This window comes from Elaeis guineensis, chromosome 5 (genome assembly GCF_000442705.2).
Source record: "Elaeis guineensis isolate ETL-2024a chromosome 5, EG11, whole genome shotgun sequence".
NCBI lineage: Eukaryota > Viridiplantae > Streptophyta > Magnoliopsida > Arecales > Arecaceae > Elaeis > Elaeis guineensis.
The window spans coordinates 35,373,015-35,445,103 of NC_025997.2; the positions used below are offsets into that span (position 1 = coordinate 35,373,015).

General features: G+C 40.0%; 2 protein-coding genes and 1 non-coding gene across 3 annotated transcripts; 2 read left to right on the forward strand and 1 right to left on the reverse strand.

Annotated features, from left to right (window-relative positions):
* Window positions 1-21,962: 21,962 nt before the first annotated feature.
* On the forward strand, window positions 21,963-35,970 carry LOC140857986 (putative glucan endo-1,3-beta-glucosidase GVI). The gene is made up of 3 exons (XM_073257389.1): window positions 21,963-22,464; window positions 35,535-35,646; window positions 35,868-35,970. Exons 1-3 carry the CDS (start codon window positions 21,963-21,965, stop codon window positions 35,968-35,970), a joined length of 717 nt encoding a protein of 238 aa, XP_073113490.1.
* On the reverse strand, window positions 28,975-29,080 carry LOC140858217 (small nucleolar RNA R71). The gene has a single exon (XR_012141786.1). It is a non-coding gene; the product is annotated as a small nucleolar RNA R71 (small nucleolar RNA).
* A 99-nt stretch (window positions 35,971-36,069) lies between the features above and the next one.
* LOC105036508 (glucan endo-1,3-beta-glucosidase, acidic-like) lies at window positions 36,070-38,889 on the forward strand. Its single transcript, XM_010912271.2, has 3 exons — window positions 36,070-36,087; window positions 36,182-36,361; window positions 38,458-38,889. Exons 1-3 carry the CDS (start codon window positions 36,070-36,072, stop codon window positions 38,887-38,889), a joined length of 630 nt encoding a protein of 209 aa, XP_010910573.2.
* Window positions 38,890-72,089: the final 33,200 nt, after the last annotated feature.

Below are 72,089 nucleotides of genomic sequence, written 5' to 3' on the forward strand. Positions count from 1 at the left end.
CAATAGGGGAGGCCAGTAGGAGAGACCACATGAGGGATGCATTCTTTTTTTGGAGTGCTTGTGAGGCAATCTGACATCATTCTCGTACTGTCCGTAGACTAACAATTGATGGACCCTCAGGTTAAGGAACAGATGTGAGAGGAGATTTGAGTAAATGTATTTTAATTATATATTGCATGTGATATGTTTACACTATGTTTGATTAAAATAATTTTGTAACTGACTTTTGATAATTTTGTACAGAGAAAGTATGACTTCTTAGATTATGAAAGTGCTCGAGATGTCTGACTGTAGAAGATTGGAGAGTTGTACCGAAAATACAAGATCAAACTCTACAAAGGGTGGCTAAAGCACCATAGGGACACTGAGGAGGAGCTTGTTCTTTGGATCCAAGACTGTCCTCTGAGTCAGTGGGAGGGGATGGTTATGTATTAGAGGAGCCAATACTTTCAGATTTAATTTGTAACTTGTGAGTTTTTCATTACACTGACAATGGTATTTGATTTTAACTTATATGATTTAAATACTTTTTAGACTGCATCTCGTCAAAATTGGGAGAACCGGACTACTCAGGAGTGCATGTACACTCTCGACCATGAGTACTCTATGTCTAGTTGTGTGCATAGAGAGGTAATGAATTTTGATCCTTTAGTTTACAAGTTATTGAATTATTATTTTTTGCATGTTTCTAATAAGCTGATTGATTATTATAGCTGACAAGAGAAGGGGTGATGCCCAGCCCTAATGCATCTTTCGATCAAGTCATATGGACAAGAAGGGCAGGCCAACAAATGCCGCAATCGAAAGGATTTTTGTAAATAATAACTGGAGTATGATTAGCATGATTAGTATTATAGCATTTTTTATGAGATTTTATTTCAATTTGCAATTACAAGAGTAGTTAGACGCGCTTGCGAGCAAGAGCTCGAACACCTTTGACCCCATGACCATTTATCTCGGGTCTTGGGACCTGAGCACTTTGGAAGGATTTGATGCAAGTCCGGACATATGCCGATGAGCTACTGATCTAAGGTGAGCATCTCCTCACATGCTTCTGAGGTCATCAGTCGGGAGCAGCTTGATGAGGCCTTGATGCAGGCAGCTCAAGCTCAAGAGCACGCATCTCAGATTAAGGAGCGTGCATCTCAGCTACAAAGCATCATGTCCGCTATGGTGACATAGCTCTTCGATCATCTTGGAGTTGATATTTTGAGAATTCAGAATATGTTGGCTAGCGTTTTAGCTCCAACCCCTCTACCTTCTACTCCCATCCCTCCAGCTCCAGTTACAGCCCCTCTCGATCTTGTTTCAACCCCTCTTGATGAGGATGAGATGCATGGAGAGAAAAATTTTGATTTAGAAAATTTTTGATATATTTTATTTTTATTTAAAAAATATTATAATACAATTTGATCAATAATACAATTTGAATATTTGAGATATATTCCTGCATTATTATTGAGTTTTATGTGAAATTTTTGATTCTTCCAAGTTTTAGTTTGAGTAATTAAATATTGAACTATGTCTATTAGGTAAAAAATGATAAATTTAAGTAGTTAGAAAGTTACTAACTATAGAAAAAGGCTACGGCAGTGGTTGTACAAAAAAACTGCTGCTATAGCCTACAGCAACAATTGCACAATTGCTGTAGTATCTGTACCAACCACTGCCATGATTTCATGCCAACCGCTGTCATAGATCTATGATAGCGATTGACAAACCGCTTCCACAGATCTATAGCAGCAATTGCACAACCATTGCGATAGTCTATGACAGCAGTTTTTTAACAACTGCTATATAATTTAAAATAGTGATTGCCTAACCATTGCTATAGAAGCTATAGCAGTAGTTGAATAACCGCTGCGATAGCTTCTATAGCAGTGGTTGGAAAATTGCTACTATATTATAAGCTATACCAGTGATTGAATTACCACTGCTATACCTAAAATATGGCAGCGGTTATATCAACTGCTACAATAACCGCTGCCATAGACCTATGGCGATGGTGACAGTGGCAGCAGTTAAGAAACCGCTACCGTAGGTTATGACAGCGATTTTTTTGACTATGATAGCGGTTCACAACTACTGTCATAGTCCTTTTCTATAGTAGCGTATGGTGGTAGAAGCGGTGGCTTACCTCGTGTTACTATCGAAAGCAGGCCAGAGGTCTGGCCATCCCCATTCGAGGGAAGGGAGCAATGGCATATGCAAGGATGACCATCAGATGAGGGCTGGAGGAATGACCCAATCAACTTCAATAGAGAGAGGAAGGATGGCTGTGGGAGAACCTCTGTTCATCCTCTCCCTCATTTTCTTTTATATTTATTTATTTATTTTATTTAACAATTATTTAAGATCCTTAACTACAAGAAAATTAATTATTAGCAATGGCATTTAGCCATCGCTAATAAAGAATATTCTTGTAGTGCTTTCAAAAATAAATAAATAATAAAATGTCACAAATCCTCTATGGAAATTGGGAATGGGTCCAGATTATGACAACTCCAATCACTAGCAACCAGTCAGGGTGGCCAATTAGATCTACATCCATGAAATCTTTATATGGACACAAAGGCTTAAATCTTCAAGCCAAATAACCGATATGGCTCTAATATCACAATATTAAAACATTATGGGATATGGAGGAGCTATCAATGCCATCTAGGATCTCTTGAATCAGCTACCTACAACCATGAGAAAACATGCTAGGTGTGCTTCTCGGTTTTCACAAACAGCACCCTAGTTTTTCAATTCCAACTCTGAATATTCTCGATCAAAGGACCTCATGAGCTTTTGGGTGAGTTGGGGACTAAGTCTATAAGAGGTATCTTTTTATAACGTGCCTCATTAATACTAAATCAGTCATAAAAATCAGAAGATGGATATTATCCATAATGGTTATGTAGAGTTTAACTTTTTGATAATAACCATCAAATATATCCTTGTCACTTTATCGGAGGTTTATCTGTAGTGATTTAAAACATATAAAATAAATCCCAACACACATTAGTGTGGGCAACATCTGGGTAGGATTAATTGGATAAATTTCAACAATTATAACATAGCTCCACTTTCCATGCATATAGTCATGTGATGTACTCTTCTCATATTAAACCAATCATGCCGATGGCGTAATAGTCAATGGACGGATATTAAGTTGTTAAACAAATTGGCAATACCTTTAGGTGTCATACACTTGTCAGTTGAGAGTAATACCTCGAATCCCTTTTACTCTTTATGAAGATGAAGCCATGCACCCAGAAATTTTGTTGATAGGCAGAAAGGAAGCCTTCCATGAAGATCTGTTCACATTGCGCTTGCAAATGTAAACATGATGCGATATGACCAATCATCATATATATCAGATATGTCATCTCTTATTTGGGATGGATAATGCATGACATGTTTACCAAAATAGAGAGATGATGCATCAAGATAGGATTGAGCCATTCTGATTAGGTCTGTGATACATTCTCACAAAAAATCAACATTTACCATATATTGAATCCTACATATCTTATAAAAATGAGGCCATGGTCTCTCTTCTAAACAACCCATCAAGTAAATTTCTTCCACAGTTCTCTTGATCTCTTTACTGGACCTTCTTAGTTATTTGGTTTACGTAGGCTTTGGTAAGCTTAGTTATCTCTCTCTTTCTCTGTTTGTCCTCTCTCTCTCCCTCTATTTTTATTGTATTACATATATTCCATTTTTCTGGTAGTACTCATGTTTCACCTCTTCCTCACACGAGCTTATGTTTTTGATTTTCTCTTAGTTTCATGAATGTTCCATGCTTCAAATTGACTAGAGAGTTATGGGAAGGAGATAGTCATGTAATGTTTCTAATTTGTTAAAAGGTAGAATTGGTGGCTGATAACTAATGAAACAGCTCAAGGGTGATAGCGGAATGTGGGAGAGATGCAAACAATGTTAAATCTGTTCGTTGCTACTTTCAGTCTTCTCATCTCAAGCATTGGTATTCTTGCCGGTATTTTACTAAACTTTATGGACATTGCTATATGGCTGGCAAGATCGATTAATAATATTATATGATCCCGATTTACCCCTTTGTTTGCAGCTTATAGGTTATCTATAAAATGCTATTTGTCACCATTGTAGTATATATACCTATAAACTACGTTGTAAAATTTTTGAGATTAGTTTATGTGAAAGATTGGTGATCAATGGTGCAGGAGCTCAAGGCATTGGCATAAACTACGGCTTGTTAGGCGATAACCTCCCCTCACCAAACAAAGTGGTGGGTCTCTTAAACTCTCGGAATATCAAATTGGTCCGCCTCTTCAACTCCAACCCTGCCGTCCTTACCGCCCTCCACAAATCTGGCATTGAGGTCGCATTCGGCACCCTTAACAATGACCTCAAGAGACTCGCCAACGACCCAACCTTCACCAGCACCTCGGTCCAAAATAATGTAATTCCCCATGTCTAAGCTAGCACCAGCTTCCGCTATATCACCGTTGGCAACGAGGTCATTCCTAGCAACCTCGCCAGTTGCGCCCTCCCTACCATGCAAAAACTCAACACTGCTCTCACTGCTACCAAGCTCAACATCCCCGTCTCCACCGCCATTGCCACCAATGTCTTCGACATGCCATTCCTACCTTCCCAAGGTGCATTCTTCGAAGCATTATCCGCTGACATGACCAGCATTGCAGGATTCTTGGCATCCAAGAAGACACCACTCCTTGTCAACGTGTATCCATACTTTGCATATGCCAACCAGCTGAAGGACGTGCAGCTCGACCATGTGCTCTTCACAGCAAACAGCATGGTGGTCGTTGATGGTTCGTTGAACTATGCAAATCTTTTCGATGCGATGTACTCTGCATTGAGAAGGCCAGACATACGGATGTCAGCATGGTGGTGTCGGAGATTGGGTGGCCATCTGCCAACGGTGCGATCAGGGCGACGGTGGAGAATGCTATGACGTATAATAACAATGCGGTGGCAATTTCTAGATTGACCAATGAATTACATCCTTAGTATGTTCGTAGTATGGCATCTAGAAATTGCTATGTTGCAATTTTATATTTTGAAAAAAAATTATGTCCTTGATATGTTGGCAGAATGGCACCTAGAAATTGATGTCATTTTATATTTTTTAAAAAATCTATTATAAAATGAAAAGTTGCAAAAGAAAAGAAATCAGAAGATTGAAAATCTTGTGTGGAACGAGGTGTGTGGAGACCAATGCTTTAAGATTGTAATTCCACCCCTCATGCATGGCTATGATAATAACATCCCCAAGATATTGCAATCTAATTTGGTCCGATCCTCCTCTAATGAGCATGATCGCTTAGGGGGCAACATCTGATTAACGCCTTCAACTTTCCAGATGAAAGATTGCAGAAAAATAATGGTGAATAAATGGAAAAGAATGGGAAGAGCTCAGAGATTCGATAGGTTGGATGTTATGTGCTGTGTTGTGATTATCCAAGACTTTGGTTGTGTATGCATCTCGCATGGCACGTACGGCTGGCTGGGCATGAGCACTTGCGGCCACCGGCCTGGTTATCTTGAAAATTTAGGCTTGAGAGGACTTCTATAAAAGCAAGTAACTTGCTTTTACACGGAACTAAAAGGAAAAGCAATGTTTCAATATATATATATATATAAGGAATGTAGAATTTCGAATAGAGCCGGCTACAGGCCTCCTTCCTTAACCGGGCAATGCCAAAAAGAGCATGGAGGCCAGGTTTGGCCTCTGCACCGCTGGTCAGGAGGAAGGGAGCCGGGCGAATCCCGGCCCCCTTAATTAATCAAGCAAAAAAATTCATGGAAATAGAGGAAAAAAAAAAAAAGAAAGAAACCAGAGCGAAACAGGTGATTCTTTCCATGTATTGACACCTAGATATCGCCATCATAAAAACAGTATGCTATTGAAGAAATAAAGGAAAATAAAAAGGAAAGGAATCAGAGGCTTTCGCGTATCACATTCGTCACCGAATGCGTTGTTACCACCTATGAACACTCGCTGAGATATTATTGAAACGGGGCCATGGTTCCTCTTCTAAACAATCCACGAAGGAAGCTTCCTACACAGTTCTCTTGGTCTCTTTTAGACTCTCTTAAGGCTTTGGTAACCTTAAATATTTATGTTCCCAACGTCCCTCCTCCTTGTTTTTCTCCTCTAAGTTTATTATGTTACACCGGTTTTTTTATCTCTACCTGCCATGATCTCATATTTTTAATTTTCTCTTAGTTGCGTGATTGTTTCATGCTCCAAATTGACTGGAGAGTTATGGACAGGAGTTAGTATAAATGCATGGAGCGTGCAAAATTCCTTTTCGTTGGTGCTTTCAGCCTTCTCATATCAAGCTTTGGTATGTATTTTTTATTTCTTATTCACACATCAAGCTTTGGTATTCATACTGGTATTTTACTTAACTTTACCAACTTTGCTCTATGACTAACTAAGTAGTTAAATAGTATGATCGTCCATACAATGTTACCTAAAACTGCAATATCATATTATATATTTATGTATGATGTTTAGATTTTGAGGTGAGTTTGCATAAAAGGTTGGTGAATGGTGCAGGAGCCGAAGGTATTGGCATAAACTACGGCTTGTGGGGCAACAACCTCCCATTATCAGAGAAGGTGGTGGCTCTGTTGCGATCCCGTAAAATCACCACGATCCACCTCTTCGACCCTAAACATGCTGCCCTCAACAATTCTGGCATTACGGTCGCACTCGGCACCCTCAACAACGACCTCTTGATGCAAGCTTCCGACCCAACCTTCACTAGCACCTGGGTCTGAACCAATGTAATTCTTAACCTTTAATTTCTAGTATACAGTACTATTAATATATTATTGTAAATATTAATGTAATAAAAAGACTTCTAAATCTATATTATCATGTCAAAGGCTTAGTATATCTCGCTAGAATATCAACATCTCAATAATTCTTTTTTTCCTATTCCACTGGCACCTTCTTCTTTATCAATTAGGAAGCTAGGTAATAGAGAATCGGCACGACTCTCAAGGAAGAGAAAGCAAAGAATTAATCAAAACATTCTCATGAATGATTTTTTGCTTTTTCTTCCTCGAGCGTCGTGCTGATTCTCTATTGGCCAGCTTCCTAATTGATAGAAAATAATGTACCGATCGAATTGGAAAAAAAAAAGAATATATTGGAGATGTTAATATGCTAGCAAGATATATTTAACTTTTTATATGATATTATAGGCTTAAGAGCTTTTTTATTATATTAATATATTAACAGTGTTTTATACTAGAAATTGAAGGTAAAGCATGACATGCTTATAAAGTATCAATATATTAACAGTATTTTATACTAGAAATTAAAGGCTAAGAATGTCATGGTCAATAGCTGGCAATGAGGTCATTCCCAGCAACCTCGCCCGTTACATACTCCCTGCCATGCAAAACCTCGAGGCCGGCATGTGACCAGCAGCACAAGGACACCTAAGAGGCCGGGGATTGCAATCGAGACTTATTTGTTTGCCTTGTTTAATGAGAACATGAAGCCTGCTGTAGTCGATCAAAACTATATGGGTTGTATTACCTGAATATGACTGAAGTATACCATGTGAACTTGTAGTGGATAATGGGTTTGTAAACAAATAATAAACATGGGCTATGATAATTTCATCTTAATTTTCATCTTGCATACACTTTTTTTTTTATATATATATTGAAATGATACCATTCTTAAAGGAGAGAAATGAGTGGAGTACACAAATCAGAGACAACTGAAAAATTTTAGCGGTTGATTGGAAATGTGAATCATTTCTTCCTCTTGGATCAGTCTGATATCTTGAGCATGAGGAATGCAACTAGAATGCATGGACAAGCAATCGATTGATCTTTTAACGACAGGCATGTAGAATACATATGAATCCACTATTGGATCATCCACATGTCACTTTGAGATATGTACAGGCAGATGAATGATACACAGGCAAATGAATGACGCAATTTGCAGTGCTTTGAGATCTGAGTAGTTGGTGATCCAAGTGTGTGCATTCATGAAGGTAGGTGGACCTTCTTTCTTACAAAAGATATGAATGTGACCCTTTGAGTTCATGCATGGATGAACCTAGGAGTTTTAAGCTAATACAAGAGCACTAGCATGGTGCTCACAAAACCTTCAGGCATTTTTTTTCGTCAAGCACTCATATCCAAAGCAATATTTGAACCAAATTTTAGAATCAACAATTGACAAGCTGAACAATCTCTAGAGCATCAAGGCAACACCCCAGTTCATGATGAACCACTACAACAAATTGGAGGATCAGCATGACATTATTGCTAATAGATATTAAAAACCAGCACTATAAGACACTTTAGGCAATATTTATATAAAAGCACCGGCTTAGTGTCCTGGTTTGTATTGCATTGCCTACCACATGAGAACAAGGCAAGTAAAGAAAAGGAGAAGAATAATGCTTCCAAGTCGCCCAACATCACTTCTTTATGCAAAGAAAAAAGAAAAAAAGAAAGATAGCAGTTCTATAAAAGTACCATGGAGGGAACTTTCCACCTCGCTCCAGGAGAAAGTTGTAGGAGACATGAGTGGTAGTAGGAGAGGACGAGGAACACCAATTGGTTGGATCGGAGGAGGAGGTGGCATGGACGAGAGAACAAAATAGAGTGAGAGGGGGTGAAAGGTATCTACGGAGAAGAAGCAAAATAAATAAAGAGGGAGGAGGGTGAGGTACTGGAAGGTGATAGGTGAGATACTGCACTCATGTAGAATGTAGGAATCAGAAGATACAGAGGGAGAGACAGAAAAATAGTGGGATAAACATGAGGGAAGGAGGCATGTGTGAACAGGATCATGCTAGAGAGTCAGGAGAAATAGGGGTTCACTCGTTGCTTTTCTACTTCAATAAGAATGGGTAATGCCCTTCGTAGACGAGTCGAAGTCAAGCCTAGACTATGGGCATATATATATATATATACATAGACAGAGAGAGTGAGAGAGAGAGAGAGAGAGAGGAAGAGAGAGCAATAACCTCTACATGAAAAGTACGAAACTTTCATCCCTCCGATTCTACTACTAGATTCTTTTTCATTCTCACGCCACCAAAATCTCTCTCATTTAAGCACTAGAGGACCTGGGTGGAGCCAACTATAGTGAGTTCTCTAATCCATTGCTATTTTAGGAACGAATGGAGGCAATCCACATCTGTGATATTAAGATTTACAATAATAGATTGGCACCTTCTATGGGAATAGGGACAAAAGGTCACACTGCCTTAGAAAAAGAACCACTCTGATAATCCCATGATTCCCAAAGGGAAGACACCCTGAGTCAATCCAACTTCCTCTAGTTGTGGCTATTAACACCACCATCACCGCCATCATCCCAAGTGTCGATGACTGTAGAGCAATTCAACTAGCTTGAGCAGCATATCCCAATCCCAACCAACTTGGTTAGGAGCCTGATCCTAGAGAAAAGGGACCAACCAGCTGAGCAATCTCGACGTCAATTGGATTGGCAACCATGGTCCGATCAGAGTGACGAGTGAACTCATCTGTATTAATCCCTAGAAAGGAGTAAAGGGATCATAGCTCCAACTTAGAGATCATATTAAAGGATTTCGAAGAAAGCTTCAGTGCTGAGCAAGATCAGCAATCCTAGGAGGAGCTTAGGGCTGACCAAATCCAAGTGCTTGATGAGATGAAAGAGCATCTTGGCCAAGTTATGGATCGGAGGTGAGGGAGAAGAGAGTTAGCACTTCAAACAAACTCCTCCTTAGAAATATGCTGATTTTCATCGAGCAAATCATGGCAGTGCAATCTCCCCCGAGGTTTGAAATGCTTCAAATAGAATAATATGATGGCACCACAGATCTAGATGATCATCTAGATTCCTTCAAAGTACTATTGCACAGGATATCTGCCGCCATTATGTACCACACTTTTGTGGCCACCCAAAAGAAAGCTGCTTGAGTGTGGCTTTCCAATCTTCAACTATACTCAATTAGGTCATCTGATCAGCCGAGTAGGAGATTTGTGGGGCAATGCATCCATAGACAAAGTCATAGGAAGATGTCGACTAGCCTGATGAATATTGAGCAAAAGAGAGATGATACTCTCCTTCTTCACTACCTCAAGCTCAAAGAAGGTCTCACAAGCTATCGGCCCACATTGTCCATATAGTCTCGAAGGGTGATTATTGTATAAGTAGAGGAAGGGTGAACCAATTAGACTTTAAAAACTTAATTATAAAGTAAGTGAAGAAAGTTGAACTTAGTCGATATGGCAACATGAGTGGAAAATGTGCCAAGCGTAAGGCCTACATACCCCCTAACTTGGCTTGGTCAGGGAGGGGAAAACTAGCTTTAATGATGATGTTCACCACGAAGGCAATTAACAAGCCAAGCATCTTGACCAGATATTCATCCACTGAGTTTTCGTGCTCTCGTTAGCTTGAGCTTAGGGCCTTAAGCTCAGCTCCTAATTACACACCTGAGATCCCAAGCCCTACTTTTGATGAGCTCTGAGCTTAGAGACCTTCCTTTCGGGGCCTCTTGATTCATTGCCTCCACCATGGCTGAATCTCCTACTACAACTATTGAGGCAGGACTTCCTAGTGTGATCATCATGACTCAACCTAGGACTTCAATGCTATAGCTATGGTCTTCTAGTAGAGTGCTCACTAGAGCCGACCTCTTCCTCCTTGCTTCTCGAGCAACATTTACCAAACCCTCCCATCGAGGCAATATCTCTGGATATGCAAAAGAGCATAGCTTAGTAAGATGCAAGAACTGAGGTAAAAAATAAAAGAATATAAAATAAAATAATAAATGATAATAATATGGTTTACCTAGAGACTCAAGCTCTTCAAATTGGACTTGGGTCGAGTGCTAAAATCCAGAGGTCTTCATGTAATAAACTCTATTATAGGGATTAAAATGTAATTTTATAAGGATCTATATATAATAAGTACTTTATGAGAAGCTTAATTGCAAAACATCCCTAAACTTGATTAAACTAGCTCAACTTGGTCTAATTCAGTCAATTATTAAAAGGATAATAGATTAGTGCTTAATGGATCTAGGTTTGAGGGTGGAAACCCAAACACTTTTCTTCTTCTTCCTCCTTCCTCTCACTGATAATAAGAGAAAACAAAGCACCATGGCTGGCGATCCCTCCCTTGATCAACCTCCATTGGTGGGTCACCGATTGACCCCAAAATCTGGTAGCCATCTCCCAATTACCGGCATGCTGACGATTTGCCGATCATGTGGGAGATCAGATATGGGAAGGAGGCTGTCCAAAATAGACACTCCTCTCCACCAGTACATCCCAACTAGCGGTCACCAAAAACACTCAATCGACAAACCACCGCCCTCTCACCAAGAGCCACTACCCTTTTTCACGATGATTGAGAGGGTCAGGTTTCTAGACCAGACCCTAGCCCCATCGTTGGAAGTGACACCTGCACCACCTTCACTAAGGAAAACAAGCCATCGACTGACATCCCTCAGTTTCCGCTCTAGCGTAGCCCACCATCGGCTACAAGCATGGATCTAGGGAGGAAATCGATCAATTTTCTGGCACGAAGATGCTCCCTATCACTACTACAGAAAAGATCAATGACAGCGTTTACTACTGCAATGGTTTAAAGGCAAATGACACATACTTTAATTGGAGGAAAAAAGTATATTCTTTGACTTGCTATATTGGGAGACAAACTAATTGTGCCATTGCTCAGATGTCATGTACATTGAAAAGAACGTGTGTGAACTCCTATTGGCAATGATCTTGAACATTAAGGATAAGACCAAAGATGACTTAAATTTTTGGTTTGACTTGAAAAAATGAGATATTAGAAAATCATTCCATCCAGAGCCGATAGGGGGAGAACAATGGAGGCTCCCTCATGCATGCTATGTTATGAATGCCTCTGAACGGTCCACATGTCTTCATGTGCTAGAGAACATAAAGGTCCCAGATGGGTACTTAAGCAATATATCAAAGCATGTGAACAGTAAAAATGTCAGACTTGGTGGATTGAAGATTCATAATTACTATGTGTTGATGTAGGAGTTAATCCCAATAGTTGTTTGCCTTGTGTTGCCAAAAAATATAAGAATGGTTGTTATTCATCTTTACAACTTTTATAGAAATATTTATGCAAAGAGATTACCTAAGAAAGATGTGAAGAAAATGAAGGCAAGGGTGGTGATTATATTATATGATCTGGAAAAGATATTTCTACCATCATTTTTTACAGTTATGATGCAACTCACCGTATATCTTGTGGGAGGAGTTGCACTTGGAGGTCTAGTGTTCTGCCAATGGATATATCCCGTCGAGAAAAATATTCAAAAGCTGAAATTTTATGTAAGAAATATGAATCAACCGAAGAGATCCATAGCAGAAGGTTATTTGGATTAAAAGTATATAGATTTTTGTACTATATACTTAAATAAGCTCGAGACACGTCGTAACTGACTAATGAGGAATTAGGATGATCAGTATGAGCTAATTGAGCCTGCATTTGAGTCCATTCCGTAGTCAGGTGGACTTCCTACTTCATGCCACCTTATTGATTTAAGCCTTGAGAAAAGGGATAAGGCGCATCGCTATGTGTTGTTCAATTGTGATGTCATTGAGCCATACATAAGGTAAGTCACTTACCTTTATTTATTTCTCATTACTTAAAAAAAATATCCCATTACACTATTAACTCTAAATTTATTTCTTATGTAGCAAACAGAAGGAGGTCATAAGAGTAAATATGGTGCTCTAAGCATGCGAAAAAAGAGAAAATGCATAGCAAAGAGTTCCTTGATTGGTTCAAAGAATATGTAAGCGAGTACATATTCCTGCCTTGTACACCCTATTTGAATATGTTTACTAATTAGGTATCATATTCTTTGGTGCGGAGATTCCCACTTGATGATGTGAGCCATGAAGTACATGCTCTATCAATGGGACCTAATAGTATCGTGTGTGAATACAAATAGCTTGTCGTCAATGGCTATAGATTCAATATTCATAGCAAACCCAAAACATGGCAACACAAAATAATGGCATGATGTTGAGTGTGACCATTGGGTGTTATGCTAGCTTGAGAGATTCACAACCTCATATGGAGGATCTAAACTATTATGAAATTATAGAGAAAATAGTCATCTTGGACTATTATTCTAAAATGAGGGTTGCGTTGATGAAATGCGATTGGTTTGACACCTTGTTTTAGTCAGGGATGAAGACTGATAGTGTGGTTTTACTCTTGTCAACATGCAACGCTATCTCCACACTGAAGAACCATATATACTTGCCTCCCAAGCTAGTCAAGTCTTCTACGTTAGTGATCCCTTAGAGCCTGAATGAGATGTTGTTGTGAGAATGGTGCCTAGATATATCTTTGATAATACTAAGGTTGACGACGATATTGGACCATGCATACAAAGTTTTTCTTTAGGATAAAACTTATCTGATATTGTCGAGATCCCAGATACATTTGTCAGGAGTGATGGTGATGTCTACATTATAGATGCCAGTAGGTGATGAGTTCAACATCCTGGTATAAATATTAAAGTTTATTTATTGATGCTCTACTAATATTATTGTTCAATAACATATTATATGTGTTAATATTCATTCATGTTGTAGGTTATGATAGCACTGAAATACCATCTAGCTTTTACCCCCATCCCTCGGTGGGCTATGCAGAGCTCGCATCTGAGCCGCTACTAGAGCATACTCCATCCATCACCGCATCTGCTTTGGCTTTGCAGGCACATACTCCTCCTACCGGCATATTTGAGCCTCCATCACCAGTCACGTCTCTAGCACATACTCCACCCATCGATGAGGCTCACCGGTATCCACGTCACACAATCCCAGTGAGAGAAGATTTTTATTATGTCAAGTATTTATTTATTTATTTGTATAGTTATTGCACACTCTTACATATTTGTAATATATTTTCATTGCACGTGCATCATCCAGTAGGATATTTGGTGGTCTCACATGCATGCCTCATGTGTGGATCTAGCAGCATCAGGTCATGGTGGAGTACGATCAGGAGGGGAGGCTAGTAGGGAGACCGCATGAGAGATGCATTCTTTTTTTTGGAGTGCTTATGAGGTGATCCAACATCATTCCCATACTGTCCGTAGACTGACGATTAATGGACCCTTGGGTTAAGGAACAGATGTGGGAGGAGATTTGGATAATTGTATCTTAATTATATATTTGCATGTGATATGTTTATACTATGTTTGATTAGAATAATTTCATAATTGACTTCTGATAATTTTATACAGAGGAGGTACGACTTCTTAGATTATGAAAGACTCAAAATATTCGACTATAAAAGATTGAAGAGTTGTACCGGAAGTACAAGGTCAAACTCTACAAAGGGTGGCTAGAGCACCGTAGAGACACTAAGGAGGAGCTTGTTCTTTGGATCCGGGACTGTCCCCGAGTCAGTGAGAGGGGATGATTAGGTATTGGAGGAGTCAGTACTTTCAGATTTAATTTGTAACTTATGAGTTTTTCATTACACTGACAGTGGTATTTAATTTTAACTTATGTGATTTAAATACTTTTTAGATTGCATCCCATCAAAATCGAGAGAATCAGACTGCTCAGGAGTACATGCACACTCTCAATCGTGAGTCTATGGCCAGTCTGTGCATAAAGAGGTAATGAATTCTGACCCTTTAGTTTATAAGTTATTGAATTATTATTTCTTGCATGTTTCTAATAAGCTGAATGATTGTTATAGCATTTGAGAGAAGAGATGATGCCCAACCATAGTGCCATCTTTCGATCGAGTCGTACGGACAAGAAGGATAGGCCGATGAACACTGCGATAGAGAGGATTTTTGTAAATAATAACTGAAGTATGATTAGCATGATTAGTATTATAGCATTTCTTATGAGATTTTATTTGAATTTGCAATTACAAGAGCAGTTAGATGTGCTTGCGAGCGAGGGTCCAAACACCTCTAACCCCCTTGATAATTTGTCTCGGGTCTTGGGACTTGAGCACTCTGGGAGGATTCATTGCAGGCCCAGACATACATCGATGAGCTACTAATCTGAGGCAAGCATCTCCTCATACACTTTCGGGGTCGTCAGTCAGGAGCAGCTTGACGAGGCCTTGGTGCAGACAGCTCAAGCTTAGGAGCACGCATCTCTGGCTGAGGAGCGAGCATCTCAGCTATAGAACGTTATATCCGCTATAGTGACACAGCTCTTCGCTCATCTTGGAGCTGATTTTTCGAGTATTTAGAATATGTTAGCTAGCATTTCAGCTCTAACCCCTCTAGCTCCTGCTCCTGTCCCTCCAGCTCCTGCTACAGCCCCTCCCAATCTAGCTTCAACCCCTTTTGATGATGACGAGATACTTGGAGAGGAGGATTTTGATTTTGGAGATTTTTGATATATTTTATTTTTATTTAAAAAATATTATAATATAATTTGATCAGTAATATAATTTGAATTTTTGAGATATATTCCTGCATTATTATTGAGTTTTATGTGAAATTTTTTATTCTTGCAAGTTTTAGTTTGAGTAATTAAATATTGAACTATATTTATCAGGTAAAAAATAACAAATTTAAGTAGATTGAAAGTTACTAACTATAGAAAAGGGCTACGGCAATGGTTGTGCAAAAAAAATATTGTCATAGCCTACGACAGTGGTTGCACAATCACTACTGTATCTGTACCAATCGCTATCGTGGTTCCGTGCCAACCACTGCCATAGATCTATGACAGTGATTGACAAATCACTTTCAAAGATCTATAGCAGCAATTGCACAACCACTGTCGTAGTCTATGATAGCAGTTTCTTAACCACTGCTATATAATTTAAAACAATGGTTGCCAAACCGCTGCTATAGAAGCTATAGCAACGGTTGAATTACCACTACTATAGATGCTATAGCAGCGGTTATCTAACTACTATGATAACCTCTATGGCAGGGGTTGGAAAATTGCTGCTATATTATAAGTTATAGCAGCTATTGAATAATCACTGCTATACTTAGAATATGGAAGTGGTTATATCAACCGCTGCAATAACTGCTACCATAGACCTATGACGATGGTGATAGTGGCAGTGGTTGAGGAACCACTATCGTAGGCTATGACAGCGATTTTTTTGGCTAAGGTAGCAGTTCACAACCACTGTCGTAGCCCTTTCCTGTAGTAGCGTATGGTGGCAGAAGCGGTGGCTTACCTCATGTTGCTGTCGAAAGCAGGCTAGAGGTCTGGCCATCCTTATTCGAGGGAAGGGAACAATGGCATATGCTAGGATGACCATCGGATGAGGGCTGGAGGAATGACCCAATTAACTTCAATAGAGAGAGGGAGGATGGCTGTGGGAGAACCTCTGTTTATTGTCTCCCTCATCTTCTTTTATATTTATTTATTTATTTTATTTAGCAATTATTTAAGATCCTTAACTACAAGAAAATTAATTATTAGCGATGGCATTTAACCATTGCTAATAAAGAATATTCTTGTAGTGCTTTCAAAAATAAATAAATAATAAAATGTCACAAATCCTCTATGAAAATCGGGAATGGGTCTAGATCATGACAACTCCAGTCACTAGAAACTAGTCAGGGTGGCCAATTAGATCTACATCCATGAAATCTTTATATGGATACAAAGGCTTAAATCTTCAAGCCAAATAACCGATATAGCTCTGATATCACAATATTAAAACATTATGAGATATGGAGGAGCTATCAATGCCATCTAGGATCTCTTGAATCAGCTATCTACAACCATGAGAAAATGTGCTCGGTGTGCTTCTCGGTTTTCACAAACAGCACCCTAGTTTTTCAATTCCAACTCTGAATATTCTCGATCGAAGGACCTCACAAGCTTTTGGGTGAGTTGGGGACTAAGTCTATAAGAGGTATTATTTTATAACGTGCCTCATCAATACTAAATCAGTCATAAAAATCAGAAGATGGACATTATCCACATTGGTTGGGTAGAGTTCAACTTTTTTGACAATAACCATCAAATATATCCTTGTCACTTTATTGGAGGTTTATCATTATTGATTTAAAACATATAAAATAAATTCTGATGCACATTAGTGTGGGCCACATCTAGGTAGGATTAATTGGATAAATTTCAACAATTATAATATAGCTCCACTTTCCATGCATATAGTCATGTGATGTACTCTTTTCATATCAAACCAATCATGCCAGTGGTGTAATAGTCAGTAGACGGATATTAAGTAGTTAAACAAATTGGCAATACCTTTAGGTGTCATATACTTGTCAGCTGAGAGCTATACTTGGAATCCTTTATACTCTTTATGAAGATGAAGCCATGCACCCAGTATTTGCTGATAGGCAGAAAGGAAGCCTTCCATGAAGATCTGTTCACATTGCACTTGCAAATGTAAACATGATGCGGTATGCCCAATCATCATATATATCAGAAACGTCATCTCTGATTTGAGATGGATAATGCATGACATGTTTACCAAAACAGAGAGATGATGCATCAAGATAGGATTGAGCAATTCTGATTAGGTCTCTGATACATTCTCACCAAAAATGAACATTTACCATATATTGAATTCTGGATATCTTATAAAAATGGGGACATAGTCTCTCTTCTAAACAAATCATCAAGCAAATTTCTTCCAGAGTTCTCTCGATCTCTTTACTGGACCTTCTTAGTTATTTGGTTTACGTAGGATTTGGGAAGCTAAGTTATCTCTCTCTTTCTCTGTTTGTCCCTCTCTCCCTCCCTCTGTTTTTATTGTATTACATATATAGGTTCCATTTTTCTGGTATTACACATGTTTCATCTCTTCCTCACACGAGCTTATGTTTTTGATTTTCTCTTAGTTTCATGTATGTTCCATGCTTCAAATTGACTAGAGAGTTATGGGAAGGAGTTAGTCATGTAATGTTTCTAATTTGTTGATAGGTAGAATTGGTGACCGATAACTAACAAAACAACTCAAGGGTGATAGTGGAACATGGGAGAGATGGAAACAATGTTGAATCTGTTCGTTGCTACTTTCAGTCTTCTCATCTCAAGTGTTGGTATTCTTGCCGATATTTTACTAAACTTTACGGACATTGGTATATGGCTGGCAAGGTAGATTAATAATATTATATGATCCCGATATACCCCTTTGTTTGCAGCTTATAGGTTATCTATAAAATGCTATTTGTCACCATTGTAGTATATATACCTATAAACTACGCTATAAAATTTTTGAGATTAGTTCATGTGAAAGATTGGTGATCAATGGTATAGGAGCTCAAGGCATTGGCATAAACTACGGCTTGCTAGGCAATAACCTCCCCTCACCAGACAAAGTGATAGGTCTCTTAAACTCTCGGAACATCAAATTGGTCCACCTTTTCGACCCAACCCTACCGTCCTTACCACCCTCCACAAATTTGGCATTGAGGTCGTACTCGGCACCCTCAACAATGACCTTGAGAGACTCACCAACGACCCAACATTCACCAGCACCTGGGGTCCAAAACAATGTAATTCCCCACATCCAGGCCGGCACTAGCTTCCGCTATATCACCGCTGGCAATGAGGGCATTCCTGGCGACCTTGTCAATTTTGTCCTCCCTGCCATGCAAAATCTCGACACTGCTCTCACCAATGCCAAGCTCAACATCCCCATCTCCACTGTCATTGCTACTGATGTCCTCGGCATATTATTCCCACCTTCCCAAGGTGTATTCTCTGAAGCATTGTCCATCGACATGACCGGCATTGCAGGATTCTTGGTGTCCAAGAAGACACCACTCTTTGTCAACATGTACCCATACTTTGCATATGCCAACCAACTAAAGGACATGCAGCTCAACTATGCACTCTTCATAGCAAACGGCACGGTGGTCGTTGACGGTTCATTAAACTAAGCAAACCTTTTCGATGTGATAGTCGCTACGATGTACTCTACATTGGAGAAGGCCAGTCATCCAGATGTCATCGTGGTGGTGTCGAAGATGTTGGGTGGATGTCTAGCCAGGACACCACCTCCCAAGACCTTTTCGATACTATACGATACAGTAGGAAGAAAGAAAAAATAAAACAGAAAACAATCAAAATATGTAGATCAGCCAAAAAGAGCTCGCCTCCACGGGGCATGCAAACTTCACTATGAAAAAAATATATCACAAGAGGAGATCTCACTCTCAACCCTCGTACATCCAATTTCTCCCTCACAGAAAGTTCTCCCTCACAAAAGCTCTCTTTAGGAAGACCTTCAGAACCCCTGAAGCGACCGTTGTCCGCTGTCCAGGAGTCTTGCTTCTTCTTCTCTCAGCATCGTGTGCTCTCTCTCTTCCTGGATTTAAGGCTTTCCACGTGAAAGTATCCACATCCTCGTCCCGCATCCACAGGTTACCAAGCATGGGTCCTCTCTCATGAAAAACCAAGCCACACACTCTCTGTTGGTATACAGGCCTTTTATAGGCCTAAACACATCTTAGATTAGGATTAGTAATCCTAATCAATCCCAAACAAAGCCCAGAAACCTCTCCAAGCTGTTGGATCAAGATCGAAACGTCTCAAAACTGTCCGATCGCGATCGGTCCATGGAATAGTGCCGTAGATCACACAAAATGTATGGGAAACGCCCACGTGGTCAACCCGTCCGGCCGTGGACCACCTGATTCACCATGGACTGGGAAAAATAGGCTGTTGAGACCGCACCCATGCTCCTGGGCCTGGGCCAACCTGTGCCCGCACGCCTAGGCCTAGGCCGCGCATGCATGTCCCGCACGCATGGGCCTGGGCCGGGCCCGTCGGCTGGGCTGTGCTCTGCGCGCACCCAGCCCCCGCACTGCCATATGCTGGACCATGCCCCGCCGCACATGGCCGCACCGCCGCCACTCCGCCAGCCTGCTAGTGGTCCTCCACCACCTCGGGTTCTGTGCCAATTTCAAACACGCGTATCTCCTTCTTCTGGACTCCGTTTGGAATGATCTTGATCACGTTGGATTCTATTTTTCATCGCGGACCTCACTGTGGGCTCAATGTGGACCGAATCTCGAGACATCAAATCTTAATAAAAGATTGGGTGGCCATCCACTGACGGTGCAATCGAGGTGATGATGGAGAATGCTATTGCATATAATAACAACGCGGTGGCAATTTATAGATTTACTAATGAATTACATCCTTGGTATGTTCATAGTATGGCATCTAGAAATTGTTATGTTGCAATTTTATATTTTGAAAAAAAATTACCTCCTTCCTTAACGGGACAATGCCAAAAAGAGCATGGAGGCCAGGTTTGGCCTCCGCATCGCTGGCCAGGAGGAAGGGAGCCGGGCGAATCCTGGCCCCCTTAATTAATCAAGCAAAAGAATCGTAGAAATAGAGGAAAAAAAAAGAAAGCAGAGTGAAAACTCTTTCCATGTATTGACACCAAGATATCACCATCATAAATCCAGTATGATACTGAAGAAATAAAGGAAAATAAAAAGGAAAGGAGTCAGAGGCTTTCACGCATCACATTCGTCACCGAATGCATTCTTACCATCTATGAACACTCCCTGAGATATATTATTGAAACGGGGCCATGGTTCCTCTTCTAAACAATCCATGAAGGAAGCTTCCTACACAGTTCTATTGGTCTCTTTTAGACTCTTAATTATTTCTTTTTCAGAAGGCTTTGGTAACCTTAGATATTTATGTTCCCAACGTCCCTCCTCCCTTGTTTTTCTCCTCTATGTTTATGATGTTACACTGGTTTCTTTATCTCTACCTGCCACAATCTCATATTTTTAATTTTCTCTTAGTTGTGTGTTTGTTTGATGCTCCAATTTGACTAGAGAGTTATGGACAGGAGTTAGTATATTGTTTCTGATTTGTTGGTGGGCAGTACCTGAGGGCCAATAACCAACCAAAGAGAAAGATAAAAAGCGATAGAAGCACGTGGTATGCATGGAGCGTGCAAAATTCCTTTTTGTTGGTGCTTTCAGCCTTCTCATATCAAGCATTGGTATGTATTTTTTCTTTCTTATTCACACATCAAGCTTTGGTATTCATACTGGTATTTTACTGAACTTTATCAACTGCTATACGACTAAGTAGTTAAATAGTATGATCATCTGCACGATGTTACCTAAAACTGCAATATCATATTATATATTTATGTATGATGTTTAGATTTTGAGGTCAGTTTGCATAAAAGGTTGGTGAATGGTTCAGGAGCCGAAGGTATATGCATAAACTACGGCTTGTGGGGCAACAACCTCCCGTCATCAGAGAAGGTGGTGGCTCTATTGCGATCCCGTAAAATTACCACGATCTGCCTCTTCGACCCTAAACATGCTGTCCTTGCTGCCCTCAACAACTCTGGCATCATAATCGTACTTGGCACCCTCAACAACGACCTCTCGATGCAAGCTTCCGACCCAACAACCTTCACCAAAACCTGGATCCGAACCAATGTAATTCTTTACCTTTAGTTTCTAGTATACAATACTATTAATATATTAATGTGATAAAAAGACTTCTAAATCTATATTATCATTTCAAAGGCTTAGTATATCTTGCTAGCATATCAACATCTCAATAATTCTTTTTTTCTATTCGACTGGTACCTTCTTTTTTATCAATTAGGAAGCTGGGTAATAGAGAATCGGCATGACACTCAAGGAAGAGAAAGCAAAGAATTAATCAAAACATTCTCAATGATTTTTTGCTTTCTCTTTCTTGAGCGTCGTGCTGATTCTCTATTAGCTAGCTTTCTAATTGATAGAAAATAATGTACCAATCGAATTAAAAAAAAAGAATATATTGGAGATGTTAATATGCTAGCAAGATATATTTAACCTTTTATATGATATTACAGGCTTAAGAGCTTTTTTATTATATTAATATTAATAGTGTTTTATACTAGAAATTGAAGGTAAAGCATGACATACTTATAAAGTATCAATATATTAACAATATTTTATACTAGAAATTAAAGGTTAAGAATGTCATGGGCAATAGCTGGCAATGAGGTAATTCCCAGCAACCTCACCTGTTACATACTCCCTACCATGCAAAACCTCGATGCCGCTCTCACTGCTACCAACCTCAAGATCCATGTCTCCACCACCATCACCACTGGCATCCTCGACATGTCATTCCCAGCTTCCCAAGGTGCATTCTCTGACACATCATCCGCAGACATCGTCAGCATTGCAAGATTCTTGGCATGGAAGAGGACACCACTCCTCCTTTTTGATGTGATGGTTGATGCGCAGGTTGGTCATCCGGATGTTAGCGTGGTGGTGTCGGAGACTGGGTGGCCATCCATCGGTGGGGCAGTCGGGGCAATGGGGGAGAATGCGATGATGTATCACAACAAGGTGGTGGCGCATGTGACCAGTAGCACGGGAATGCCTAAGAGGCCGGGGATGGCAATCAAGACTTATTTGTTTGCCTTGTTTAATGAGAACTTGAAGCCTGCTCGGGTCGAGCAAAACAATATAGGTTGTATTTCCCGAATATGACTGAAGTATACCATGTGAACTTGTAGTGGATAATGGGTTTGTAAACAAATAATAAAAATGGGCTATGATAATTTCATCTAAATTTTCATCTTACATACACTTTTTGTTTTTTTTATATATTGAAATGATACCATTCTTAAAAGAGAGAAACGAGTGGAGTACATAAATCAGAGACAGTTGAAAAATTTTAGCGGTTGATTGGAAACGTGAATCATTTCTTCCTCTTGGATCAATCTGATACCTTGAGCATGAGGAATGCAACTAGAATGTACGGACAGGAAATCAGTTGATCTTTTAGCAATAGGCATGTAGAATACATATGAATCCACTATTGGATCATCCACAAGTCACTTTGAGATATGTACAGGCAGATGAATGATGCAATTTGCAGTGCTTTGAGATCTGAGTAGTTGGTGATCCAAGTGTGTGCATTCATGAAGGTAGGTGGACCTTCTTTCTTACAAAAGATATGACGTGACCCTACGAGTTCATGCATGGATGAACATAGGAGTTTTAAGCTAATACAAGAGCACTAGCAGGGTACTCGCAAAACCTTCAGGCATTTTTATTCATCAAGTGGTCATATCCAAAGCAATATTTGAACCAAATTTTAGAATCAACAATTGATAGGCTGAACAATCTCTAGAGCATCAAAGCAACACCCCAGTTAATGATGAACCACTACAACAAATTGGAGGATCAGCATGACACTTTTGCTAATAGATATTAAAATGCAGCACTATAAGACACTTTAGGCAATATTTATATAAAAGCACCGGCTTAGTGTCCTGGTTTGTAATGCATTGCCTACCACATGAGAACAAGGCAAGTAAAGAAAAGGAGAAGAATAATGCTTCCAAGTCGCCCAACATCACTTCTTTTTGCAAAGAAAAAAGAAAAAAAGAAAGATAGCAGTTCTATAAAAGTACCATGGAGGGAACTTTCTACCTCGCTCCAGGAGAAAGTTGTAGGAGACTTGAGTGGTAGTAGGAGAGGACAAGGAACTCCAATTGGTTGGACTGGAGGAGGAGGTGGCATGGATGAGAGAACAAAATAGAGTGAGAGGGGGTGAAAGGCATCCATGGAGAAGCAAAATAAATAAAGAGGGAGGAGGGTGAGGTGCTAGAAGGTGATAGGTGAGATGCTGCACTCATGTAGAATGTAGGAATTAGAAGATACAGAGGGAGAGAGAGAGAAAACTAGTGGGATAAATATGAGGGAAGGAGGCGTGTGTGAACAGGATCACCCTAGAGAGTCAAGAGAAATACGGGTTCATTCGTTGCTTTTCTGCTTGAATAAGAATGGGTAATGCCCTTCGTAGGTGAGCCGAAGTCAAGCCTAGACTATGGGCATATATATATACATAGAGAGAGAAAGAGTGAAAGAGAGAGAGGGAGAGAGAGCAATAACCTCTACATGAAAGATACGAAACTTTCATCCCTCTGATTCTACTACTAGATTCTTTTTCATTCTCCTACCACCAAAATCTCTCTCATTTAAGCATCGGAGGACCTGGCTGGAGCCAACTCTAGTGAGTTCTCTAATCCATTGCTATTTTAGGAAAGAATGGAGGCAATCCACATCAGTGATCTGAAGATTTACAACAATAGATTGGCACCTTTTGTGGGAACATGGACAAAAGGTCATGCCGCCTTAGAAGAGGAACCACTTTGATAATCCCATGATTCCCAAAGGGAAGACACCCTGAGTCAATCCAACTTCCTCTAGTTGTAGCTGTTAACACCACCATCACCGCCATCATCCCAAGTATCGATGACTGTAGAGCAATTCATCTAGCTTGAGCAGCATATCCCAATCCCAACCAACTTGGTTAGGAGCTCAAACTTAGGGGGGAGGGACCAACCAACTGAGCAATCTTGAGATCAATTGAATTGGCAACCATGGCCCGACTAGAGTGACGAGTGAACTCATCTGTACCAATCCCTAGAAAAGAGTAAAGGGATCAGAGCTCCATCTTAGAGAACAGATTAAAGGATTTCGAAGAAAGCTCCAGCACTGAGCAAGATCAGCAGTCCTAGGAGGAGCATAGAGCTGGCCTAATCCGAGGGCTTGATGAGATGAAAGAGCATCTCGGCCAAGTTATGGATCGAAGGTGAGGGAGAAGAGAGTTAGCACTTCATCAAGCAAATCATGGTAGAGCAATCTTCCTTAAGGTTCAAAATGCTTCAAATAGAACAATATGATGGCACCACAGATCTAGATGATCATTTAGATTCCTTTAAAGCACTATTGCACAGGATATCTATCGCCATTACGTGCCACACTTTTGTGGCCGCCTTGAAGAAAGCTACTTGAGTGCGATTTTTCGATCTTCAACTGTACTAAATTAGGTCATCTGATCAGCCAAGTAGGATATTTTGGGGCAATGTATCCATAGACAAAGTCCTCGGAAGACGTCAGCTAGCCTGATGGATATCGAGCAAAGGAGAGATGACACTCTCCTTCTTCACTACCTCAAACTCAAAGAAGGTCTCACAAGCTGTAGGCCCACATTGTCCATGTAGTCTCGAAGGGTGATTATTGTATAAGTAGAGGAAGAGTGAGCCAATTAGACTTTAAAAACATAAATAGAAAATGAGTGAAGAAAGTTGAACTTATCGATATGGCTACATGAGTAGAAAATGTGCCAAGCATAAGGCCTACATACACCCCCACTTGGCTTGGTCAGGGAGGGGAAAACTGGCTTTAATGATGATGTTCACCACCAAGGCAATTGACAAGCCCAACTTCTCGACCAGATATTCATCCACTGAGTTTTCATGCTCTTATTAGCTTGAGCCTAGGGCCTTGATCTCAGCTCCTGATTACACACCTAAGATCCCAAGCCTTACTTTTGATGAGCTCTGAGCTTAAAGACCTTCCTTTCGTGGCCTCTTGATTCATTGCCTCCACCATGGTTGAATCTCCTACCACACCTGCTGAGGCTGGACTTCCTAGTGTGGTCATCATGGCTCAACCCAGGACTTCGATGCTATAGCTGTGGTCTTCTGGTAGACTGCTCACTTGAGCTAACCTCTTCCTCCTTGCTTCTCGAGCAGCGTTTACCAAACCCTCCAATTGAGGCAACATCTCTGGATATGCAAAAGAGCACAGCTTAGTAACATGCAAGAACTGAGGTAAAAAATAAAAGAATATAAAATAAAATAATAAATGATAATAATATGGTTTTCTTAGAGACCCAAGCTCTTCGAATTGGACTTGGGTCGAGTGCTGAAATCCAAAGGTCTTCATGTAATAAACTCTATTATAGGGAATAAAATGCAATTTTATAAAGATCTATATATAATAAGTACTTTATGAGAGGCTTAATTGCAAAACATCCCGAAACCTGATTAAACTAGCTCAACTTGGTCTGATTCAGTCAATTATTAAAAGGGATAATAGATTGGTGCTTAAAGGATCTGGGTTTATGAGTGGAAACCCAAACGCTTTTCTTCTTCTTCCTCCTCTCGCTGATAATAAGAGAAGACAAAGTACCATGGCCGACGATCCCTCCCTTGATCAACCTCCATTAGTGGGTCACCGACCAACCCCAAACTCTGATAGCCATCTGCCAACTACCAGCATGCTGACGACTGGCCGATCATGGGAGATCAGATATGGGAAGGAGGCTGTCCAAAATCGATGCTCTTCTCCACCAGTACATCCCAACTAGCGGTCGTCAAAAATACTCAATCAACAGACCATTGCCCTCTCACCAAGAGCCACTATCATTTTTCATGGTGATTAAGAGGGTCAGGTTTCTTGACAAGACCCTAGCCCCATCACTAGATGTGACACCCTGCACCACCTTCATTGAGGAAAACAAGCCATCGGCTGACATCCCTCATTTTCTCCTCCAGCATAGCCCACTGATAAACACTTAATTTAAGTCATTTAAAGAAGAAAATTATAGTTAATTTATTTTATTTATTAAGAATTTGATGTTTCTTTTTTATGTTTTACAGGAAAGGTGATCGTCGATACAAAGAGTCTGATTCATAGATCAAAAAGACTCAAGTTTGAAGAAAATTAGACTTAAAATAAAATTAAAATAAAAAAAAGATGCATACGGTATTATAGAAAATGAAAATACTATGCAAAGAACCCAAAAGAATATAGGCGTAATTGTAAAGAAACAAAAGTTTCTTTTTGGAATAAAAAAGTTTCTTTTTGGAGCGTTAACGCGTGCGTGAGCACGCGGAAGGCACGCGCGGCAGCGAACATGCAGGCGCGACGTGGAAGCGGATGCGGGCGCATGCAGGCGGACGCGTGAGCGGGTTCGCACGGCATCGCAGCGGGCGCGGCAGCGGATACGTGCGAGTGGGCGTGCGCGGGTGCGGGCGTGGTCGCGGGCGCGAGGCAGGCAGGTTTGTGGGGAATTTGATGCTGACAGACACAGTGACGAACAAATGCTTATTAAAAGGAAAAAAATATGATATTTGGAAATACTTTAAGAGGAAGAATTTATATTTCTTTATCTGTTTGTGATCTTTCCATCTCATCCATCCATCCATCTTTTAGTTCTTAGTATTTTCTTTAGTCCCACATCGAAAAATCATGTAAAACTCCTCCCTCCTAACATCTATAAAAAGACTCTTGTACTCCCATTTGAGGGGGAGCCCAGAAATTCTTCTAGAGCCTTGCATAGAGGAATAGAAAGGGACTACTTCATGAGCAGCTAGGCTAGCAGTCTCAAGAGTGGAGAAGAAATTTTGTAACAACACAGAGATGATTTATTGTTCTAAACTTTCTTGTATTTATGCAATAAAGATTATGCTTTTTATTTAAATCATCATGAGTTCTTTATTTACTCTTTTTCATATGTTTTTATTTATGCTTTCCTGTTAGATTAATATTAGGAACAACTTTTACTTTTCGGAAACGCGCCATGATCTATGGGTACGGGGTGTGTCGAGGAAAGAAGAGTTGTTTACCTAGTACTTTCCGAAGATACGCCGTGATCTACAGATACGGAGTGTACCGAGGAAGGATAGGTATTTTTTCTAAGATTAATCGCATCTATTTAATTAAAAAAGAGAAACAACTCTGCTAGTGCAAAATTAATTCAAAACTCTCGAGCTCTTTATTTTTTAATTACATTAATTTTAAAATAATTTATTTTTTAAATCGAAACAACACTTCTTTCTTTTATTTTGCAATCTCAACTTAGCCCAAGGTCCCTGAGGATACGATCTCGACTCATCCTACCTACGTAGTGAGTAGAGTTATTTTTGGTGCTATCAACGACTACGCATCAAATTTTGGCACCATTGTCGGGGACCTTGGCATCGTTGAATTAAAAAAAAAATCACTGATATTTCATAACACTTAACTAAAATAGCATAACCTCAAATATAAAAATTTCTAACTTGATTGGACACCTTGTTTCTTTGCATTGCATCTTCATAATTAACTTTAAGGGCGCAACCCATTAACTAAGATAAGGTGGAGATTTGATCACCCTTCCTTGGCCTACAAATCACTCCCTTGCATTTGCATAACCTAGACCCTAATCTAAAATTAATTAGACGTTGACCCCTAAGGATTTCGAGCTCATTAGGACAAGTGACCCTGAGAGTTGAACCAAGTTAGACTTGGTCAGCTAGCTGGTGTTTAGGCAAGTGGTTTGTGGGATGACTGGGCCCGAAGGAAGGTGGTTTTTAATTGGTTCCGTTCGCTGACCTGACCAATTTAATTGGTGTCTAAGGAAAGCAACGGGGGGGACTCCCACCGACCTTACACTTGCCTGGCCAGTTGGTTGGTCAAGCTCCGACTTAGAGGGCTTGAAGGCTAACTACAGTTAGGAGCTATCTAGAACTAGGATAACTTTAGGATAGAGAGTCCACTGCGTGCTAACTTGATTGTAATTAAAATCTAACCACAACTAATTCTTCTATTAGTTTTAGGACTTCTTAAGATCTCTTCTTTAGAACTCTTTTCTCTTTTCTCTTCTCCTCTTAAAAAAAAAATCCTTAACAGACTAGGATAGTCCTACATAGACCTTTTAGTTGCATGTTAGGTCGACGATCACTAAAACTCGACTTGCAACCATTAGACGAAGAATTAGAAAAGACTCTTAGGACTATCCGAGTTAGAAACATGGCTACACCTGATGAGGCTAATCCTCCACGCTCATTGAGAGAATATTTCACTCCATCCTCGTATACTTACTCTCCATGCATTCAATCACCTCCAGTAGAAGCTACCCAATATGAGATTAAGTCTAGCATTATTCAAATATTGCCATCATTCTATGGACTTAGTAACGAGGATCCATACAAACACTTGGATGAATTTCTTAAAATTTATTCCACAGTAAAAATCCAAAACTTCTCTGATGATGGCCTTAGGTTGAAACTGTTCCCTTTCTCACTTAAGGACAAAGCCAAGCATTGGTTAAACTCCTTAAACTCTATAACCATTTTAACTTGGGATCATCTTCAGAGAGAATTTCTCAAGAAATACTTTTCAATTGAAAAAACAAATCAAATTAGAAAAGCTATCACTAGTTTTTCTCAATTGGAGGGTGAACTTTTTCATGAGACATAGGAAAGGTTAAGGGACCTCATTCGTAAATGTCCACACCATGCTGTCCCTAAATGGCAACTTTGTCAGTATTTTTATGATGGTCTATTGGAGAAACACCGACAAATGGTTGATGCATCATGTGGTAGGACATTCATGTTAAAGAGTGAGGATGAAGCCTAACAGCTTTTTGAAACACTTAGTGAGAATTTCCTACATCATATGTCTGCCACTTCTAGAGAACAACCCATGCTTCAACAAAAAAGAAGTAGAATTTATTAGATTGGAAACGTCATGGATATCTACAGTAAGGTAGATGAACTGTCCCAAAAATTAGACCGTCTTCTAAATACTGGACAATCCCCGATTCCACCTAACCCAATCCAAGAAGTTTGTGCATTGTGTGCAAGTTCGAACCATTTTGTTAGTGAATGCCCAGCTGCACCTCAATTTTTTGAGTTTGTGCACGAGCAAGTTCAGCAAGCTCAAGTCCAACAAGCTCGCAGACCAGGAAATGATCCATATTCGAACACTTATAACCCCGGCTGGAGAAATCATCCAAATTTTTTCTGGAGACCACAACCAATGGTTGGCCCTGCCGCACCTCGACCTTAATATCAGGATGCAACATATAGGCATGAACCATACCATCAATTTCAAAATGCTCCTCAACCGTCTACTACTGGTCACAACTCAGCTTTTGAGGAAAAAGTTTTGAAAGCACTAAAATAATTAGAAGTCAACACTCAGATCCTTAACTCCTACACACAATCCATTGCTAAGCTAGAGACCCAAATAGGTCAACTAGCGACTGAATTCAGTAGGAGGGAAGGAGAAAAATTATCTAGCCAACCTGAGAGCAACCCAAGAGGGCAATTTATGATTGAGAGTTCTAATACCCCAGAAGCTTTTTCTGAACATGCCAAATCAATCATGACTCTGAGAAGTGGGAAGGTCATTAAACACACTAATAAAACCAATGAGCCCGACCCTAAACCTCTAACCGAAGCCAAATCACCCAAGAACAAGGAGGACCTTAAAATAGAGAATGAACCAACTGCACCGAAATCATCTTATTTGCCTAAAATCCCATTTTCGGATGCCCTGAAAGCCCCTATTCCTGCAGATAAGAAGGGAGGAAGACTTGACGAGATGTTGGAATTGTTTAAGCAAGTCCAAATTAATCTTCCCCTTCTAGACGCAATCAAACAAGTCCCTACTTATGCTAAATTTTTGAAAGATTTGTGCACCTAAAAATGTAAATCTAGATCACAAATCTTAAAGAAAGTATGCCTCACTGAACAGGCTAGTTCTGTCGTCCAGCATGCCACTCCTCCAAAGCTTAAGGATCTAGGAGCCCCCATCATTTTCTGTGTTATAGGAGATTATCACATTGAAAAAGCTCTTCTGGACTTAGGGGCAAGTGTGAATCTTTTACCTAGTTCAGTGTATGAACTTTTTGGATTCGGAGAACTGAAACCCACATCAGTCACACTGCAGTTAGCTGACAGATCAATTAAGAAACCACATGGAATGCTTGAGGATGTCTTGGTCAAGGTAGATGAGTTTTACTTTCCAATTGATTTTCTGGTTCTCGACATGGAACTAAGTGGCAACCCAAGACAAATTCCCATTATCTTAGGACGACCCTTTCTAGCTACAGCAAATTCATACATTAATTGTAGGACAGGAGTCATGGACGTATCATTTGGGAATAAGAAACTAAGACTGAATATGTTTGGTGCTTCCTAAGGACCATCAATGGATAGTTGCTTCGAAGCAGATACACTAGAAGACATTATAGAAGATGCAACACCCACAATTCTAGCACCAGACCCCTTAGATACTTGCTTGGCTCACTTTGGAGTGTATGACTTTGAGGGATATATGAAAGAAGTTAACACCTTGTTGGATACACCACACGATAAAACCACTCCTCCATGGACAATCAAGTATGAGCCATTGCCCACCTTTTGTTGGTTTTATTGCATATGACGTCTGGCTGAAGACGTTAAACTTAGCACTTTTTGGAAGGCAACCCAAATTTTTTTTATTTTATTTTAACTAATTTTTATTTTTTTTAAGAATAAAGGACCGCTTTGTATGGAAGAGTCTGTCAATAAACTTGACGTCTGGCTGAAGATGTAAAACTTAGCACTTGTTGGGAGGCAACCCAATGATTTCATATTTTTTTTACTTTACTGCAGCTATAGAAATTTAGAACAAGAGCCTATTAATCAATGAAGCTATCTTCAACTTTCGAAGCAAAATTATCTCTGGTACACTCTCTCCTTTTATTTTTTTTGCTTTCCTACTCTATTGAGGACAATGTAGATTAAGTTGGGGGGGAAGGAAATTAATCAAATCCTCGAGTATGGTCAGAAATAATTAGTTTTGTGTATCCAAATTTTATTTTGATTAAGAGTCAATTAGGTATCCTAATCAATGAATGATTAACGATCAAAAAAATTTTAGAGATACTAAGGAATAAATTATTAAGAAAACCCAATGAATGGTAGGGTTTGGACTAGACCAATTTTTAGGAGTGATTCTACAACCTTCTTCTTACTAATCTCAATAAAGAATCTACTTCATAAGAGATTGGGTGGAAAGGTCGAGGTATGCAAAAATTCTCCTTAAAATATATTTTTTATTTAAAAAAAAAAATATTAGTTTTCTACTGAGTAACCAGACCCTTTCGCCTAAGTAAGTGTTGTGGTTCGTGTAAAAAGGTGGGCAATGTTAAAAAAATAGTGGATAATAAGGAGACTAAATTGCAAGAAGATAATAAACCCCTCTCACATTAAGTTAGAGGATTTAAAGAGTAAAGTGAGGAGTTGGTGAAAGAAAAGCTCTTGAAATTTCTTTAGTTAATACTCAGCCACTAATTGGGTCAAATTGATAATCCAATGAAGTATCTCTTTAATGGTCTGACCCGGTATCATCTACCTTTTGGGATGCCTAACCTAACTTTTTATTCAAGACCGAGTCGGTACACAATGCTGATATATCTATTTTACTCGAGGATGAGCAAAATTCAAGTTGGGGGGTGTGATAAACACTTAATTTAAGTCATTTAAAGTAAAAAATTATAGTTAATTTATTTTATTTATTAAGAATTTGATACTTTTTTTTTATGTTTTACAGGAAAGGTGATCGTCGATACAAAGAGTCCGATTCATAGATCAAAAAGACTCAAGTTTGAAAAAAATTAGACTTAAAATAAAATTAAAATAAGAAAAAAGATGCATACGGTATTATAGAAAATAAAGATACTATACAAGGAACCCAAAAGGATATAGACGTAATTGTAAAGAAATAAAAGTTTCTTTTTGGAGCATTAACGCATGCGTGAGCGTGCGGAAGGCACACGCGACAGCGAACACGCGGGCGCGACGTGGAAGCGGACGCGGGCGGACGCACGAGCGGGTTCGCGTGGCATCGCAGTGGGCCCGACAGCGAGTACGCATGAGTGGGCGTGCGCGGGTGCGGGCGTGGATGCGGGCGCGAGGCAGGCAGGTTCGTGGGGAATTTGATGCTAACGGACACAGTGACGAACAAATGCTTATTAAAAGGAAAAAAATATAATATTTGGAAATACTTCAAGAGGAAGAATTTATATTTTCTTTATTTGTTTGTGATCTTTCCATCTCATCCATCCATCTTTTAGTCTTTAGTATTTTCTTTAGTCCCACATCGAAAAATCATGTAAAACTCCTCCCTGCTAACACCTATAAAAAAGCTCTTGTACTTCCATTTGAGGGGGAGCCCAGAAATTCTTCTAGAGCCTTGCATAGAGAAATAGAAAAGGACTACTTCATGAGCAGCTAGGCTAGCAGTCTCAGGAGTGGAGAAGAAATTTTGTAATGATACAAAGATGGTTTATTGTTCTAAACTTTCTTGTATTTATGCAATAAAGATTATGCTTTTTATTTAAATCGTCATGAGTTCTTTATTTGCTCTTTTTCATATGTTTTTATTTATGCTTTCCTGTTAGATTAATATTAGAAACAACTTTTACTTTTCGGAGACGCACCATGATCTATGGGTACGGGGCATGCCTAGGAAAGAAGAGTTGTTTACCTAGTACTTTTTGGAGATACGCTGTGATCTACGGATACGGAGTGTGCCGAGGAAAGATAGGTATTTTTTCTAAGATTAATTGCATCTATTTAATTAAAAAAGAGATACAACTCTGCTAGTGCAAAATTAATTCAAAACTCCCGAGCTCTTTATTTTCTAATTACATCAATTTTAAAATAATTTATTTTTTAAATCGAAACAATGCTTCTTTCTTTTATTTTGCAATCTCAACTTAGCCCAAGGTCCTTGAGGATACGATCTCGACTCATCTTACCTACGTAGTGAGTAAAGTTATTTTTGGTGCTATCAACAACTACGCATCACCCACCATCGGCTACAAGCATGGATCTAGGGAGGAAATCGATTGATTTTCCAACATGAAGATACTCCCTATCACTACTACAGAAAGGGTCAACGGCAGTGTTTACTACTGCAGTGGTTCCAAGGTAGATGACACACTTTAATTGGAGGAAAAGAAGTATATTGTTTGACTTACCGTATTGGGAGACAAACTTATTGCTTCACTGTTCAGATGTCATGCAAATTGAAAAGAATGTATGTGAGCTCCTATTGGCAATGATCTTGAACATTAAGGATAAGACCAAGGATGACTCAAATTTTCAGTTTAACTTGAAAGAATGAGATACAAGAAAATCACTCCATTTGGAGCTCATAGGGAGAGAATAGTAGAAGCTTCCTCATGCACACTATGTTATGAATATCTCCGAACGGCCCACAGTTCTTCATATTTTGGAGAACATAAAGGTCTCAGATGGGTACTTAAGCAATATATCAAAGCATGTGAACAGTAAGGATGTGAGACTTGATGGATTGAAGACTAATGATAACCATTTATTGATGCAAGAGTTAATCTCAATAGTTGTTTGCCATGTGTTGCCAAAAAATATGAGAATGGTTGTTATTCATTTTTACAACTTTTGTAGAAATATTTGTGTGAAGAGGTTACTTAAGAAAGATGTAAAGAAAATGAAGGCAAGGGCCGTGATTATATTATATGATCTAGAGAAGATATTTTCACCATCATTTTTTATAATTATGATGCACTCACTATATACCTTGCGGGGGGAGTTGCACTTGGAGGTCCAATGTTCTGCCAATGGATGTATCCCACTGAGAGGAATATTCAAAAATTGAAATCTTATGTAAGGAATATGAATCATCCGGAGGGATCCATAGTAGAAGGTTATTTGGGTCAAGAGTGTATAGATTTTTATACTGTGTACTTAAACAAGCTCGAGACACATCGTAACCAGCTAATGAGAAATCAGGATGATCAGTATCAGCCAATTGAGTCTGCATTTAAGTCCATTCCATAGCCAATTAGACTTCCCACTTCATACCGCCTTACTGATTTGAGCCTTGAGGAAAGGGATAAGGCGCACTGCTACGTATTGTTCAATTGTGATGTTATTGAGCCATACATAAGGTGAGTCACTCAGTCTTATTTATTTACTTAAAAAAAATATTCTATTGCACTATTAACTCTAAATTACTTATTTATGTAGCAAACATAAGGAGGTCATAAGAGTAAAATATGGTGCTCTAAGCATGCGAAAAAAAGAGAAAATACGTAGCAAAGAGTTTCTTGATTGGTTCAAAGATCATATAAGCAAGTACATAATCCTACCTTGTACACCCTATTTGAACATGTTTACTAATTAGGTATCATATTCTTAAGTGTGGAGATTATCGCTCGATAATGTGAGCCATGAAGTATGTGGTCTATCAATGGGACCGAATCAAATCGTGCATGAGTGCAAATAGCTCATTGTCAATGGCTATAGGTTCAATATTCACAATCGAGCCCAAAACATGGCAACACAAAATAATGGCGTGATGTTGAGCATCACCACTGGGTGTTATGGTAGCTTGAGAGATTTATAGCCTCATACAAAGGATCTGAACCATTATGGGATTATAAAGAAGATAGTCATTTTGGACTACTATTCTAAAGGAAGGGTTGTGTTGATGAAATATGATTAGTTTGACACTTTGTCGCAGTCAGGGATGAAAACTGATGAGTGTGATTTTACTCTTATCAACATGCAACCCTATCTCCGCACTAAAGAACCATATATACTTGCCTCCCAAGCTAGTCAAGTCTTCTACGTTAGTGATCCTTTGGAGCCTCAATAGGGTGTTGTTGTGAAAATGGTGCCTAAGCATATCTTTGATGATATCGAGGTTGATGATGATATTGGATCATGCATACAAAGTATTTCTTTAGGATAAAATTTACCTGGTGTTGTCGAGATCTCAGATACATTTGTCAGGAGTGATGATGATGTCCATATTGTAGATGCCAATAGATGATGAGTTCAACATCTTGGTATAAATATTAGTATTTATTTAATGATGCTCTACTAATATTATTATTCAAAAACATGTTATATTTATTAAAATTCATTAACGTTGCAGGTCATGATAGCACCAAAATGCCCCCGCCCCTCAGTGGGCTTGGTGGAGCTCCACATCTGAGCTACTATCAGAGCATACTCCATCCACCTCCGTATCAGTTTCGGCTTTGCAGGTACATACTCTTCCTACCGGCACATCTGAGCCTTCACCGATAGTCATGTCTCTGGCACATACTCCACCCATTGATGAGGCTCCACCAGCATCCACATCACATAATTCTAGTGAGAAAATATTTTTATTAAGTCAATTATTTATTTATTTATTTTTTGTATAGTTATTGCACACTCTTATATATTCATAATGTATTTCTATTACATGTGCATCATCCAATAGGATATTTCGTGGTCTCACATGCATGCCGCATGTGTGGAACTACCAGCATCAAATAATGATGGAGTACGATCAGGAGGGGAGGCCAGTAGGGGAGACCACGTGAGAGATGCATTTCTTTCTTGGAGTGCTTGTAAGGCAATCCGACATCATTCCCGTACTGTCCATAGACTGATGATTGATAGACCCTTGGGTTAAGAAACAGATGTGGGAGGAGATTTGGGTAAGTATATCTTAATTATATATTTACATGTGATATATTTACACTATGTTTGATTAAAATAATTTTGTAACTCACTTCTGGTAATTTTGTACAGAGGAGGTATGACTTCTCAGATTATGAAATGGCTCGAGATGTCCGACTGCAGAAGATTGGAGAATGGTACCAAAAGTACAAGGTCAAAGTCTACAAAAAGTGGCTAGAGCACTATAGGGACACTGAGGAGGAGCTTGTTCCTTGGATCCAGGACTGTCCTCCGAGTCAGTGGGAGGGGATGGTTAGGTATTGAAGGAGCTAGTACTTTCAAGTTTAATTTGTAACTTGTGAGTTTTTCATTACATTGACAATGGTATTTGATTTTTAACTTATGTGATTTAAATACTTTTCAGGCTGCATCTCATCAAAATTGAGAGAACCGGGCTACTCAGGAGTGCACGCCCACTCTCAACCATAAGTCTATGGCCAGTCATGTGCCTAGAGAGATAATGACTTCTGACCTTTTATTTTATAAGTTATTGAATTATTATTTTTGCATATTTTTAATATGCTGTTGATTGTTATAGCTGACGAGAGAGAGGATGATGCCCAGTCGTAGCGCCATCTTTCGATCAAGTCATATGGATAAGAAGGGCAGGCCGATGAACGCCACAATTGGGAGGATTTTTGTAAATAATAACTGGAGTATGATTAGCATGATTGGTATTATAGTATTTCTTATGAGATTTTATTTGAATTTATAATTATAAGAGCAGTTTAGATGCACTTGCGAGTGAGGGCCCGGATATCTCTGACCCTCATGATCATTTATCTTGTGTCTTGAGACCTAAGCACTCTGGGAGGATTCGTTGCAGGCCCGGACATATGCTGATGAGCCATTGATCTGAGGCGAGCATCTCCTCACACACTTTCGAGATCATCAGTCGGGAGTAGCTTGATAAGCCCTTGGCACAGGCAGCTCTAGCTCATGAGCACACATCTTAGATTGAGGAGCGTGCATCTTAGCTACAGAGCATCATGTTCGCTATAGTGACACAGCTCTCCACTCATCTTGAAGCTAATTTTTCGAGCATTCAGAACATGTTGGCTAACATTTCAGCTCCAACCCCTCCAGCTCCTACTCCCGTCCCTCTAGCTCCTGCTATAACCCCTTTCGATCCTACTTCAAACCCTCCTGGTGATGATGAGATGCTTGGAGAGAAAGATTTTGATTTAAAAGATTTTTGATATATTTTATTTTTATTTAAAAAATATTATAATACAATTTGATCAGTAATACAATTTGAATATTTGAGATATATTCCTGCATTATTATTGAGTTTTATGTGAAATTTTTGGTTCTTGCAAGTTTTAGTTTGAGTAATTAAATATTGAATTATGTCTATCAAGTAAAAAATGATAAATTTAAGTGGTTGGAAAGTTACTAACCATAAAAAAGGGCTACAGTAGTGGTTATGCAAAAAAACTTCTGCCATAGCATACGGCAGTAGTTGCACAATCACTGTTGTATCCACACCAACTACTGCAGTGTTTTCATACCAACTGCTGCCATAGATCTATGATAGTGGTTGACAAACTACTTCCATAGATCTATAGCAACAGTTGCACAACCGCTGTCATAGTCTATGGCAGTGGTTTTTTAGCTGCTACTATATAATCTAAAATAGTGGTTGCCCAATCGTTGCTATAGAAGCTATAGCAGTGGTTGAATAACCACTGCTATAGATGCTGTAGCAGCGGTTATCTAACCGCTACAATATTCTCTATAGTAGTGGTTGAAAAATTGCTGTTATATTATAAGCTATAGCAGCAGTTGAATAACTACTGCTATACCTAGAATATGACAATGGTTATATCAACCGCTGCAACAATTGCTACCATAGACCTACGACGACGGTAATAGTGGCAATGATTAAGGAACCACTTTCGTAGGCTATGACAATAGTTTTTTTGGCTATGGTGAACTGTTGTCGTAGTCCTTTTTTGTAGTACTGTATGGTGGCAAAAGTGGTGGCTTACCTCGTGTTGCTGTCGAAAGCAGGCTAGAGGTTTGGTCATCCTCGTTCGAGGGAAGGGAACAATGGCATATGCCAGCATGACCATCGGATGAGGGCTGGAGAAATGACCCAATCAACTTCAATAGAGAGAGGGAGGATGGCTGTGGGAGAACCTCTGTTCATCCTCTCCCATCTTCTTTTATATTTATTTATTTATTTATTTTATTTAGTAATTATTTAAGATCCTTAACAACAGGAAAATTAATTATTAGCGATGGCATTTAGCCATCGCTAATAAAGAATATTCTTGTAGTGCTTTCAAAAATAAATAAATAATAAAATGTCACAAATCCTCTATGAAAATCGGGAATGGGTCCAGATCATGACAACTCCAATCACTAGCAAACGGTCAAAGGATGTGCGGCTCGACTATGTGCTCTTCACAGTAAATGGCATGGTGGTCGTTGATGGTCCATTGAACTACATGAATCCTTTCGATGCGATAATCGATGCGATGTACTCTGTGTTGAAGAAGGTCGGTCATTCGGATGTCAGCATGGTAGCGTCAGAGATTGGGTGGCCATCCATCAGCGGTGCGATCAGGGCGACAGTGGAGAATGCTATGACATATAATAACAGCATGGTGGCGCATGTGACCAGCAGCGTGGGGATGCCTAAGAGCCTGGGGAATGCAATAGAGACTAATATTTTTGCCATGTTTAATGAGGACTTGAAGCCCGTTGGAGCAGAGCGAAACTTTGGGTTGTATCACCCCAATATGACTGAAGTGTACCATGTCAACTTTCCATGATCATGGATAGGATAGGGGGCTAGTGAATGTACATATAGTAAAATGGGGCGATGGTTAGATTTAGTTATTAGGAATAAACTAATAGGATTGTTATTCCTATTTGATTTAGTTATTATAAGAAATACTTTTTATTAATTTAATCTTAATCATGATCCTACAAAGAAAAAAATATGATCAGATCTGAAGAAGCCTGATCCCCAGCTTGATACCTCACAGCGGGAAGGGATAAGGCCGTGGGAAGGGCTGGATTAGACGTCACGGACTGATGCGAAACAGCCATCGACTATTGAGATGGATTGCAACCAACGAATGGCCGGTCTTATCTGCTATTAAGCCAAGTTAATACCATCCAAATCTTCTAGATTTAAACTCTTTTTCCCTCTGTGATCAAGCCGCCACCTAAGCCCTCTTCCCACTATCTCTCCCTTACTTCCTTGTCTTCGGTGGCCGTCGTGCCACTATAATCGAGTTTCATGGCCCAAAGCCCTCTTTCTCTCCTATATGTTCTATTCTTGCCCTTGATCTATGATTTGTTGCCCTTTTGCTGCTAGAATCATTCACCACTAGCCATGACCCACTACTGCCACCACCTCCGATAAGCCCTCCACCCTCCTTGTTTCTTTTTTGGCTTTGGGTGTCGCCACCATGGCAACAAGGTGCAATGCCCCTTTTTCTTCTCTCTCGACTCCCCTATGCATGGCTGGACTACTACCTATAGCCGCCACTAGCTGTGCCACCACCCCCGAGACACCTTGGTTGCACCACCATCAAACCCCACCTCTTTTCTTCTTCTCTCTGTCCTCCCTTAAAGAGCCATAGGAAGGCTTTGTTTTGACATGGGATAGAGAGAGGGAGAGAAAGAGAAGAAGAAAGAGAGGGACAGAGAGAGAGAGAGAGATAAATAGAAAGAGAGAGAGAACCGAACTAAGACCCATTTCGATTAGGTCTAAATTGATCTCTCGATGACCAATTTAGACCGCCTAGATCGAGGTCCTTGATTGGACCTAAATCAAGTGGATCTAGTCTAAAAATTCAATTGTTATAGACCAAATATCTCTCTCCTTCTCATGTGGGTCAAGTCAGATTAAATAAATCAGATTTTAATTACTCTTTTCTTTGTACTTCTATTAATTGATCAAACTAAGCTTGACCCGTCTAATTTTTCTTTGATTAATGAAATAGATCTGATCTAGAAATTTGATCTAGATTGAAAGAAGCGTGGATCTAAGGATCGGGCCATGAGTCAAAGGCTATGACTTTTGATCTAAGATAATAAGTTCCATTTATCATTGAGATTTTATTTAATGTGTTTCATGTATTTTCAAAATAAAAATTATGCAAAAATTATAGTATTTAAAAAATTAAAATTTTAAAAAATTATGTATCATATGCATAAAATAAAAATCAAAATTATGGATCAAGTATGGTGTTACCCTGACATGATTTTTAAATGAGATGATTCTTCTATGCTCCATGGTAGTATGCTTGCATCAACTTTTGACCGAAAATTGTTTTATTATTGAAGTAAAATGTAAATATATATGTTGAAAAATGTGATGAAAATAAGTATATTGGTTATTATAAAATTTATGAGAAAACTCTATGGTTAGACTATAATTTGGATCTAGTCAACAGGATTGATCATTGGCCATACAATTAGAAAATAGTTTTTCAAGACCAGCCAGTCAAGGTTGATCACTCATAGAGTAATTAGTCCTTCTGGGCCTAGTTAGTCAAGACTGATAGCTGGCACACGCTGATGCATTATGTATTTAATTTTGAAGATTAATCTCTTTTTCCTATCACTGGGTTAATCATGGTCATATAAATCAAAACTAATTCCCTTTTGAGCCTAGCTAGTAGGGCTAATCACTAGTACATACTGATGGATCGCATATTTTGTATTCAGGGGCTTGTCTCTTCTGCACCTTATCACAGGGTCGAAAATAGCCTCAGCCATCGAAGACTGAGAGAGAATTTTATGTTTTACTATTATGCATGATATGTTTTTGAAAATTAAAGTATATTGATATATATATCTGTAATGGTCAAATACTATGTTTAGAAAAAAAATTTAATTATTCTTAATCCATCAGAAATGTTGAAAACTTACTGAACCCATAAAGCTCATTCCTATTTTTCTTTCTTTTTATCCAGAAAAGCATATGGGGACTGAGACCAAGCAGTAAGGAGCATAAGATCTTAAAAGATATTTATTTTATTTTATTTTTTAATAAATATTTTGGATTCTCAAAAGATATTTGTTTAATTTTATTTTTGAATAAATGTTTTGGATTTTCTAGTAATCATCTTTATCAGTCATCAGTAAACTATTTTTTCTATTAAATCAATAAATTAAAAAATTACTTTATTACTACTACATGAGTTGGGATTGACATGATTTTATTTGAATGTGAAGGTAGTCCTTGAATGTCTTTAAAGGTTAAATCGTAAGGATTTGCAGCCGTCTTTGATGTGACCAGCTTAACCCTCGGTTCGAGGCATAACAGTTAATGTCAATATATATGGAAACACCACCATCTCACAAAAATACTAATAAATGAAAATAGAACTCAAGAATTATTATATACAGAACAGAAACTGCCAAGCATTTCCAGTCAGTAATATTCCTACTTATCACTCGTAATGCTTATTAGCCACTTATACCATCAGGAAATATTGATGGCAGGTGTAAGAAAATCAAAACTTTCAACATTATCAACAAAAAATATTAAATATAACCAACAAGACACTGCATATCTCATCTGAGCATCACTAATTTTGAAGACTCCGACACGCACATAACCATTTATTATGCCGATGCCAACTGCAGGCTACTAATTGTTTCCTGATTCCATATGGGCATTGGCAACCTTGTACAACTCCAGAGCTTGTAATGCTTATTCTCTAGAAAGCATGCAATCCCCGCCTATAGAGCGTAAGGTCAAACCGTACTACTTGGAATGCAGCATTACTCGTGGATCTCCATGCCAATAATCCTTCGGACCACCCTAAGGCAGGCTTGATGCTTTCAATCCTCCATTAGAATCTTCTATTGAAGTTAGAGAATGAGCATGAAATGACATTCCTTCTTGTACACCAGCCCCATAGTCACCAGGGTCAAATTCATATGATGACGGTCGATGCTCAGAAGTGTTTGTGGTGAGTGTGCCCAGCAGTGGAGTAGAAGGCAGGTTCTTCTCATCGACAGTCTTCATAGGCCTCCTCAGTCTTCCCGGCCTCTGCTGCATGAGCTGACCCTCCTAGCATTCACACGGGCTTGGTTCTTCCATCTCCATTGGCAGATCTGCATGCTTGGCAGTTTTCTGAGGACTATGGCTTTGGAGGAGTTTTCTTTCGAGAATCTGATTTCTTCTGAGAAAAAGTTACAAAAGGTTCGCTAAGCCAAACACTTGCAAGAAGATTTAAAACTTAGGATATGATCATTATTTTGTTCTTTGTTAGCATTCTAAGTAATTACAAAGATATTAGCTTCCACCATAAAAAAGAAGCAGGCATAGTTAGTCCAAATTAGATCGAGGCATTGATTCTTAATCAACAATTTCATGAAAGATTGATGGGTGAAAAGAATGCCCACCTATGGAGATGTGACGGAGCCATATATGAACAGCAGAATTTAAAATTGTCTGCATGGCCCCTGCTCATATAGGGTCGACACATCTTAAAAATAAAAAAAAAAAAAGGAAGAATCATAGGGGTTCTGACGTGGTGGTTTTTTAGTCCTAATCTGTGTGGAGCAAAGAGGCCATCGGAAAAGAAAAATGAGATGGAGGCATAAAGGGGATGGGGAAGAAGGAAGAAAAGGGGAAAAAAAAGAAAATGGTATCAGTCTATCAAGCCCATAGCTTACATTGACTAGGGGATATTATAGTATGGGTTCGTTGGATGGACCACAGGCCTATCATAGTATTTATGAATGAGTGTATGGATTTGGAGCCTTAGCTTGATAAGGATGCCAAGGCTTAAAAATAGAGGGAGTATGTGAGGACCTATACAAGCATGTATTTAGTCCTATATTGATTATTCATTAGAAAGATCTTGGGTACTTATATAGAGTCAAGGAATTCAAATTATATCTTCTGACTAGCCATTTTGGATGAGATCCTCGGTCACTACTATTAGAATTTCAAGGGGTCATAAAACTTACATGAAGAAGAAACCATCAATGCTATCCAGGATCTCTCGAATTTACTACTTGTAACCACAAGAGAATGGAGCTGGAGTGCTTCTTAATTTCCACGAGCAGCACCTTGATTTTTCAATCCCAACTCCAAATATTTCTAATGGGAATAACATCACAAGCTCTCGAATGAGTTAGGAACCAAGTCCGTAAGGGGTGTCTTTTATAATATGCCTCATCAATCAAAGGTAGTATCTGAATTAGTCACAAAGACTGAAAAATGGACGTTGTCTGTGATGGTTGTGTAGAGTTCAACTTTATCACAATAACCATCAAATATATTCTTATCACTTCATCAGATGTTTATCTTTAATCAAAGTCTAAATCGATCTAAAATATATAAAACAAATCCCAATGCATATTTGTATGGGCCCAATCTGGATAGGGTTAATCAAATAAATTCTAATATTCTCCCATTTGGCCCAACATGACACAAGCATCTTCATTTTAATTATTTAAAGTATTTCAAAAATCTTTAATAAAATTTTATCTAGATCTAATACTTAAAAACTAATGTGGTCACATTTAAAACTTAGTTCCTCCATAGGATATACACTATATACTTGATTATAAAATAATCATTGGCGTGAATCATGGTGGCAAATACATTACTAATCAAGATACAACCTTTCATGCATTACAACACTAATGACACCTCATAACCAAGTTTTTTATATGAAATTTGACTTATGATTAGATGGAACTTTATGCCTATTTCTTGATCATTTTTATATCATATGGTAAATAGCCAATCAACATAAAATAAACTAAACTATATTATAAAATTCAATGTGATGACTTTATATATAGTGTCTAATATATATCAATCATAAAATGAGCTAATAACACTTTTGTGATTCTCATAATTTTTGAAAATTCTGAGAGTAAGTCCTTTGGTCAGTGGATCTGCAATCATCAGCTCCATATCAATATGTTCCACAAATACTTTACTTTTCTTTATTCTTTCATGAAGAGCAAAGTATTTGATACCCATATGCTTGCGAGCACTTGTACTCTTCATATTGTATAAGAATCTTACTGCAAAATTATCATAGCATACCTTTATTGATCTATAACTTCAAGTTCTTTGATAAATTCTGCAACCATATAGCTTGTGAGGAAGTCTTATAACAGGCTACATACTCTACTTCTATACAGGATATAGTGAACAAAATCTTATTTTACACTCATCCATGATATAGTACCGCATATAACTAGAAAGATATATCTAATAATGGACTTTCTACTATCGATGCATCCATCAAAGTCTAAATCTTAATAGTCTATTACTTCCTAATGATCAAACCGACTGTATGTGAGTATGTAACTTTTGTACCTTATAGGTAATAGTTGACTTTCTTTGCAGCTTCCAACATATCACTTTCATTTTCAACGGCCACAAATTTTAAGATAATTGTTCTTCTTTTCTTCACCTCTTCTTCCATATTCTGATTCATGCTTAACTCATGGGTTATGAGTGAGTCGATAAGCTTTCTAAAGATAATTTATTGAGATCTTTAGCTTCTTAAATTGTAGTCCCTTTGGCTTCCAAATTTTTTACCAATGACCTGATAATTTTGAGAACAAGCTCGCTATTAGTATAGTTCTTACCAAAATTTTTCAAACCATTTATAATATCAATAAATTAAGTGAATATATCAATGATACTTTCACTAGATTTTATTTTAAATAATTCATAGTTATGTACAAGCATGTTAATTTTTTATTTATGTTTTAATTGATTAGTATCCTCATGGGTAACTTCTAATCTATCTCGAATCTCTTTTACTGGCATATGTGTAGAAATTCTATTAAACTCATTAACATTCAAAGCACAATACAACATTCATTGCTTTTGCATTTACTTGAGCCAATCTTTTATCTAGCTCATCCCAATCCTTTTCAGGTTTGGAAGAGGGCATATCATCAATCATAATTGTGGGTGTGTGAGGACCATTTATTATGATATTTCATATATCATAATCTTATGCTTGAACAAAAAATTTTATTCATGCCTATCAGTCAATATAATTTGTGCTATTAAAAAGTGAGGGTCTATTGGTTGATTGGCCTTCAACCAAGGATATGCCAATTGGAGTTGCTATTGATCTTCAACCAAAGATTTCCATGAGCAACATCTCGGTTTTCCAATCTCAACTCCAAATATTTCAAATAGGAAAGACCTCACAAGCTTTCAGATGAGTTAGAGATCAAGTTTGTAGGGGTGTCCTTTTATAATCTACCTCATCCATCAGAGACAGTGTCTAAATCAATCTCAAAGACTAGAAGATGGATGTTTTCCATGATGGTTGCATAGAGTTTAATTTTATCACAATAACCATTAAATATATCCTTTATTTGAGATTTATGTTTAATTAGAGTCTAGATCGATCTAAAATATATAAAATAAGTTTCAATGCGTATTAGTGTAGGCCATACCTAGATAGGATTAATCGAACAAATTCTAACATTCTCCCATTTGATCCAACATAATACAAGCATCTTCATTTTAATTATTTAAAGTATTTTAAAAATTTTTAATAAAATTTTATCTGAATTTGATAATTGAAAACTAATGTGGCTACATTTAAAACATAATTCCTCCATAGGATATACACCATATATTTGATTATAAAATAGTCACCAGTATGAATCAGGATAATGCATTATCAATCAATACATGACCTTCTATACATTACAACACTAATGACAACTTATAATCAAGTACTTTATGTAGAATTTGACTTTATGAATAGATAAAATTTTATGCCTATTCCTTAATTATTTTTATATCACACGATAAATAGCTGAGCAGCATAAAATAAACCAAACTTTATTATAAAATCCAATATTATAATTTTATACATAATGTCCAACATATATCAATCTTGAAATAAGTTAATAACTCCCATATAATCCACATGATGTCTGAAAATTCTAGAAGTAAGTCCTTTAGTTAGTGGATCTGCAACTATCAGCTCCATACCAATATGTTCCACAAACTCTATATTTTTTTCTTTATTCTTTCATGAAGAGCAAAGTATTTGATACCCATAGGCTTGCAAGCACCTATGCTCTTCATATTGTAAAAGAAATTTATTATAGAATTATCATAGTATATTTTTATTAGACTGTTAATGAAGTCAACAACTCTAAATCTTATGATAAATTTCGCAACCATATAGCTTGTAAGTCTTATAATAAGCTATGTACTCTACTTCAATATTAGATGTAGTGAATAAGACTTTATTTTACACTCATCCATGATATAGTATCACCTAGAAAGATATATCCAATAATAGACTTCCTACTATCGATGCATCCAGCAAAGTCTAAATCTGAATATTTTATTAATTCATGATGATCAAACTGATTGTATGTGAGTATATAAACTTTTATACCTTATAGGTAATACTTGACCTTCTTTGCAGCTTCCAATGCTCCATTCCTAGATCATGTTGATAATGTCCAAATATTGATACAGCAAAGGTAATGTCTGGATGCATACAAATATGGGCGTAAATTAAACTCCCAACAATGATGCATAGGGTATAAACATTATTTCCTCTTTCTCTATCTCATTTCTTGGATATTGAAGTTTATTAAGTTTATTACACTTTACAGTGGGAGGAATCCTAAGAAAATATTTTTCCATCCAAATTTTTTTAATACTCTAGAGATGTAATCCTTTAAGATAGTCCAAGTAATCTTAAGGATCAATCTTTGTGAATCCCAATATTGATAATATGAGAAGCTTTACTCATATCTTTCATCTCAAAATCTTAGGATAGAAACTACTTGATTTTCTTAAATGGACCAAAATTACTATTGGCAAGTAGCACGTCATCCATATAATATCAAAATCATGAACTTACTTCTACCAACCTTCAAGTTTATATATGGATCAATAGTATTTTCTTCAAATCTAAAGAAAGTAATTATACTATTAAATTTAGGATATTACTACTTGAAAGTCTGTTTAAGTCCATAACTAGATTTCTTTAATCTACAAATAATATACTCTTGTCCACTGATAACAAAATCCTTGGACTATTCTATATAGACCTTTTCCTCTAAATCATCGTTGAGGAAGGCCATTCTTATATCTATTTGATGTAGTTCTAAGTCAAAATATTCTATTAAAGCTATGATAATCCTAAAAGAGTCCTTTGAAGAAACAGAAGAATATGTCTCTTTAAGGTTAATGCCCTCCTTTTGTGTAAACCCTTTTATCACAAATCTGGCTTTATATCATTCAACCTTATCAATGAGATTTCTTTTGGTCTAATAGATCTATTTGCAAGCTATTGATTGCACCCTTTTAGGTAGGCAACTAATTCCCATATATGATTTTTATCTATAGAGCTCCGCTTTTCTTTCATGGCATTCAACCATTATAGGAGTTCTTATCATTTATGGCTTGTAAGAATGTCTCAAGATCATAATCTTTTTTATCAATATCAGTAAAATATATCATATAATTGTGAGGTATAGCAGATTTTTTTATTCTTATATATCTCTAGAGAATTGTCCTTTGATCGACATATGGTGATGGTTGGACGGTTGCTTCTTTGATAATAAGAATCTGATGGGGTAAAACTTCGTGAAGTGGTGGACCTTCCTAAATGTTGTTTTAAAGAATAACTATGAAAATTATCACTTTAGTCTACTTTTTAAGGACAGAATTTATTTTCTATATTTTCCTAAAGATAATGTCTTAAGGTTCTTTACTCCTAATAAATATGTCATCCACTAAAAATCAAGCTTTATTAGTTTCAACTATTTATAGTGTACGGGATGGACAATAGAATCTATATCCTTTTGATCTCTCCAAATAATCAATGAAAAAATTACTGATCATTCTAAGTTTTCTATCAGTCCATAACTCATAAGTAGTTCAAACTTATCAGTCCATAACTCATAAGTAGCTTTTTGAACTACTTTAGCTGGAATCTTATTTAAGATATGTATAGTTGTCTTTACAGTTTTACCCCATAAGTAAATAGATAGAGTAGAATAACTTATCATAATTTGAACTATTTTGTTAAGTATTCGATTCCTTCTTTTAGCTACACTTTGATCTTCTATACCAAACATTGTATATTAAGATACAATCCTCTATTTCTTTAAAAATTTTACTAATGGTCCTGGTTTCTATTCTATCTCAGTATATTTGTCATAGTACTTATCATCTTTGTCAAATCTGACTGCTTTAATCATTTTTTTAATTATTTTCTACCTCTATTTTAAATTTTTTACAGGTCTTAAAGATACCAATCTTATCAAATAGAAGGTATAGATACATATATCGTAAATAGTCATCAATGAATGTGAGAAAATGCTTCTTACTAGTTAGATATGGGAAAAAAGATCTACATACATTAGTGTGAATAATTTTTAAAGTTTCTTCACTCTTTCTAACATCCTTTTTAGATGTGCATGTTTATTTTATATTTATGTAGTCAATAAAGGTCTCAAAATCAATAAAGTTTAATGATCTTAAGATTCCATCCTTCACTAACCATTTGACCCTCTTTTCAAAGATATGCCCCAATCTCCAATGCCATAACATAGAGGAGTTTCAATAATTCTATCTCTTTTATTACAAGAAGAATTTATAAAGAAAGATTTCTCAAATGAATGATGCACAGATAATTTATAAAGACTATCACATAATAAACCAAAATCAACAACTATAGAGTCTTCTATTAGATCAAATTTAGAGTTTCCAAAAGAAACATGAAAACCAACTTTATCCAATGCTAGAATAGAAACTAGATTTCTAAAAAAAAGGAATATAAAAAATTCAATCCTAATCTAAAATGAATCCAAAATCCAAGACTATCCTGTAGCATCCAACTACCTTGATAAGTGAATGTGCTTGATTTTTAGTGATAATAAATCATTCACTCTCAGTTAGAGGCCTTCTTGATAGGAAGCCCTGCAAGCTGTTAGCAATGTGCACAGATGCACTGAAGTCAATCCACCAAGTAGAATTAAGAATATTTACTCAATTGGATTCAAAATACACAAGAGAGTAAAGGGTACTTTTTATTTGCAACTATTTTTCATACTTTATGTAGGCTTTCTTTCAGGTGTCCCTTCTTTTTGCAGAAGAAATATTTAACAACTTTATTAATAGCATCACCTGATGCCATAACTAATACTTTCTTCTCTTTTACTTTCAGTGCATATATTTCTTCATCTATTTTCTCACTAACTTTATGTGAAGCCAAGTTCACACTCTCTATCATCTTTCCTCTCAATCTCACCTCCTCTTGCACATAGTTGGTTGGTAATTCACCCACTGTCCAATCCACATTACACATATTATAGGAGACCTTAAAGAAATCATACTTTGATGGAAGAGAAGTAAGAATAAAATGCATCAAAAATGCTTCTGATATAGAAATCTTAATATTATTTAATTGCACTATAATATTCCTTATCTCAATGATGTACTTGTATCACTATAAGAAAAGAGAGTTTTACGATGAAGTTATTTGCGAGGGATAGAATTTTTGTTGCAAATAAGACTATTTATGATGGAAATAATTTTTCATCGCTAATAATAAAATATTTATGATGATTTTATTTTTTCATCATAAATAAATTATATTAGCGATGAAAAAAATTTCATCATAAGTATAAATTATTTGTGATGATTATTTTCATCATAAATAATAAAATATTTATTTTAATTTTAAATTTTTAAATATTAGCAATGAAAAGGTTTTCAACATAAATAATATAAGTATTTGCGATGAAAACTAACTTTTTGTTGTAAATATTTATTATTTACGACCAAAAATTTTTATCACTAATATTTAAAAAAATAAAAAAATTTTAAAAATTTAAAAATTATAGATTATTTGCGACTAAAACTTTTTATTGTAAATAACAAGTATTGCTGATGAAAATTAATTATCCATCATAAATACCTACTTATTTATGATGAATATTTTTCATCACTAATATTTAAAAGAATAAAAAATTTTAAAAATTCAAAAATTATAGATTATTAGCGACGTAAAAGTTAGGTCACAAATACTAGAGTAGTTACGATAAAAATAAATTTTCTATCACAAATAAAAATTATTGATGATAAAAAATTTTATCATTAATAAAAATAAAAATTTTAAAATCATAGATTATTTATGATGAAAATATTACATCATAAATAATCCAGTATTTGCAATGGAATGCAGATTTCCATTGTAAAATATGTGATAATTTATGATGAATATTTTTCATCGCTAATACATAAAAAATAAAAAAAAATTAAAAATTCAAAAACTGTAGACTATTAGCGATGAAAATTTTTTCATCATAAATAATTAGGTATTTGTGATGAATATCAACTTTCCATCGCCAATACTCTAATTTTTACGATGAAAAGTTTTTATTACTAATATTTAAAAAAAATTAAAAAATTAAAAATAATAGATTAGTTATGATGAAAATATTATGTCATAAATAAATGATATTTACAACATAAATTTATTTTGCATCATAAATACTCATCTATTTATGATGAAAATTTTTATCGTTAATATTTAAAAAAAAAATAAAAATTTTTAAAAATTCAAAAATTTTGGATTATTAGCAATAAAAAATATGATCCACAAAAATACAAAGGCCTTGTACCTGCCCAAGAACATAGAAAGGAGATAATACTGGATCTTTATATATTAAAACATAATCCACAAAAAGGTTATCCAAAGATTCTCGAATGTATACCAAACTAGTCCTCTTAAATTTTTTTAAATAAAAGCTCTTCTAAACTTTTTAGTAGTTGTATAAGTCATTTGCATGATGATATAATTAAGTCATGCATAATAGGTGTAATGTTCATCAAGTTCAAAATTTATAATATTGATTGATCATGTCCAAATAGCAAGATATCTTTTATGATAAATCATATTAAAAAAAACTGCTCCTTTCCTCCCTGGTAAGATTTTAGAATATGGGGTTCATCATTTTGTATGTCGTCCTCATGGAGTATGATGATATCTAATGTCGAGATATGGGGGCAGTGGAACTTGTCTCTTGTGATCTTCTACCATCCTAGAGTATAAGTAACAAGGAAACTTTGAAAGTAGTGAAAGTGTTGCCCAGCTATGCAACCCAAGAGGAGGGGGGCTGAATTGTGTTTCTAAAAATTTTAAGCTTAACTTATGACTTATGAAAAATATTTGACAAAAACTAAATAAATAGGGAGAGTAAAATTAATTCAAGGCTAATGGCTAAAAGCAAGAATGCAAGAGAATAATGAAGAGTTAAAGAAGAGCAATTAGGCACACCATAAACAAAAAGATTTATAGTGGTTCGGTGCCAATCTTGCACCTACATCCACTCCCCAAGCTCCTACTTGGGAATTTCAATACACTAATCTTGTATTCAACCCGAATACAAACGTCGGAAACTCCGACTCTAGCTATTCCAAGCTAGTCCACTTGTTTTCCGGATACAAGCCAATCCAATACACTCCGATTCAAGATTTGGATCAACTTTCCCTTGTTTTGGAACCCTTCCAAAACAAAAACAATAACTCAATCAAAGTATAACAGTGAATAGCACAAGTAAGTACAAAAAAAGCTCCTTTAATGAGCGAATGATGCTTTAAATACACTTTACTCAAAGAGAAGAAGACTCTTTTTGATTTCCTCAAGGTGGTTGGAGACTTGAATGTGCATTTGAGGAGTTGGTGAGCTTGGATTAAAGGCTTCTTGAATGCTTTGAGTGAGCTCTTGCTTAGGGCTGAAAAGTTTGCTTGAAATCCCTTTTTCAAAATCTCTCTTCTTTATTCTTGTTTTTGATTTCCACCTTTTTATCCCTTTTATAGCTTCAAGAAATAGTGAAAAATATTCTAGGCTGAAATAGAGCCGTTAGACCACATTAAATGAGCATTAAAAATATTTAAAATAGGTTAAAAACTAGCCGTTGCGAAAAAATCCCATCACAGGGGTCGACTCATGGGTCGACTCATGCCTGGGGTCGACTCATGGGTCGACCTCTGTGAAAAAACATCAGAGAATCGAACGGGATGCAAGGTTCTATAAAATTGGCTTAAAACCCGCAGAGGTCGACTCATGGGTCGACTCATGCCTTGGGGGTCGACTCATGGGTCGACTCACAGGGTGTGCCAAGTCTGTGCCGGTCAGAAATTTTAACGTGCCAATCATCTCATGTGCCATAAGTTGACTCATGGGTCGACTCATGATTTTCAAACATGCATATCTTTCAAAATACAAGTCCAAAAATAATGAAATTTTCACCAATGGATCACAAATCTTTTGTTCGATCATTTGATGCTTTTAAATCAGGGTTTTGGTAAAATTACGATTTTGCTCCTAAAGAGCAATAAGTCTTTTTCAAGCGAAAATCATTAGTACCCCTTCAACTACTTTGTAATCATCAAAATCAATCTAAGGAGCAACAGAAAGAGTTATTGGTGATTTTTCTAGCATTAGCAAATTTTGTTAGCCTAGCGGAGGGTTGCAATGCATAGGATCGGATCAAGTCGGGATCAGATTAGGGTAGGTTGTAGGCATGGGTGCCTAGAACAAGCAAATTGGAATATAGCTTAATTTATTGAATAAGTCAAAGATTCAAAATTTAACCTGATTGATTTATTAAACAGACTATATAACCTAAAATTCATAATCTACTTAATAAACAAGTCTAATAGATTAGGGCCCATGATTAATTATGAATCCTATTTGAATGAGTCACCTGACTATCTAAAATCTGTGGATTGTCATATCTTTTTAATATTTCACACCCTACTCTATCTAGACCTACTTATCTCAAATCTGTGGATTCTCAAATCTGTTTGATATGATTAATTATTTAACATGTTAGTTGAGTTGGTCCGCTTATGACATAATCTTATACCAAATCTAGACCTACTTATATCGGGTTGGGTTTGTGTCCTTTGGGCCATGCTTCTGGGCCATTGCATTTATTTTGGGCTGGATGAACAATGTTGTAGCCCAATCCTCATTAAGGCCCATCTCCATTCTTCGACCTCCCAACTCTTGCTTTTCTCCTCTCTTTGGCCAGGTTCTACATCTGTTGGCTTTTAATGAACGATGGTATTCTCAATTTCTAAAAGTAATATTGAAGCCTTAAAGCCCATCAAGTTGCTGAAGGAAAATTTTAGAATATATAGATATAAATGGTAAAATAATGTCCATTCAAACTTTTTTTGTGAAAAATAATTAGCGATAAAAATTATTTTTGTTGCTAATAAGATAATTAATGATGAAATATTTCATTTTCGTCACAAATTTTTTGAAAAATTAGGGCAATTTTTTTCATCAGGAATTATTAGTGATGAAAATATTTTTTCGTCGCTAATAACCTAATTAACAACACAATTTTTTTCATCGTAAATAATTTTTTTTGGTGGAAAAACCTTTTTAGTGAGAAAATGGGGTAATTTTTTTTGACATAAATTATTAGCAATGAAAATTATTTTTCATTGTTAATAGTGTTATTAATGATAAAATATTTTGTTTCATCGTAAATAATTTTTTTGGTAAGAAATTTTTTTATCGAATTTTTTTTTCTGAATTATTAGTGATGAAATTTGATTATTAGCCATAAAAATTTTCATCACTAATAGTTCACATCCCATGACATCCCATCACGTGAAACTCTTCTTCTTCCCCTCCCCTCTTGTTTCGCATGAAATCGATTTTCCCCCCATCCCCCTCTCTACTCTCCCCCCTCTCCCCGTCGTCGCATCCCGCTACCATGTCCGTCACCATCCGCATCCATCCGTCGTCCGTCACCGTCCGCAGTCCCGTCACCATCCATCATCGGAGGAAAGGATTTCTTTTTCTTTTTATTTTTTTTTTGATGTTTTCTCGGGCCACCGGGGGGCCAGCGAGGATGGGGCCGGAGATGGGCCAGCGGGGATTGGCTGGCGGCGACTGAGATCGGGTCGGCAGGGATGGGGTCTGGGGTCGGAGGTAAGGATTTCCTTTTTTTATTTTGTGTTTTCTCAGGCCACTGGGGGGCTGGCGGGGATGGGGCCGGAGATGGGCCGGCGGGGATTGACCAGCGGTGACTGAGATTGGGCCGACGGGGATGGGATCTGGGGCCAGAGGTAAGGATTTCTTTTTCTTTTTTTTTTGGTGTTTTCTCAGGCCATCGGGGGGCCGATAGGGATAGGGCCGAAGATGGGGATTGGCCGACGATGACTGAGACCGGGCTGGTGGGGATGGGGTCTGGGGTCGGGGATGATTTGGGGCGGGATGTGGCCGGTGGGGGATGGGCCAAGGAGGGGGTGGCCGACGGCCCTGTCTTCATTGTCGGGGAGGGTGTCGGCCGATGAAGACATGGTTGGGGAGGCGACGGCCGATGGTCGAGGGAGATGGGGCTGAGGACGGGGCGGCGGGGAGGGTGGAAGGGAAGAGAGAAAGGAGTGGGAAAAAGAAAAAAAGAAAAGAAAAAAAAAGGGAAAAAAAGAAAGAAAAAAGGAGAAAAAATAAAAAAAATAAAAAAACAAAAAGAGAAGACAGGGTCGGGGAGGGGGCAGTCGGCGACAACGGAGATGGGGCCAGGGAGGGGGCGGCCGGTGGCAGGCAACCAGGGGAGATGGGGCCGGGAAGGGGGCCTGCTGGCAGTTGGGGGAGATGGGGCTGGGAAGGGTGTTGGCTAGCAGAGATTGGGCCGAGGAGGGTGTTGGTCGGTGGAGACGGGGTCGGGGAGGGTGTCAGTTGGTGGTTGGGGGAGGCAGGGCCGGGGAGGGGGCCTACCGACGGTCGAAGGAGATGGGGTCGGGGACAAGGTCGTTGGTGGTCCGAGGAGACGGGATTGGGGAGGGTGTCGGTCGGTGGAGACGGGGCTAGGGAGGGGGCGATCGGGGGAGATGGGGTCGGGGAGGGTGTCGATCGATGAAGATAAGGTCGGGGAGGGGAGGCTAGGGGAGATGGGGTCGGGGAGTGTGTCGGTCGACGAAGATGGGGTCAGAGAGGGGGCAACCGGGGGAGACAGGGTCGGGGAGGGTGTCGGCCAACAGAGATGGGGTCAAAAAAATTATTTGATTAATTATATTTGTTGCATATTTTTTTAGTGTTACTACTGAAATTATTTAATTATTTGAATAATTATTTTTTGTTTCACTAACACAATGCACATTGCTGTTGCTTATTATAATTTAATTATTTTATGTGCTATTTTATATATTTTTATTTATTATAATTAAATATAAAAAATATTTCTATTTTAGAGAAAATTTTATTGAAATTTTTGATGAAAAATTTCAATACAGAGTTATTCTTTTTTGATAAATTAGAAATTCATCTTCGAATGTATGTTTCGAGATGGTAGTTAAATTGCATTGAGCCACAGATTTTTATTCAAGAGTCGATCTTCATTGAGATCGACTCTTGGATGTCCCGTATTCAGACTTTTTGGAAAAGTTATAATCTTATTGTTGTTAATAGTTGATAGTTTATTTCATTATGTGGTATTCAGTAGTTATCTGTATATTATTCTACGGGTATATACCGGATAGGGTGCGTAGGCACCATATTCACATTATATACTTGGAGAATCATGGGGAGATGCTGTCAAAATTTTTACAAAAATGAGATGAAATATCTACTAATAACAATAATAAGATTATTACTTTTCTAAAAGGGATAGGGCCACACCTGTTAGTAATGATTTAAAATAGATATGATCATCCATTTTTATTTCATTAAATTGATGGAAGGATATTTTCTGTGTTACTCTTCAGTTTGTATTTTTTAATACATGTTATTTTGTATAAAGTGATCCGTGTCTAGATTCGGATTGAGACTTTGGTCAGAATTCAGATCACAATTCAATCCAAAATTTGGATCGAGATCCAGAATACCACTTGTTGGTGCAAAAATCCACTTGCGTCGGAGAAGCTGGAGTCAAGTGAGTCACGGTCACCGCCGGGACCTGCAAAGGAAGTCTAAACTGGAGGTGGGGTTGCTCCTGCAAGACCCTCCGATGCTCAAGTCAGTTCTCTGCCTCAACAAGAATGGAGTGCTCGAACAAAAATTTTAGCAGAGTTTTGGGATAGAAAATAGAGCTTAGAGAATAACGTATCTGGGGCCCCCTTTTATAGGTGGAGGGGGCAGCAAACTGATAGCAATATCTGTAACCGTCTGGCAGTGGGCTGCCTAGGGTTAGGTGGAGTTTGTTGCGAAGAGTAGTGGAGTGGACCCGTGGCTATCACCGGGGTGTGCCACATGGAGTCTGCCGCGGGGAGTGGAGCGGCGTCCGTTGTCGCATCTTGCCAGAGGATGGAAGAATCGCGCGGTGTCCGTCGTAGGAAGTGGAGCAGGATCGTGGCTGTTATTATGGCCTGCCAGGGAGTGATGGAGCTGTATGGAATCCGTCGCAGAAAGTGGAGCAGTGCTATGACCGTTACTGTGGCATGCCAGGGGATCCAGGCCTGTCGGTCGGAGTTCAGCTGGAGTGTCTGGCGGAGAGAGGTGGCTAGCCACCCGTCTGAGAGGAGCTCGGAGTCTGGCTCTCGTAGGAGTCTGGATGGAGTCTTCCTTCAGTCAAAGTCGGGGGCGAGGTCCGGCTCCCATGGGAGTCCAGACGGAGTCTTCCTGCAGCTGGAGTCGGAGATGAGGTCCGGCTCCCGTAGGAGTCCGGACGGAGTCTGCCTACAATTGGAGTTGTGGGTGGAGTCTGGCTCCCGTAGGAGTCCGGACGAAGCTTTCTTGCGGTTGAAGCCGGGGGCGAAGTCCGGCTCCTGTAGGAGTCCGGATGAAGTCCACCTGCAATGAATGTCAGGGGCAAAGTCCGGCTCTCGTAGGAGTCCGGATGAAGTTTACCATCAGTCGAGGTCGGGGATGAAGTCCGGCTCCCGTAGGAGTCCGGGCGGAGTCTTCCCGTAGCCAGAGTCGGAGATGAGGTCTGGCTCCCGTAGGAGTCTGGGCGAAGTCCACCTGCAATTCAAGTCAGGGGCGAAGTCCGGCTCCCATAGGAGTCCGGATGAAGTCCGCCTGCAATGAAAGTTAGGGGCGAAGTCCGGCTCCCGTAGGAGTTCGGATGAAGTTTACCATCAGTCGAGGTCGGGGATGAAGCCCAGCTCCCATAGGAGTCCGGGCGAAAACTTCTTGCGGTTGAAGTCGGGGGTGAGGTCCGGCTCCCGTAGGAGTCCGGATGAAGTTTACCTGTAGCTGGAGTCATGGACGAGGTCCGGCTCCCGTAGGAGTCCGGACGGAGTCTGCAGGTGAAGACGTGGGCGAGGTCCGGCTCCCATAGTAGTCCAGACGAAGTTTACCTGCAATTAGAGTCAGGGACGAAGTCTGGCTCCCGTAGGAGTCCGGACGAAGTTTACCTGCAGCAGGAGTCATGGGTGGAGTCCGGCTCCCGTAGGAGTTCGAGCGGAGCCTATAGGTGAAGTCGTGGGCGAGGTCCGGCTCCCGTAGGAGTCCGGACAAAGTTTACCTGCAATTAGAGTCAGGGACAAAGTCCGGCTCCCGTAGGAGTCTGGACGAAGTTTACCTACAACAGGAGTCGTGGGTGGAGTCTGGCTCCCGTAGGAGTCCGAGCGGAGCCTGCAGGTGAAGTCGTGGGCGTGATCCGGCTCCCGTAAGAGTTCGGATGAAGTTTACCTACAATTAGAGTCAGGGATGAAGTCCGGCTCCCGTAGGAGTCCGGATGAAGTTTACCTGCAGCAGGAGTCGTGGGCGGAGTCCGGCTCCCATAGGAGTTCGAGCGGAGCCTGCAGGTGAAGTCGTGGGCGAGGTCCGGCTCCCGTAGGAGTCCGGACATCGTGAAGAATCCGGTCGATGCTAGCGGGGTCCTGCCCGTTCGCAAAACTTGGGAGTGTGGCGGAGGCTCGGCCGCCCGGGAGGTTTGAAGAGATGTTGCCAGAGGTCGAAAGTCAGCTGGATCCCCGGAGGGTCACTCCCATCACGAACTTCGGCTGGGGGGTATTTTATACCCAACACCAGTCCCCCTACTTTCGAGTTCAAATTTCGAATGAAGGAAGTACAGAGAAATTTTCGCAGCTGAAGTTATCCCCTTGAATCCTGTGTACGATCGCCCCCAGATATTTTGTCATTAAATGCGTGTGTGCTGGAGTCTTTTCGAATCGGGGCGATTCGAAGGGACCCTTCGGAATTTCCACTGGTACGTTGGCCCAGGTATGGCACAGTAATGGCTCCGTCAGCTGTCAGCCACTTTTAGCCGCCCGCCGTGGCGAGTGGGACACATGTCAAGCATGGGTCGGCCTGGGAGATTCGCGATCATTATGGCGTCGGATCCCAGGGTCTATTTAAACCCGTCTTTCCGCCTGAAAGTTCTATTGGCATCCACCTTTTCTCCGAGAGTCCTGACCCTCCTTGGCATCTTTTTTGGCCCTAGGCGTCTTTCGAGTCATCCCTATCCTCGCCCCTCTGCATCCTTCAGAGCGGTCTAGGTTAGTCCCAGAACCTTCGTTTTTCTTCTTGCCATTTAGGGGCCTTTTCTCCTCTATTTTCTTCTGTTACATTCCTCTAATTTGGTCTCCCACGATCTCTCATCCTTTGTCCTGCCTGATTTCTCCAGAATCTTTAGGGTCTTCGTTTGAAGTCATTCAAAATGTCTTCCGGCACCTCCGTCTCTAGCGGTTCCGGGAGTTCTTCCGTCTCAGCCCCCCAGGAGCCCCATCCTGTAGACGAATCCACTCCTGGGACCGGGCTTCGCCTGGTTTTTGCGTCGGAAGCTATTTTCTGCTCCCTGACTCCGGATGAACTCCTACTGATAAAGGTTCAGTATGGAGTTCCTCCGGAGTACGATCTGGAGCTTCCTGGCCCCTCCGACTGGGCTAGCACTCCCCCACCCGATCGTTTTTGCCTGTACCAGGAGGTGTTCCATGCCGGACTCCGGCTTTCACTTCTGCCCTTTGTTGTCGCCCTCTTCCGCTTCTTAGATATCTCTTTGGCTTCAGTTGCTCCGAATTCCTTTAGGTTTCTGATAGGGTTTCTTTCCCTTTGCCACGTAGTCGAGGTCCAGCCGTCCCTCTCTCTGTTTAGGCATTTCTATACCTTCAAGCGTCACCCTTCAGTGAAGGACTGGTGGTATTTCTTCCCTTAGTTTGGCAAGAAGGGGTTGCTGAAAGGTGCCCCCTCTTCAATCCACAACTGGAAGGGGAAATACCTCTTTGTCCACTGCTCGACCTTGAGGCTGGGCCTGCCCCCTTGGGGCTCTCTGAGGGACTCTGTCTGTCGGGCTCCTAGCCTGGGGGAGGACGACCTCCAGGCCGCCCGGAAGCTTCTTGACTATTCCGCTCCTTCCCTTCCCAACCTTCTGAGGGAGCAACTTTTGTTTAACATCGGCTTGAGCCCCCAGGATCCTGCGAGTACTCCATCTTTTCTTTTCTCTTCTTTTCTTCTCTTTTTTTTTTTTTTTTGCATGTCACTTCTTCCTTTTTCACCCCATTACTGATTTTTGATTTTTTTTTTTTTTTAGGAATGGACGTCGAAGCAGCACGGATGCTCGTCAGGGGCCTCAAGGCCCACAAAAGAAAGGGTGCCGCGGCCTCCGGATCAGCAAAGAAGGCTAGGGTGGAGGAGACGAACTCGACCGTGCCTGTCCAGGCAGCTCTCACGATCGACGTTTCTTCGGACGTCGAACCAACGGCCCCCCGGGCCTCTTCAAGGAGTCCGCTGATCGGGGCTTTCATTGCGGGGGTCCGTTCCACAGAGGTGCTTGAAATTGAGAGGGGGATGAGGAGGAAGTCGGTGGCCCGCAGGGGGAGTAGCCACCGAGCCACCGTTGAAGAGTCTCTTGGTTTCGAAGAAGAGCCAGAGAATCCCTTTAATGACAGGGACTTGATCAAGCGGCTGATCGACGGCTGCATTCTGCCCGAAGTCGTCGAGAGGATCGACCGCGCCGATCCTGAGCAGCGGGTTTGGGACTCCCTGGGGTCCTTTCTCGAGGTGAGCAAATCTTCATTTAATTGGCTTCTCGACCCTTGTTCTGACCCCCTAGCTGCCCTTGTAGATTGGGCACCAGCTCCTCGCCAACATCGAGGTGACAAACCGGGCGAGGAGGGACGTCATCCAGGCGGAGGAGCGTCGCCTGGCCGAAGTCGCCCGTCTCAAAGAAAAGGTCACCGAAGTAGTTACCCTCCAAGAGGCCCTGGAGAAAGAAAAGCAGGCCCGAGAGGAAGAGAAGCAAACCTCAGAGGAGGTGGTGAGAAAGGCGGAGGCCGAGGTCGTCAATTTGGCGGAGTAGATTCCAGTCCTGGTCTTGGAGGCCAGGGTTCTTGCGGTAGAGGAGTTCAAGACCTTTGCAGAGATGAGAGACCTGAACGTCCGATTCGGCCAGGAAGCATTCATCAAGGGGTTCGAGCTCTACCAGGAGAAGATGGCCAGAAAATTTCCCGAGCTCGACCTCAGCTTCTTGGGCGAGGAGTCTGAAGATGAGGCCGGTCCCTCTCCTGCCGCTACTACTGCCGCAGCCCCCCTTCCAGAGACACCGAGCTCCCCAACTCCTACCGCAGAGGTCTGAGACCTCCGACCTTGTATATATATTTTTTTGTCTTTAAGAAACATTCACTCAATAAAGTCGAATTTCTCATCGTGTATGGCTTCTCCTTTCTTCCTTCCCCCTTTTTTTGTTTTTCTTTCTGCAATGAGACGCGCCTTGATGCTTTTGTCGCTCGATGGCAGTGTCCTGCCGAAGTACTTCCCCTGCCCCAGGGGATTCCGCTGAAGTCCACGATCCAGTGGCTGAAGAAAGAAGTTCTTCATTTGACAAAATGGTCGAAGAAGATGGAAGGCGAGCTTCGCAGGTTAAGGGAGGGTTACTCTGAAGCCACCTTGGAGGCCACCTGCTTTCGGAATCTCCACGTGAAGGGGATCATGGAGTACAGCCGAAGGAAGGCGAAATTCATGAAGGAGCTTGAGGAACACAAGAAGAGCGCCAGCGATCGAATTTGGGCTCAAGCTGCCAAGATCAGTTCTCTCAGGGTGGAACTGTCAGCTGCGCAGAAGAGGATTGGCTAGCTGGAGGGAAGTTCGTCCCGGCTCTTGGCTCGGGCCGATGGAGACCGGGAGTGGTCGAAGAAGGTCTCCGACCTTCAGCAGTAGCTTCAGGATGTCGAGGTGAGCTATGACGTGCATCGGGCCGGCTGGCGTAGGCAGGTGGATGAATATAAAGGGAGACTCAGGGTGGCGACCGACGAAGTCGCCCGTCTTCAAGGGCAGCTGGCTGACAGGGCTCAGCTCACTTCTTCTCGGAATTCCAATGAACTCCAGTCCCTAAGAAGAACTGCCGAAGGGCTTTCATCGCCCTTGGGGAGAGGATGGCTGAGCTGCAGCAATTGAAGATCCAGCTGGCATGCGAGCAGTAGGCCGTCAAGGATACGGAGGCAGAATCCGAGGTCCTGAGAAAGAAGCGTCGAGAGGCGGAGAACGAAAGCCAACGACTCCGTCGGGCACTCCAGGATGCGCTGCTGTAAAAGAGAGAGCTAGAAGAAGAAGTTGAAAATTTGAGGCAGTCCTGGATAAGGGGTGAAGCAGATAATTCGAGGTCGGAAGGAGCAGAGCTTCCCTAGGGCTCTTTTTGGCCTCCCGTCTTTCCATGCATACATTTTCTCTTTTGTTGTTTTGTCTTGCTTTTGTCGTTTTGCTTTTCCTCCTTTGGCCTTCTGGGCTTCGTGGTGTATATTTCGTAAATGGAATGAAAAGAAGATTTTGTGTTACCTCATCCACGTATTGTATTAAATTATCGCCTGCCGAATTTCTCGTCGTCCATGGCCGTAGGCTCGAGCTTGGTGGCCCGAACTTCGCATTACCTCGAAGATGTCGCTGTTTTCTTGACCTGTGTCGAGAGCCTTCTTAGAGGCCAGGGATGTTTGGTAAGAACTTCCCATTTTTGTTGAGACGAGGTTCCCTAGGTCTTTGGTGTGGTTTGCTTTTCATCTGTTGCCGATGTAATTCATCGCTTTCCTTTTTAATTTTTCTCCTCTTTTCGAGTGAGGGTCCTCCCCTTGCTTTTTGAGGGGTCGTATAGAAGTGTAGAGGTGCCATTGAGGAGACTTTTCCCCTTATCCAATTTTGTTGGGCAGTCGGGTTTTTGTCATCGTCAGGATGAGGTTCTCCTTCTGTTCTTGACGTAGTCGATCTCAGATCAGGTTAGGACGAGGTTCTCCTCCTGTTCCCAATGGAGCTGTGGGGGCACATAAGGGTCATTGCAAGGGCCTCTCCCCCCATCCGGTCTAAAAGAACCGAGCCTTCGACTTTGCTCATGTTAGGGCGAGGTTCTCCTCCTGTCCCTAACATAGCTGTGGGGGCACATGTGGGCACTATTTGGCCGCTCCCCCCATCCGGTCTAAAAAAAATCGGGCCTTCGACTTTGCTCATGTTAGGGCGAGGTTCTCCTTCTGTCCCTAACATGGCTGTGGGGGCGCATAAGGGCGTTGTAAGGCCTCTCCCCCCATCCGGTCTAAAAGAACCGGGCCTTTGACTTTGCTCATGTCAGGACGAGGTTCTCCTCCTATTCCTAACATGGCTGTGGGGGTGCATAAGGGCGTTGCAAGGCCTCTCTCCCCATCCGGTCTAAAAGAACTGGGCCTTTGACTTTGCTCATGTTAGGACGAGGTTCTCCTCCTGTTCCTAACATGGCTGTGGGGGCACATAAGGGTATTGTAAGGCCTTTCCCCCGATCCGATCTTAAAATAATCGGACTTCCATTTTGCTCGTGTTAGGACAAGGTTCTCCTCCTGTTCCTAACATGGCCATGGGGGCACCTAGGGGCCGTTATATGGGCCTCTCCCCCGATCCGATCTTAAAATAATCGGACTTCCATTTTGCTCATGTTACGATGAGGTTCTCTTCCTGTTCCTAACATGGCCATGGGGGCACCTAAGGGCCATTATATGGGCCTCTCCCCCGATCCGATCTTAAAACAATCAGACTTCCATTTTGCTCATGTTAGAATGAGGTTCTCCTCCTATTCCTAACATGACTTTGTTTCGATTGTTTGAAGGGATTATCCCCAATCGTAACAAGTCCATGCCAAAAGGGAAAGACATGCAAAGTCGAAAGGAATTTTGATTCAAAGCAAAGTCGTGAGTAGTATATTTACAGGTTTCCCGAGTTCCATGGTCGTGGAAGGTCTGCTCCTCCTTGAGGCCCTCCGGTGGTGGAGTCGATGGTCCCGATTGGAGGCCGATCTCCGGGCTGCTCCTCCCTTCTTGGCAGTTCAGGTTGCGGCAGGGCCCTTGGCCGATCTTCTCTACCCTCAGGCCGACGTCGAATGAACCTGTCGAGTCGACCTCGTCGGATGAGCTCCTCGATCTCGTCTCAGAGCTGGATGCATTCTTCCGTGTCGTGGCCGTGGTCGCGGTGGTAGAGACAGAACTTGTTGGGGTTGCACTTCCCAGGGTGTGTGTGCATCCTCTCTGGCCTAGGGAGCTGCTCCCTGACCTCCATCAGTACCAGGGTCTTCGAGGCATTGAGGGGGGCGTAGTTGCGAAATCTTCCCGATGGAGAACCCCGTCAAACCCCGCGATCCGGGCTTCTTGCCTATGTACCCAGGGAGAAGTGTGGACACGCTTGTGTCCAAGAGGGGATCGAGAATGCGGTCGAGCTTCTCTCGGCCTTTTTTCGACTGCGAGCTTACTCGAGTCTCCCGCCTGCCACTCTCTCGCAGTCTCCTCATCCTTCATTTTGAAGGCTTCCTCCGCTCGGGCATACCCTTCAGCCTGAGCCAACAAATCGACAAAATTTCTGGGGTACTTCTTCTCCAGGGAGAACAAAAGGTCATTCTTCTGGAGGCCGCCCTTCAGAGCGGCCATTGCTACCGATTGGTCCAAATTTCGAACCTCCAGTGCTGTGACATTGAAACGGTTGATGTAGGCCCGAATGGACTCCCCCTCCCTCTGCTTGATATTAATGAGGGACTCCGATCCCTTTCGGGGGCACCGGCTGCTGACAAAATGGGCCATAAATTGGTGGCTCATTTGATCGAAGGAAAAGATGGTACCCGACTTCAGCATCGAGTATCAGTTTCTCGCTGCTCCCTTCAAGGTGGATGGGAAGGCTCGGCATAGAATGGCATCGGGTGCGCCATGAAGCAGCATCATCATCCGGAAGGCCTCTAGATGATCAACCAGGTCCGAAGTCCCGTCGTAGCTTTTGAACTGGGGGAGTTTGAAGTTTGGCGGGATCGGTTCCTGCATGATCATTTGAGAAAAGGGAGGGTCAGTGCAAATATCCTCACCATAAGTGGGGGGAGCATGGCGGAGTTCTTCGATCCGTCGGTTCATCTCCTGGAGTCTCCGATCTAGGAAATCCTCTCGACTTTGGGTCTCGAGGGTCTTCTGGCAGAATGGGGGCAAGGATCTTCCAGGGGTGGAGTCGTGATCCGATTGAGGGCTCTCCACCCTCGGGTTCGTCTTCCCAGGAAAAATGGGGCGGCTGGCCCAAGTGGCTCGCCCCACCACCAGATTCTGGTGTTCCGATGACACTCTTTCCAGGGGCACTGATGCCTGTGGCTGCTGCTGCTACTGCATGGCCTATACAGCTTCGGTAAGGCCTCTGACCTGCTATGCCAGCAGATCAAATTGCTCCGCGTCGATCGTCGTTGCCGGAGGAGGAGGAGGAGGAGGATGGGAAACTGGAGGTGAGGCTGGAGCCTGAGATCTGACCGCGGAGGTCATGGATCGCCATGTGGATGCATTACGGGGAGGCATCGGGCAAAGACCAAGTGGAGGAAGGAGGGGAGGGCATCGAAAAAGATGCCCGGGGGCAATCCCATTGAGCGCTCCTTTAAGAACAAGGGTACTGCGAAGGTTCAGCCCTTCCTCTAGCACCAATCCTGTTGGTGCAAAAATTCGCTTGCATCGAGAAGCTGGAGTCGAGTGAGTCGTGATCACCGTCGGGATCTGCAAAGAAAGTCTAAACCAGAGGTGGGGTTGCTCCGGCAAGACCCTCCGACGCTCAAGTCAGTTCTCTACCTCAACAAGAATGGAGTGCTCGAATGAAAATTTTAGCAGAGTTTTGGGATAGAAAATAGAGCTTAGAGAATAACGTATCTGGGGCCCCCTTTATAGGCGGAGGGGGCAGCAGACTGATAGCGATATCTGTAACCGTCTGGCAGTGGGCTGCCTAGGGTCAGGCAGAGTTTGTTGCGAAGAGTAGTGGAGTGGACCCGTGGCTATCACCGAGGCGTGCCATGTGGAGTCTGCCGCGGGGAGTGGAGCGGCGTCCGTTGTCGCATCTTGCCAGAGGATGGAAGAATCACGCGGTGTCCATCGCAGGAAGTGAGCAGGATCATGGCCATTATTGTGGCCTGCCAGGGAGTGATGGAGCAGCGTGGAATCCATCGCAGGAAGTGGAGCAGTGCTGTGGTCGTTACTGCGGCCTACCAGGGGGTCCAGGCCTGTCGGTCGAAGTTCGACTGGAGTGTCTGGTGGAGAGAGGTGGCTAGCCATCCGTCTGAGAGGAGCTCAGAGTCTGGCTCTCGTAGGAGTCCGGATGGAGTCTTCCTTCAGTCAAAGTCGGGGGCGAGGTCTGGTTCCCGTGGGAGTCCGGATGGAGTCTTCCCGCAGCTAGAGTCGGAGACGAGGTTCGACTCCCGTAGGAGTCCGAGCGGAGTCTGCCTGCAATTGGAGTTGTGGGTAGAGTCTGGCTCCTATAGGAGTCCGGACGAAGCCTTCTTGTGGTTGAAGCCGGGGGCGAAGTCCGGCTCCCGTAGGAGTCCGGATGAAGTCTACCTGCAATGAAAGTCAGGGGCAAAGTCCGGCTCCCGTAGGAGTCCGGATGAAGTTTACCATCAGTCGAGGTCGGGGATGAAGTCCAGCTCCCGTAGGAGTCCAGGCGAAGTCTTCCCATAGTCGGAGACGAGGTCTGGCTCCCGTAGGAGTCTGGGTGAAGTCCACCTGTAATTCAAGTCAGGGGCGAAGTTCGGCTCCCGTAGGAGTCCGGATGAAGTCCGCCTGCAATGAAAGTCAGGGGCGAAGTCCGTCTCCCGTAGGAGTCCGGATGAAGTTTACCATTAGTCGAGGTCGGGGATGAAGCCCAGCTCCCGTAGGAGTCCGGGCGGAGCCTTCTTGCGGTTGAAGTCGGGGGCGAGGTCCGGCTCCCGTAGGAGTCCGGATGAAGTATACCTGCAGCTGGAGTCGTGGACGAGGTCCGACTCCCGTAGGAGTCCGGACGGAGTCTGCAGGTGAAGTCGTGGGTGAGGTCCGGCTCCCGTAGGAGTCCGGATGAAGTTTACCTGCAATTAGAGTCAAGGATGAAGTCCGGCTCCCGTAGGAGTCCGGACGAAGTTTACCTGCAGCAGGAGTCGTGGGCGGAGTCCGGCTCCCGTAGGAGTTCGAGCGGAGCCTGCAAGTGAAGTCGTGGGTGAGGTCCGGCTCCCGTAGGAGTCCGGACGAAGTTTACCTGCAATTAGAGTCAGGAACGAAGTCCGACTCCCGTAGGAGTCCGGACGAAGTTTACCTACAGCAGGAGTCGTGGGTGGAGTCCGGCTCCCGTAGGAGTCCGAGCGGAGCCTGCAGGTGAAGTCGTGGGCGAGGTTCGGCTCCCGTAGGAGTCCGAACGAAGTTTACCTGCAATTCAAGTCAGGGACGAAGTCCGGCTCCCGTAGGAGTCCGGACGAAGTTTACCTGCAGCAGGAGTCATGGGCGGAGTCCGGCTCCCGTAGGAGTCCGAGCGGAGCCTGCAGGTGAAGTCGTGGGTGAGGTCCGGCTCCCATAGGAGTCCGGACGTCACGAAGAATCCGGTCGACACTGGCGAGGTCCTGCCCGTCGGCAAAACTTGGGAGTGTGGCAGAGGCTCGGCCGCCCGGGAGGTTTGAAGAGATGTTACCGGAGGTCGAAAGTCAGCTGGATCCTCGGAGGGTCACTCCCATCACGAACTTCGGCTGGAGGGTATTTTATACCCAACACCACTGAATCTTTTTTTGGTTATTAATGATTTTTTGTTTGTTATTAGATGGATATCAATAAAAATTGGATGAATTTTATAGATATTTTTTTGCCTGAATATCGAAAAGGAGTTCAAGATTTTATTGAGTTTAAACAGCATAAGGCTAATAGTGCTAGTCGGATAAAGTGTCTATGCAAGAGATGTGTTAATATGGTATATCATTACATAACACTTATTGAGGAGCATCTGCTATATTATAGTATAGATAAGAAGTATACTTGTTGGATATGACATTGGGAGGGTGATCCGAATGAAGTGGTGCATGACGATGACGATACTGAAGATGATAGTGATACTGCTGGACCTGTCGAACATAGTGGTATAGGAGAATTATTAGATGATTTACATCAGGGTGCTTGTTCAAATGTATGCATGAGTACTACTACATCTGAAAGCAATTCTAATCATTAACATAATATCTGGCTTGAGGTATAAGGGACTTCTGAACAGTTTGCAAAGCTTGTAAAGAATGCACGAGAGCCACTCTATCCAAATTGTATAAAGTTTTCTAAGTTAGAGTTTTTGATAAAATTACTTCATATTAAAATCATGAACCGATGGAGTCAGAAGTCATTTGATCAAATTTTGACATTGATTAAAGCAGCTCTTCCCGATGGAGAAAGATTTTCGAAATCATATTCTGAAGCAAAAATATCCATGCAAAAATTAAGACTTGGCTATATTCCTATACATGCCTACAAAAATAACTATATATTACTTTATAAGGATAACGAATAGGCAACTGAATGTCCAAAATGTAGTGAGCCTAGATATAAAATTGATAATAGGAAAGCAAAGAAGATATCTCAAAAGATTTTGAGATATTTTTCATTGATTCCAAGACTTCAAAGGTTGTATATGTCCAAAAGATAGCTGAAGAAATGAGATGGCATTATGAGCTATTGATTTCGGAGGAAAACATACTTAGCCACCCGACTGACTCTTTAATGTGGAAAGACTTCGATGCAAAGCATCCGCACTTTGTGAGTGATCTGCATAATATTCGGCTTGATCTAGTGACAAATGGATTTAATCTCTTTGGCAATTTTAGTACCTCTTACAGCATGTGGCCTATGATGCTAGTTATATATAATGTGTCACCTTGGAAGTGTATGAAAGAACTATTTATTTTTATATCACTGTTGATTCTGGGTCCAAAAGCATCAGATAATGAAATTGATATATATATATGACCTTTAATCGATGATCTGAAGGAGCTATGGGAAAATGGGATACAAATATATGATTCTGTGAGTCGAAGTAATTTTAAGTTGTATGCTTCGATTCTATGGACCATAAATGATTTTTCTGCATATGAAAATTTATCTAGATGGAGCACCAAAGGATATCTTGCATGTCCAATATGCAATAGGGATGCATCCTCCTTACATTTAAAATACGGACAGAAAATATGTTTCATGGGTCATCGGTGGTTTCTCTCTGCTAATCATTCTTGGAGGACCCATTATAACCAATATTTTGATGGTAAGTCCGATCGGTGTTCGCCACCTAAGTAGTTACGGGAGCAAAAATTTTAGAACAACTTGAAGTCATTGAAAATATCCAATTTGGAAAAACATTAGATACTCGCAAGAGGAAGCGTACTGAAGCTGAGCTGAATTGGATAAAGCGAAGCATCTTTTTCGAACTATCATATTGGAAGTAGCTACTACTTCATCATAATCTGGATGTAATGCACATTGAAAAGAATATTTATGATAATATCATCGGTACTGTATTGAATATCTCTGAAAAATAATAGATGGTACAAAAGCTCATCTTGATTTACAAAAAATGATAATCCGATCGGAGTTGCATTTAGTTCATCAAGGTGAGAGATTTTTGGTGCCACCTGCATGTTATTCACTGTTTGATGAGGAAAAGAAGAATTTCTGTGGATGGTTCAAAATCGTAAAATTTTCTGATGCATATGCTTCAAACATATCGCGGTGTGTTGAGAACAACGACGGCAATATCTCTAACATGAAAAGTCATGACTCCATTGTGATGATGCAACGTTTGCTTCCTGTGGTCATGCATGGCTATTTGGGTGGTGATGTTCAAACTGCATTGATCGAGCTGGGAGTGTTCTTTCAAGAACTGTGTTGCCAAAAATTCAAAATTAACTTACTTAAGAGATCTGAGAAGGATATCGTACTCATTCTTCATAAGTTAGAAAAAAAATTTTCACCATCATTTTTTGATGTTATGGTGCATCTGACTGTTCATCTTCTAAAGGAAGCTCTTTTGGCCAGACCGATACATTATCGATAGATGTATCCTATTGAAAGGTAAAAAAATTATACATACTTTGTCATATCAATTATAATATATAAATATATTTCTAAAATTTTAATTTATTTTAATTTATAAATTTTTGTGTACCTTAAAAAAGTATGTGCGCAATAAAATAAGAACTGAAGGGTCTATAGCGGAAGCATATATAGCTACGGAGTATGTCACATTCTGCTCGATGTATCTTGATGATATCAAAATAAGATTCAATCATACAGATCGTAATACAGATCATGAATGGGGTGACTATGAACTGATATTTTCTATATTTAAATAAATGGTTTGACCTATTGGTGCAAAAAGATATAAATTTATGAATGTGAACGAGTTATCCAAGGCATACTTTTATGTTCTAAATAATTATGAAGAAATTAAAGATTTCATTTAGTAAGTACCATCTTAGCATATTATTTAATATTTTAAAAAAAATTTATATCGATGTAAAATTAAAAATCATAACTTATCGCAGTGAGCACAAGAGTATACTATGTAGAGAGAATAATACAGATGCTGATGATCGACATAGGAGAAAATTTATAAAATAGTTTGATGATCTTATAAGTTACATTACTGATATGTTATTTATTTAATTATAAATAATATTATTTGAACCAACATAATTTTTTATATTATGGTGTAGATGAAACATAAGTATTTTAATAAAGAAGTGGGTGCGATCGATGAGTTGTATGATTTAGCATGTGATCTCGATTGAAAGATTAATTACTACGCATCCCGTATCATTGGAGGAATAAGATTTCACACAAGAGAGCTTGAGATGCAATGATAGACCCAGAATAGTAAGATTGCTACAATAGGATATGAAGGAGAATAAGAGATTGAACATTATGGTGTATTGGTAGATATTATAGAACTGAAGTATGGGTCCAATAATTCTGTATTCTTATTTTAGTGTGAATGGTAGGATATTAATAATAAAAAGATTGATATTCATATTGATTCACACTTTATCAGTGTAAATTTTGCACGAACATGGTACTTGAATGATCCATATATATTAGCAACTCAAGTGAAACAAGTAATATATCTGAAGATCTAAAGTATCGAGATAATTAGCATGTTGTACAAAAAATAACATCTACAGGCGTATATGACATACCAACCCAATTAGAGATGGATGAAAAATTTGGATTTACATGAAGATGAAGCTTTTCAACAAGAAGAACAAACATTAGCCGAGCTTTTTGTTGATGAAGAATTTGTAATGGCACCTTTGAATAGGATTGATCTACCATCTAACGAACTTGAAGCTGATTTTGTATTTAATCTTGATGAGTCAAAGGGTGATGATTAATTGATAAATGATGATGAGATAGAAGACGACACATATATTTATTATTGTGATTCGAAGGAGGATCTACACATCGAAAAAGATATGAATATTGATGAGTAGATTTATATTCTTCATTCAATCTTCTTTTGCAATAATGGTATGTGATATAATTGTATTCATTAGAATGTAATTTATTTTTTGTTATTATTATTCAATATTATATTTATTTATATATCAATTATTATAGATATGGTATCAGGAGATAGATGATGACGTTCGCGTTCATAGTCTACCCCAGAGGTTGAGGCGCCTTCACCGATCTCCGTTGCCGCACCGACTCCATTGTTAGAGGGTCCTACACTAGTAGGTCCCAGTGAGGCGGGTGTGAGTGAGACGGGTCAGAGTGGTATTATTATATTTTTTATATAATAAAATTTGATTCTTTTATTTGGATAGCTATCATACTAATGATTTATTTCAGGCCAGTTTCATCGGTAGTGAGGCGAGGGCGAGGTCCATCGAAGAACCTCACTCTAAAGCATTGGAGATGCAAGCACCTGGGACAGGATGCACCTGAGAACCTCATCTCAATGATGTACTCATATATACCAAATTTGCTTGTATATTTTATAGAGACTAATCTCATCATCAGGATGCTAGTCTTTGCTTTATCAAAGCTTACAAATTGTTGCTCCACAGTATTTAAGAAATTACATGTCTTATCACATGATGGGATTGATCCTCTAAGCCTAGCCCTATTGAATTTCATTACGAACAAACTGAGATGATTGGAATGCTCCCACTTTTCAAAAAAGCTATTCTATTCTAATGTACTTTTATCCATAAGTGATGAAGGTTTATCCACTTGGAATACCAAATTAAGGTCAATGCATCATAATGTAAGCATTATTCTTTCTTTCCATTCCAAAAAATTTGATCCATTAAGAAAATTTTTTTTCTATATTGCGATCAATCATTATGAGAATTAATGCTAGAAAAAATAAAAAAATTATAAGAACACCCCTCAACTTTAGTTCAATTTTATTTATATCTCTGTACTATAAAAAATATCAAACTAATCCTTCTAATTATCGATATATTTCAATATGATCCAGCTATTTATTTTACCAACAAACAGTGCTAGTTTTCTCTCTTAGTGGATGAAAATGCCCTTGTAACATCCCACCTCGAAAAATGGATGAGCATGCTACACCCCACCCTTAATTAAGGGTGAAAAAATTACTAAACTATAGCTAAGCTGATAATCTATTCACATTTAATTCAATAAACTTTTCAATATACTAACGTAAGCATTTCAATATAATTTATCATTTCTCAAAATCAAACTAGGATTTTATTCATCTCACTATGCTCTGTGCAAGCTAACATTTACTGGATTTTCATAGCTTAAATACTTATAATACATCTCAAAATATATATCTTCCACAAGCTAACATAGACAACTTAAGATGCTGAC

Coding starts and splice junctions, on each gene's coding strand:
- LOC140857986 (XM_073257389.1), top strand. CDS start 21,963: ATGTCATGGGCAATAGCTGGCAATGAGGTAATTCCCAGCAACCTCACC. Junction 22,465..35,534: donor GGTCGAGCAAAACAATATAG/GTTGTATTTCCC, acceptor TTAACGTTGCAG/GTCATGATAGCACCAAAATG. Junction 35,647..35,867: donor TATCAGTTTCGGCTTTGCAG/GTACATACTCTT, acceptor ATCATCCAATAG/GATATTTCGTGGTCTCACAT.
- LOC105036508 (XM_010912271.2), top strand. Junction 36,362..38,457: donor CGAGTCAGTGGGAGGGGATG/GTTAGGTATTGA, acceptor GAATGGGTCCAG/ATCATGACAACTCCAATCAC.